The sequence below is a fragment of the Vulpes lagopus genome, chromosome 9 (genome assembly GCF_018345385.1).
Source record: "Vulpes lagopus strain Blue_001 chromosome 9, ASM1834538v1, whole genome shotgun sequence".
Taxonomy (NCBI): Eukaryota; Metazoa; Chordata; class Mammalia; order Carnivora; family Canidae; genus Vulpes; species Vulpes lagopus.
This window is the reverse complement of record NC_054832.1, coordinates 48690450-48762538: the sequence shown is the minus strand read 5'-3', so window position 1 is coordinate 48762538 and position 72089 is coordinate 48690450. Positions and strand designations below refer to the sequence as shown.

Here is a 72089-nt window from a genome sequence, read left to right as displayed (position 1 = left end):
CCCATGTCTCTGCCTCTCTCTCTCATTGTGTTTCTCGTGAATAAATAAATAAAATCTTTTTTTAAAAAATGTTTGAAATGCAGTTTAAAATCATGAAATGGAGTATAATGAATAAATAGAATAAAATTTCAATTATCCTGCCATGAATTTTAGGATTGTTAACATTATTAATAACAAGTTCTCTAAAACTTAGAACAGAAATTACCTATAGAAACAAAGCTTAACACTTATAATTTTGCAAATAAATATAGGCAGAACCGTAGGTGTCCAAGCACTTATGATTGGAAAAAGAAGGAAAAGAACTGAACTATGAATTCATCAAATTATCAATGAAAAAGACCAGCATATCATAGGTAGTAAAATAACAAAATCATATCACACAATTTTGAACTCCACTTAATTATAATCCAAAGCCAATAATTTTGGAGAAATTTTGCAGCACATTTGATACCCTTATAACAGAACTTATGTTTCTAGTATCAGTTATTTTTCTTAAACATATGATACCCCCATTGAAAATCTTTTTCCTTTTTTATTTTTGATCCTAGTATTTATGGCTGTATCATTTATTTATTGTTGCAAAACAAGCCTCCTCAAAAATGTACTGGCTCCCAACCACCACTTAGTTGATTCACAGTTCTGCAAGTGGACAATTTATGCTGAGGTAGTTCTGGCTGTCTGCTGAAGTCATACATGTATCTATACCCTGCAGTTTCGGTAAACAGCTGTATTGAGGTTGGCCATGCTTTCCTATTTCTTTGGGGCCTTGGTTGGTAGGATAGTTGGAGTCCTTTGAAAAACAAATGCCAGAGGCACTTGGCTGGCTCAGTCAATAAAGCATGCTCTTGATCTTGGGTTTGTGAGTTCAAGACCCCCATTGGGTATAGAGAGTATTTAAAATCATAAAGGGATGCCTGGGTGGCTCAGTCAGTTAAGTACTTGCCTTAGATCAGGTCATGATCCCAGAGTCCTGGGATGGAGCCCCATAACCCATGTCCAACTCCCTGCAGAGGGGGGAGTCTGCTTCTCCCTTTCCCTCGGACCCTCTCCCTGTTCATGCTCTCTCTCTTGCTCATTCTCCTCTCTCTCTCTCTCTCTCTCTCTCTCATATAAGTAAATAAAATCTTTAAAAAATAAATAAAATCTTAAAAAGGAAAGAAAGGTCAGTAAAGCTAAAAGAGAGGGAAGCAAGCATTTTATTAAGAGAAATGCTTGCGTTAGAAAAACCAAGAAGGAAACCAGGTAAGGCTAGGAGAGCCATAGAACCACAAGGCAAATTTGACTCAAAGTGAAAGAGAAAAAGAGGTAAGGATAGGTAAAAAACACCCTAGGTTGATATGCAGTATAGAGAAGGTTTGGCCATCTCTCAGGGAGCCCATTAGCCAAAGTCAGCCATCAGATACATGAGTACTCTTGGTATCTCTACCTCACTCATTAGCTGGGAACAACCTAGGAGCATGGCTTTGGTAGAAATGCCACAGTGGATTTCATTGTGCAGTAGCTGGGGCCCTAGATCAATTATGCTCCCTATATTTGGAAGTCTGTAAGGTGCATTTTCATGGCTCCAGAGTTACTACGGCTTGTCTCTGACAGACTAGATTGAGTTTGTTCATATTGTAGCTAAGCAGTGTCCCAAAAGAACAAACAAAAGTCCATGATACCTCTCAAGGCATAGGCTCATAGTTGGCAAACCACTACATTCAATGCATTCTACTTGGCAAAATATACAAGGCCAGTTCATATTCAGGAATTGATAGAGAAGCTTTCCCTCTTGGAAGGAGGACCAAAGTTATATTACAAAGAGTACAGATGCAAGAAGAAATAAGAATTATTTCCATATTTGCAATCAAGCAAAAGTAACTAACTTTTTTGAAAAAAATTTTTAGATGCTGTTGCTGTCACCTGTATAAACAAAGTATTCCCTTCCATGGAATGGGTCATCTCTTTTGGGATTTCAACTTCAATAGTTAGCAACATGTGTTGTACAGTACTTTCAGCCTCAAGGCTGTTCTACACAGCAAGCCAAGAAGGACAACGGTCTTTGATCTTCTCTATGCTCAATAAGTACTTCAATCCAACTGTTGCTACCACCCAGATAATCATATTAGCTTCTTTCTTATTATATACTCAGATTTAATCAATTTAATAAAATATTCAGGATTAGCAACCTGGGTAATAAGAGGGCTATGTATGATAGGTCTACTTAAACTAAGGTACCAGGACCCCAATCTACCCAGACCTTATAAGGTAAATCAAGATAAAAATGTTAATATTAAATCTCTACTTTCTTTCTAGGAATATAATTTTTTTAATCTATAGGAGAAGCTTCTAAGTCCAGAGCAGAGGTTTCATTTATGAACCCTCTGCTCTGGACTTGCATGTCCAGTTTACTGATGTATAATTGGCTGTATGAGCTACTTTTGGCTTGATTTTTAAGGAGTAAATGGTTCTTGATTCTCCACAAGGACGATAGATGTTATCATTTTTGCTATCTTTCAGAAACTAGATAATAATGCTTTTGAGGGGGAAATATTGGCCCAACTCAAAATCATCCCTTCAGTGCACAACCCAACATAGGTGATGTGGCATTCCATTCTTGATTATGTCCTTGATAGAGTCTTCATTTTCTATAAGATGTTTAGGTGATTATAAAATTGTGAACCTGAACTTAAAATAAAATCACTATCTTCTAGGTAATGTCAGTAGGGCCATTGCAGGTGCCTAGAGTATCTTTGTGTAAAATATAAAAAAGCACCCCTTCCTCTAGGTGGACATAGCTCCGTGCCCTGGCAAAGAGCCTAGTGAGCAGAGCACAAGCTAGCTATCAGTCCCCTCACATGGAAGCACTTGTGTATGGAGTGACTACCTAAGCAATCACATGCATAAGAAATAAAATTAGACTCATTTGAAAAGATCATTCTGACAATAGTGTAGAGAAGGAATTAGAAGGAGGCATGAATAGATTCAGGCCAAACAGCCTGCAGAGGTTCACCTTGTCACCCTGTTTAACCCAAGAGAATTCCAATACTCGGAGATTAAGTAATTATCCTAGCTAAAAGGAGCAGGGTTGGAATTTAAACCAGACATTCTGATTCCAGAGCCCATATTTTTGTTATATTTACTAAAAGAAAAATGGTGAATATTTTATTCTGTAAGGACTTACCAAGAAATGTTTTCTGATCTTAGCATCAGGAATATTTGGGCCTCTCCTAAATAACTGATTTGCTTATACATTATAGATGGCCTGCTCTCAGAATCTATATGGGGCTTTGTGGCATGTGTTTTGTGAACCAAATCCATTCTTTATCTACGTCTATTTGCCTCTTTCTTATTTTCACTTATTTTGTCTTGGTATAATGTAAGCCATACCTTACTATAATGTAAATCCTAGTAAGTTTCAAATAGTCTGTTTTATTCTTTAATCATAACTATGGTATGATTTTTAAAGATATTTTTAAGATACTTTCTGGCTGCAGGGATTGTGTGCAAAGTAAAATGAGAGTCCCATATTTCATGCCAGTGACCATAAAAACCACTTGAGTGTGCATTTTAAAATTTGCATTTTCAGATTTGCCCTTGGAGATTCTAAATCAGTAGGTGTCAGTTGGGCTCCAGGAATTTATGCTTATCAATTACCTTGGGGGTTTTTATGCCAAGAGTCCACTGACCATATTTTAACAAACATTAGTCTAGGTAATCCTGACTTTCTTCTCCTCACAATAGCTCCTTCTTTGGCCATGCCTCCTGTTAAAAACAGTGAATGATAATATCTTGGATTTGAGTCATCCATTTATTCAAGAAATATGTGGTAACTATCCATTGTGTTTCAAGCACTCTACTAGGCAGTTCAGAAAAATAAAAATGAATCTTTCAATCAAGAGTCTTATAAGCCTCACAGAAGTGTAAAAAATGTATACAAATCACCGTTACAAATTTAATTAAGAAATGGCATTTTGTTGAACACATTCTACTGAAATACCCTGTATACAATTCTCAAGAAGATTTCAAAAGATCAGCATTAAATAAAACCTCATTTTGCATATGGGTCTGAGAGGACCCATTTTTCCCCCAAACATCCAGACTTAATGTTTAAGTGGCAACAACACAGGTATATCATGAATATTTTGTTAAAAATCTATGAACACAATTATCTTGTAGCACTCACCAACCCACCACGTAGCTTTCCTCAGTTGAGACAGAGTACAGGGGACAAGAAGTCTCACTGTGCAGTGACAGTGACCTGGGCACTGGTGGTAGAGAACCCACAAGACTGGCAGTTGGGGGTCTTCTCTTGGCTCCTTCCTGCAAATGGTTCTGAGGACCAGATTAATTAAATAGCCCAAAGTTATACAGCTAGACAGTGGCACTAAGCTCCTGAAGAGGAACCTTCTTTATCTGTCTGAATATGGCAAATGGCACATAGGAATAAGTGAGTATTTCTTGAAGGAATGAACAATTTAGATAGCAGAGTTTGTTGGACACCTGGGTGGCTCAGTTGGTAAAGCATCTGACTTTAGCTCAGGTCAAGATCTCAAGGTCCTAGCACCCAGCTCTGCTCTCAGCAGAGTCTGCTTCTCCCTCTCCTTCTCCTTCTGCCCCTCCCCCTACTCATGCTCTCCCTCTCTCTCTCTCTTTCTCATAAATAAATAACATCTTTAAAAAAAAAGATATCAGAGCTTGCATTTCCAATCAGACTTTTCTGATTCCGACGTTTCTGTTATTTTTATTACTTAATAGTGCCACTCTAAGAAAAATTGGCACGTGCTTGAGTAAAGAAACCTTATAACCAAATACAGTTATGCCAACATGGCTGGTTTCCAAATTCCCAAAACTAAACAAGCTTCAATAACTAATACTAGAATGACATAGCTAATTTTTAACTTTTGACAAAGATTTCTTATAATGTATCTTTTTTCCTATGCCAGAAAATAAAGTACTGATTTTAGTAAATAAATGACAATATCTGATGAATAGAGTAGGCATTCATAAAAACTATGGAATAAATATAAATAAATAAATACAGTTCCACTTTTTTTTACAATCATTAAGTCTGCCACTAATTTACTTTCTATAATATAATACTGAGACCTGTCTCTTTAAATATTATGTGAAAACATATTCGCAATTTTCTCCCTGGTGTTTGAAAACATTTGTTCCAAATACAAAGGGAATGTTCTTATGTTGTTTACAGAAACTTTTGAGGAAAAGGTCATCACTAATCTTAATCTTTTTTTTTTTAAACTTTCAGGTGCGTTTGCCATTTGTATTTGGATCCATAGCTGTATCTTTGTTTCTAATCTTGACACCAATGATTCAGTATCCTAAAGTAGAGTATATCTATGGGTTTATCTTCATTTTTAGTGGACTTCTGTGTTACTGGCTTCATGTTCACCTTAACTGACATTATGTTTGTTTTGACAAAATCATTTGTTATCTACAATTACTATTTAATGTTTCACCACCTGAAAACCAGGATGATGGTATTTTAACAGGAAAAAAAATTCTTGAAGAAATCTTTTTGTAAATAAGAAATTCTAAATGGCTAATAAGTATAGTTTTAAAGATAATATTTGCTTTAAAATGCATACACTCATACACAAAACCTCCTTCTTCCTGCCCAGTCCCCAACTACATATATCAAATCCACCTCCAGCTACATATTCAAATTCTTTACAATTCAAATTCTTTTTTTTAAATTTTTATTTATTTATGATAGTCACACAGAGAGAGAGAGAGAGGCAGAGACACAGGCAGAGGGAGAAGCAGGGAGCCCAACGTGGGATTCGATCCCGGGTCTCCAGGATCGCGCCCTGGGCCAAAGGCAGGCGCTAAACCACTGCGCCACCCAGGGATCCCTACAATTCAAATTCTTTTGCTTGTAATTGAAGCCTAAGTTCCTAGTGCACAACATGTTTTTCACCACTTTCCTTCAGGTCAAAAATTTTAAGCAAACACACACACATGTACACACAACAGATAAAAGGGCATAATATGCCTACTTCTGTGTGTAGAAAATATTTTAATGCTGTACACCTGAAATCAATATACTGTTATATATCAATTATATCTCAAATAAATAAACAAACAAACAAAATCAAAGAGTCATTGTCAGGAAGACAAGTTCATGGATGAACAATGTCTAACAGATAACAGTTATTTTAATCAACATTTATTAAATCAATGTAAGATGCACCTGCAAAAAAAAAAAAAGCATAATTCTAAGTCCAAAATTTATATTAATAAAAACTATATATTGCTTCTTACTCACTTTGTCTAAATTCTTTATAGTGATACCAATTAAAGAATATGTTTTATTTCCAAATCCTTGCGTTCACCTCTATAAAGTGTAATAGGCTAAATCATGACCTTCAAACATATGTCCAGATCTAGATGGTGACTTATCATGGTGAGCATAATGTACAGAATTTTCAAGCCATTATATTATATACCTGAAATTAATATAATTATTTTATATAAAACTACATTTTAATTCTTTAAAATGTCCAGGTCCTTTTCCTGGAAACTCTGTATCTTACTTTATATGCAAAAAGAGTCTTTACAGTTGGGATTAAAGATCTTGAAATGGGCACCTGGGTAACTCAGTTGGTTAAGCATCTGCCTTCAGCTCAGGTCATGATCCCAGGGTCCTGGGATGGAGTCCCACATCAGCAGGCATTGACAGGCATCAGCATCAGGGATCGGGCTCCCTGCTCAGCAGGCAGTCTGCTTCTCCTTCTCCCTGTGCCCCTCTCTGCTGCTTGTGTGCTCTCTCTTTCTCTCTCTCAAATAAATAAATAAAATCTTTTTAAAAAAATAAAAAATAAAGATCTTGTGATGAGGGACATCTTACTAGATTATCTGGATAGGCCCTAAGATAGATATATATAGATATATATCTTTTATAAAAGATACATATATTTTATTTTATTTTATTTTATTTTTTATTTATTTATGATAGTCATAGAGAGAGAGAGAGGCAGAGACACAGGCAGAGGGAGAAGCAGGCTCCATGCACCGGGAGCCTGACGCGGGACTCGATCCAGGGTCTCCAGGATCGCGCCCTGGGCCAAAGGCAGGCGCTAAACCGCTGCGCCACCCAGGGATCCCAAGATACATATATTTTATAAAAACTATATAGATATATTTATATATTATTAATATATATCTTTATAAAAGGGACGTAGAGAGATATTAGTCAAGACAGAAGAGAAAGACAGCCCAGGTGGCTCAGCGGTTTAGTGCCGCCTTCAGTCCACGGCGGGATCCTGGAGACCTGGGATCAAGTCCCACATCAGGCTCCCTATATGGAGCCTGCTCCTCCCTCTGCCTGTGCCTCTGCCTCTCTCTCTCTCTCTCTCTCTCTCTTTCTGTATCTCTCTCTCTCTCTGTCTCTCATGAATAAATAAATAAAATCTTTTAAAAAATAAGTTTCCTTAAAACTGATATTTTGAACTCTGTATCAGGTAAATCACAGATCTCTAACTCTTTGGATTCCTAGAATATTATTGTATTCCTTTGGTGGTGTCATATATCCTCATTTTCCATGTTCTTTGAAGTCTTGAATTATTGTCTTTGCGTTTAAAGAAGTAGTCATCTCCTCAGTCTTTATTGACTGGCTTTGAGAAAGAAATACCTTCTCAGCTCTACTAGAGATTCTGAGGTTTTTCTCAGCCCTTTTCTATGGGTACACCCGCCCCACACTTCTTATTCCCTCTTGTGACCGAATTCTCAAGCATGTACACATTTTCTTGATCCTGAAAAGCCAGGCTTGCAGTCTCCCCTTTGCTTTCCCTAGCATGATGCTGAGTGCTCAAGTTTGTGGTTTCTCCTAGGCCCTCCTGTTTGAGCCAGCTTTCTGCACATAATCACTAGCTGTCTGAAAAAGCTCTCTGCACCCTTGGGAGCATGGACAGGGAGCCAGCCAAGGAGTGGGATTGTGTATAGGTGAGGTGCACAGAGCACACACAGTACCTGTTAGTGAGTTGGGGGGATTCCCAGCAGCTCATGGCAGGCTTCCTGATGGAGACTGTGATGTGGTTAGTAGGATCCACATCCCTTTGATATGTTACATTCTGGACCCTCGCTCCTATTCTCTCAGCCACTGAACTCTCCCCATCATTCTGCCCACAACTCAGTACCTGGATGAGGCAAGAGACAAGTGGGCCTCTTTGGCAGTATCTTGAAGCTAGACACTCACTCACTCACACTCTCACTTTATTCTGTGGGAAAAATCACAGGTCAAGAAGTCCTGAGCTGTGCTGTACTGGCAGAGGGATGACATGGGTAGAGTCAAGCTATTTATCTTACCTTCTTGAATGTGTCAAATCTTGAAATTTCTTGTTCCAACAGTGTGCTAGAACTTCACTACTGGATTCTTGGACTTCCACAAAGGTTCTGTCATCCATGGATGACTGTGACATCAGTGTTCTTTGAGGGGTAGATGGGAGAAAACTCCTGTTCCACCATTTTTATGACAACACTCTCCTTTCAGTTAGTTACAATTCTAACGTGTTAGCCACAGTTCAGAATTTAGCTCCAGCTCCCACTTCTCTCAGATGGCCCGGCATTTCTAAGCTGTTGGATTCTCATCTAAGAGGCTCATATTTGGATCAGGGAAATAGCACTGAGACTCCAGAACAAAACATGATTCCATTGCTTCTTGAAAAAATAATTTACGCAGGACAAGATAAGCGTTCAAAAAAAAAAAAGTTCAAATAAGCTCATAAGGTTTGCAAGGTCACCTTCTTTTTTATTTTTTGTTATAGTTAAGCCACTTTCAAAGGTTATGTAAGAAGTTATTTTTTATAAATGGCCTTTATTTTTGTATAAGAGAGCTGAAATACTCAGTGAAAATATCCCTACGTATAAGATTACTGCACTTACCCTTATGGCTAATTTACTTTACTGATTTACTTACTGGTTAACATTTCCTACCTAGCAGTCCTGACTCCAGAGGAAATCATGTCCTTATGTATGGCTGCACAGAACCAGAGGGAAAACACTGCCCCATTCTCCTGAAGAAAGTGGGCCTCTAATACACAGTATGACTCTTTGCATACCTTAAGAAAAATATGCTGCATTGATTCATACCTGGGTCATCCGTTTATTTAAAAATAAACACTTAAAAGTTCTAAGCAATCTTTAATTTTGATTATCTCCTAAAGGGCAAGATCTAGCAGCAGAAATATGGAGATCATCAAGAATATTATAGAAAAAAAGCAGAATACAATAAATTAAGTTGAATAGCTGATCCTGCTACAAAATTAATGAATGAATAAATGTTTAAATTAATGAATACATATTAGGTGGACTAATACCTGCAGATTGAGATAAATTAGGGGAAGAGTACTAGCCTACATACATTTAATACTAGACAAGGTTATATTTCCATGGCCAGTGTAGATATATAAATTAATCCTAATATGTGAGGTAATCCAATAGATGTTTCACATATAGGATCTCATTCAATACTATGCCAGTCATCCCACAATATGAAATTATTATCCTCATTTTATAAATGAAGAAATGTGGATTCCAAAAAAAATAACATAACTTGCTAAAAACCATGCTACCGGTACGTGACAAAGTGGGATTCAAATCTTTGCCCGCTTGAATGCAAAGTTTACATTTTTTCCATTAAACTACAATTTCTTCTCTTGGTACTCATCTACAAAGTATTCCTTCATGGTTAAATAATATCAGTGTTACACCTCCAGAGGAGACTTCTCTTCCCAGAACTTTAAAAATCTTCCTTTCTTAATTAGCCATGACTAACTTGTTCACTGGCATATGTGATTTAAAAAACAATAATAATAATTAACATGAGAAACACTTTAACTATGGCCTTAAAAGAAATCACAAAATCATAGAACAATTCACAAGTTAATCAATCATTATAGAACCAAATTAGATTCAATAATAAAATGCTTGGGAAAGATGAGATGGCTAAATTAAGGAAACATCAATGTTTGAAGAGCCTTTCAGAAACACAGAAAGAAAGTGTAAAAAAAAGTTGCAATCCATGTTAAGTTTCAAAATTACTTCTCAGAATTTAAAAAATGGAAAAAGGCAAAAATATGCAACTCCATAGAGCAATAGAACTCTTCCATGGAAATATTTTAATATTTAGTGCCTCAACAAGACAGAAATCTTTGCGTGTCTTATAAAGAGTATTAAAATATTCTTCACTGAACTTAGCTGTCTCCCTGAGTATTTTGGCTGTTTGTGCCATACTGATTATCATCACCATGCTTAGACGTGCAGGGCTGGGAACAACCTTCCCTAAAAGAAGAGCACCAAGGTATTTTTTCATAAGATCTCTTGGATCCTCTGTTTCTTTCCTCAGTCTTTGGATCAAACTTTTTGTTCATCCTTAAAGAATGGCTGCTCAACCTTATTACCTTCTGGCTGCATGTATGTACCATAGCTCTTCTATGCAAGGTTCTAGATGTCCATGGAGCACAGCTGGGGAAGTAGAGAGGCTAGAATAGAGCTGGAGGAGGTACACAACAGAGGACTGTGAAACAAGTAATTTTGTGAATTTATTGTTTACTTGCGTAAGCAAAGTTTCTCATTGATGGTGATCATCAAGAACTTGAAGACACCATCATCAAAAATGATTAAATCAAAATCATAGTCAAGAGACGCCTGGATGGCTCAGCGGTTGAGCATCTGCCTCTGGCTCAGGGCGTGATCCTGGAGTCCTGGGATCAAGTCCCACATCAGGCTTCCTGAATGGAGCCTGCTTCTCCCTCTGCCTCTCTCTCTTTCTCTCTCTCTCTCTGTGTGTCTCTCATGAATAAATAGAATCTTTTAAAAAATGCATTGTCATTTCAAATATAAAATCTTTTTTCACCTCCAAAATTAATTTTTTAAATCACATACATTTTAGAATAATTTTGTTAAGTTCCATAAAAGATTAAGTTGGGATTTTTATCACGATGGAATTTTATTTGAAGTATATTTGGGGAGAACTTTACTGCTGAAGAGTTTGGCCACCTATTGGATGAAAATATGGGATCCAAGTTTGATAACATTGGCATGAATGCCATGGCTAACAAAGATAATGCAAGTCTCAAACAGCTTAGATGGGAGGCTGAACGTGATGACTGGCTACATAACAGAGACGTAAAAAGTATCATCAAGAAAAAGAAAAATTTCAAAAAGAAGAGGCCAAAACCACTCAAAAAATTAAAAAGCAAAGAAAATGACTGTTTTCTAAATAAATTATGAATTAAAATTGTACTTACTCCTAATTTTTGCTATTCAGCCATTTTTCTTGATCTTGCTCTCTGACTCCATACATTCCAGACTGTTCAATGGATTTGTAATAAACTAAAAATAAATATAGCTGTCATTAGAAAATCATGTAAAAGTGTTAAAATTAAACTCTATTAAGAGAAAAAAATGATTATAGCTTTCTCTAGATTAAATCTTTTTTGGGGGGAAGGGGTCCTTTTATAAGCTTTAGGTTTTTCCATAAAATTTTACACATCACCTGTTATACTTACTCCATAAACATTTATAATTTTTGTGACTATGTCAATTGAGAAAATCCAGAAGAATATATGTAGAAAATCATATTGTCTGCAAATAGAAGCAGTTTATTTTTTTAAATTCTTAAAATTGAATAAAAAACTATTTTTCTTACAGCATTGGTTCAAGTTCATTTATTTATTTTTTTAATTTTTATTTATTTATGATAGTCACAGAGAGAGAGAGAGAGAGGCAGAGACATAGGCAGAGGGAGAAGCAGGCTCCATGCACCGGGAGCCCGACGTGGGATTCGATTCCGAGTCTCCAGGATCGCGCCCTGGGCCAAAGGCAGGTGCTAAACTGCTGCGCCACCCAGGGATCCCTCAAGTTCATTTTAAGAGCAGGAATCATTATCTTGCCCATGACTCTAATGAGAATACTTGCAATGTTTTAGGATGATGTTTGCTGTAGGTGGTGGGGAAATGCCCTTTAATTAAAGCATCATCACCTATTCTCAACTTTATGACAGAATATTGATCCTACCAAATGACCTTTGGTTCTTTCAGGATAATTACAATTTCTTCTTTAATCAACTAAATTAAGGTATATTTTGATCTTTTCTAGCTTAATGAATTTTCTTTTTTTCTGCTAATCTAGATGACAGTTTATCAATTTTATTTATCTTTTCAAAAAACCAACTCTTTGTTTTGTTGGTTTTTTCTATTGCTTTTCTATTTTATCTATTGCTCTTTTTCTTTCTTTTTTTTTTTTGTAAATTTATTTTTTATTGGTGTTCAATTTGCCAACATATAGAATAACACCCAGTGCTCATCCCATCAAGTGTCCCCCTCAGTTCCTGTCACCCAGTCACCCCCGTCCCCTGCCCATCTCCCCTCCCCCCACCCCTCGTTTGTTTCCCAGAGTTAGGAGTCTCTCATGTTCTGTCTCCCTTTCTGATATTTCCCACTCATTTTTTCTCCTTTTCCCTTTATTCCCTTTCACTATTTTTTATATGAACAAAATGAATTCATTCCCCAAATGAATGAGACCATATAATGTTTGTCCTTCTCCGATTGACTTATTTCACTCAGCATAATACCCTCCAGTTCCATCCACGTCGAAGCAAATGGTGGGTATTTGTCGTTTAGAATGGCTGAGGAATATTCCATTGTATACATAAACCACATCTTCTTTATCCATTCATCTTTCAATGGACACCGAGGCTCCTTCCAGTTTGGCTATTGTGGACGTTGCTGCTAGAAACATCAGGGTGCAGGGGTCCTGGCGTTTCATTGCATCTGTATCTTTGGGGTAAATCCCCAGGAATCCAGAAGTGGGCCCTCAACTTTATGGTCAACTAATATTCGACAAAGGAGGAAAGACTATCCACTGGAAGAAAGACAGTCTCTTCAATAAATGGTGCTGGGAAAATTGGACATCCACATGCAGAAGAATGAAACTAGACCACTCTCTTGCACCATACACAAAGATAAATTCAAAATGGATGAAAGATCTAAATGTGAGACAAGATTCCATCAAAATCCTAGAGAACACAGGCAACACGCTTTTTGAACTTGGCCACAGTAACTTCTTGCAAGATACATCCATTAAGGCAAGAGAAACAAAAGCAAAAATGAACTATTGGGACTTCATCAAGATAAGAAGCTTTTGCACAGCAAAAGAAACAGTCAACAAAACTAAAAGAGAACCTACAGAATGGGAGAAGATATTAGCAAATGACGTATCAGATAAAGGGCTAGTTTCCAAGATATATAAAGAACTTATTAAACTCAACAGCAAAGAAACAAACAATCCAATCATGAAATGGGCAAAAGACATGAAGAGAAATCTCACAGAGGAAGACATAGACATGGCCAACAAGCACATGAGGAAATGCTCCGCATCACTTGCCATCAGGGAAATACAAATCAAAACCACAATGAGGGATCCCTGGGTGGCGCAGTGGTTTGGCGCCTGCCTTTGGCCCAGGGCGCGATCCTGGAGACCCGGGATCGAATCCCACATCAGGCTCCCGGTGCATGGAGCCTGCTTCTCCCTCTGCCTGTGTCTCTGCCTCTCTTTCTCTCTCACTGTGTGCCTATCATAAATAAATAAAATTAAAAAAAAAAAAACACAATGAGATACCACCTCACACCAGTGAGAATGGGGAAAATTAACAAGGCAGGAAACCATAAATGTTGGATAGGATGTGGAGAAAAGGGAACCCTCTTGCACTGTTGGTGGGAACACCCAGTTGCAGCCACTCTGGAAAACTGTGTGGAGGTTCCTCAAAGAGTTAAAAATAGATCTCCCCTTTGACCCAGCCTTTATGTCTTTTTCTTGAGGAGCCTATAATCTCTTTCTCCCTCTGGTGTCTGACTGCCTTACCAAGGGCCAGGCCATGGAAAGATGCTCCATTGTTCTTCCTGTGGAGAAGCCCAAGTTCTGCAACTTCTTCCTATTTAGCAGAGCTGTGCTGGGCATGCAGCAAGCCATTCTTCCCATTTCCTTTGTTCTTAGCTGCCTTCATGAACTATGGCAGGTCCATTGGTGCTATGGAGGTGAGACAGAAACCAACCCCTCCGACAGCTCCCAGATAGGCCAAGACCTTTGTGGCATGCTCTACTCTTTCCTCTGAAAGAGGCCAACGTGATTTCTTTGTACTGTGCTGGCTTAGGGAGAGACTGAAGTAGATAAAGTGGATTGTTCTAAGCCTTTTCAACATGGTGGCTCTTGGTTTGTACTACTCTGAAGCATTGAGAATTTTTTTTAAAAAATATTATTTATTTATTCCAGAGAGACACGGAAAGAGGCAGAGACACAGGCAGAGGGAGAAGCAGGATCCATGCAGGGAGCCCCACGCAGGACTCGATCCGGGGACTCCAGGATCATACCCTGGGCCGAAGGTGGCACTAAACCGCTAAGCCAGCGGTTTAAACCCAGCTCACCCGGGCTGCCCACATTGCAAAATCTTAACTGCATTCTGGACTCTTTACTTAAAGGTATTTTGGGCACATTATCATTGTTAAATCGGTGTCTCTGAGGGGAAATGAGAGCTGGAACTTCCTTTTCCACTATCGTGCTAATGCCACTCTTCTCTCTACCGTGAATTAAGTTTGTTCATTAATTTTCAGTCTTTAAGATTTTATTTTTTATTCATGAGAGATACAGAAAGAGAGGCAGAGACATATGCAGAGAGAGAAGCAGGCTCCACACAGGGAGCCCAATGTGAGACTCAATCCTGGGACTCCAGCATTATGCCCTGGGCCGAAGGCAGACGCTAAAACTGCTGAGCCACCCAGGCGTCCCTACTGTTTTATTGTTATGTAATAAACTCATTCAAAGTTCTGGTTTTCTCCTGAGAAATTTTTGGCCAAATGCCACTGATCTTTTTTTTAAGATTTATTTATTTATTTGAGAGAGAGAGAGAGAGAGAAAGAGAGAGAGAGAACACACACCCTAGAGCAGAGGGAGAGGCAGAGGGAGAGAGAAAATCCTCAGACTCCCCACTGAGCAGGGAGCCCAAAGCAGGACTTGATCCCGGGACCCTGATATCATGACTTGAGCCAAAACCAAGAGCCAGATGCTTAACCAACTGAGCCACCCAAGTGCCCCCAAATGCCACAGAGGTTGAAATGGATTGCTTTAATTATCATAAAAGTATAAACTGTGATTTAATTTATTCAGGAGTATGGTTTTTAAACATCAAGTTACACAGACTTTTTTTCAATGAGCATGTCTTTATTTTGTTCAGGTATATTATTGTGGCCAGTGAATGTATCCTGTTGGGAGAAAAATTTAATACACACTTAAAGGTTCTTCCACTGGTCTAAGAATTAAACTAACATGAGACAGTTTAACAAAAAAAAAAAAATTAATTTTGTATATATGGAAACCCCACAGGCATGAAAGGTTCAAAGACAGAAAGGTAAAATGAGGTATACATGCCATCATGAGCTAAGGAATGGAATAGGAGTCTATAGCATCAAAGGCAAGGAGGTCAGTGCATGAGGCAATAAGAACAGATGTTTGGTAACTAGAAGTTTCCCCTGCCATACAGATAGGCCGTTCAGATAAAATGTATCTCTGGTTAGGACGCCTGGGTGGCTCAGCGGTTGAGCCTCTGCCTTTGGCTCAGGGTGTGATCCCAGAGTTCCGGGATTGGGTCCCCCAGTGGGCTTCCTGCATGGAGCCTGCTTTTCCCTCTGCCTATGTCTCTTCCTCTCTCTCTGTGTGTGTCTCTCATGAATAAATAAATAAATAATTTTTTAAAAATGTATCTCTGGTTATAACTCTTATTCAGGGAAAGAATCCCCCAATTTAGATTCTTCTAGGTAGTTAGGAAGGGGCAACAGTTTCTCTTGAGTCTGCAGTCTCAATTGCCTTCTGCTCAAAACAGTACATCTGCCAAAGCAGTGCATTTTGGGGAAACTTGTTCTAAATTCCTTTAGCCCCACCTTTGAAACTTGGAAGAAAGTTTCATAATCCAAAAGCTTAACTGATAGATTAGTCCATCTCAATAAATCAGCCTCAGTCTTGAGAATAAATAAGTCAGTTAAGTTAAATAATTGTGTCTCATTTCAGGAGGCAGTCTTATAGGTGGGCTCCCAAAGTTAGGCCTATATTGTGCAAGCAATCAGGTAACAGAATAAAAACAAACGTTAATGACTGGTGCAAATTATGAACCCAGGATCTGAGTCTTGAGTGCTGCCAGTGAGAAGATTTCTAGATGTCAGACGAGAGGCATCTTCAGAGAGAGCAATGGCAGACAGTGGCAATCTGAAAGATTTTCCTGATTTGAAGTTTGAATGTCTCTGGTGATCTGAGTGGCCCATTCAGTAACAGGTACAAAGATCATCTAAACATGGGCTGTTGGGATGATTTCTCTGACATTGGTATCATGTCATATAGCTTGAGTTTGCCGGACTTCAGGAAAAAAAAAGGGCACCTTTAGTTCTCAATGATTCCAAGTCAAAAAGAAGGGAGAGGGCAGCCCCGGTGGCTGTGGTTTAGAACTGCCGTTGGCCCGGGGTGTGACCCTGGAGACACGGAATCTAGTGCCGTGTCGGGCTCCCTGCATGGAGCCTGCTTCTGCCTCTGCCTGTGTCTCTGCCTCTCTGTGTCTCTCATGAATAAATAAAATCTTTTTAAAAAAGGAGAAATTGTAAATTTTAGTTTGGAGAGTCTTAGCCAGATATTTTAGGAAATCAGAATTCATGATCCAGTCAAGTTTATAGGCAAAAACAAACCCTCAAAGATCTAATATCCACAAAGGTGTGTTACTGAAACACAGTTTTTCTCTCTAAAATCACCCTCATTTCCACCAAAGATAGCCAAATTAGAGGAATTTATTTGCAAAGCAAGTCTCGTTTCAAAAAACTTGGCCTGATTATTTACATAATTGCAGCAAGAAGAGTGAGTGACCATATAGGCTCTTTTTAAATCTACGTTGCTAGAACTTTTTATAAAGAATCTTCAGATTGAACTTTTAACAGCCTCTGAGGCCTAAGCCAAATACTTCCCATCAGACTTGCCAGCAATATCTATATATTTGGGTAAGTTCCTTCTTCTCAAGGTCCCCAAAATATCTTGAGGTGCCTGTCAGGCACCTGTTCCTGTCAGGAAGTGACCTTCCTTTCTCACCTGGTAAGGCTGAGGGGAACCTGAGAAGCAAGGTACCAGGCTGATTTTTCCACGGGGCTTCATGGCTCTGTAAGGTCCACTACAGTTCCTTAAAGCTGTCTGATCATATGTGAGTCTCTGTATCTCTATTAAAAATGACAATCTAAGGGTGCCTGGGGGGCTGAGTCAGTTAAGCATCTGCCTTCGGCTCAGGTCATGATCCCAGGGTCCTGGGATCAAGCCCCACATATGGCTCTCTGCTCAGCTAAGAGCCTGCTTCTCTCTCTTCCTCTGCTGCTCTTCCTGCCTGTGCATATGCATGTGCACTCTGTCAAATAAAATCTTTTTTAAAAAGTGACAATATAGGCAAGTCTTGACAATATAACCAATGTCTCCAATTATATCCTATTACAAAACACAATTTTATTGAACTTATGCAAATAACTATATTTCCATGAAAATAGGAAAAACCTCTGAGAATGTCCAAATTCTGGAGGGATCGAGTAGGGAGAAAAAGATAAATGTTTTGTATTTGTTTACAAAGGTATATTTTACCAAATTGCTATAAGTCACAGATAGCTTAAAAGAAAAAGTTTCTTTAGATCTGAAAAAGTAAACACTAGAGAACCAGCAATGTTTCAAATAAGTCACAGAAATTATAATCCTCTTCTTCAGTTCATTCAGTCCTGTGTTATTTAATTCTTGTTGTGTTTGAATCCAGTTTTCCCACCAGTTCTGGAAATTCTTACCCAGTTCAGTAGTATGACATTAAGGTTAAGAAAAACCTGTATTTGTCAAAAGTTCTTTCCATGAATCTCCTTGAGGATGAAGCACTTTTGTAAGGAAGCTTTTGGAAAAGTATCAGAGTAAAACAATAGCTGTCTGTATATGACAAAAGACTTTTTAAAAAATTGTAATCATTAGAGAACTGATGAGAACTCGTTATAATGGACCTGACAAGGAAATGTGGTTATCTCTGTGACATACGACACTTCGGTAATTAGAAGTACAAGTGATAACATTCATTATACTACGACATATTAAAATTTTAAAAATTTCATACATGTTATAAATAGTTATATTAGGGATTCCTGGGTGGCTCAGTGGTTGAGCATCTGCCTTCTGCTCAGGGCATGATCATGGGTCTGAGGATCCAGTCCCACATCCAGTCCCACATAGAGTCTCACATCAGGCTCCCTGTGGGGAGCCTGCTTCCCCCTCTGCCTATGTCTCTGCCTCTCTCTGTGTCTCTCATGAATGAATAAATAAATCTTTAAAAAAATAAATAGATTATATTAGTATTCACTCATATAATATAACCTAAGACAGTTTATCATTATTTATTTGACAATGCTTCCCATATAATTTAACATACCAAATAAGTTTACCTAGTTTAAGCTCTCTCTTCATAAGGTCAGAGAACAAATCTTTTGAGGTGTTTCAGGGACTCTTGGGAATATCTCATATCTCAATAGTAAGTTTCTACATGAAAAAGAATTTAGTCAAAACTTGATTTCTGGAAGTTTGTAAAAAAATATTTATTTATTTTTATTTATTTATTTCAGAGAGAAAGAGCACACAAGCAGGGGGGAGTGGCAGAGGGAGAGGGAGAAGCAGGTTCTTCTTGGAGGAGCCCAGCAGGAAGCCTGACACAGGGCTCCATGGAGCCAAGGACTCTGGCATCATGACCTAAGGAAAAGGCAGATGTTTAACCAACTGAGCCACCCAGACAACGCTGTCAAAAATATTTTTTTAAAAAAAGGTTTTAAAGTTCTCGCCTAAATAAGATCAGAGACCATTACAAAACTTAAAACTTAATTATCTATTCAACCAATGTGGCAATAAAAGACTTTAAAGGCAAACACAGGAGGTTACATAGGTTACAGAAGGTTACATACATAACCTTGCTAACATAAAAGGTTAGCAAAACTTATTTCTTTTATTTACTTTTTTAAAAAAGATTTGATTTATTTATTCATGAGAGACACAAAGAGAGAAGTAGAGACATAGGCAGAAGGAGAAGCAGGCTCCCTGCAGGGAGCCTAAGGCAGGCGCTCAACCACTGAGCCACCCAGGTGCCCCAAAAACTTAGTTCTTTTAAGATAAGATATTCAGTTTTCCTAAATAATCAAAAACTTGATAAATATAAAACATAGAATCTTTGTTTTGAAACATATTATGCTAAAGATAAAGAAAAACCTTTGTTTACAATCTTATTAGGAATAGACCAATAATCTGAGAAAACTGTCATTCTAACAAAGAGAAAAAATTCTAAACTTACAGCAGTATACTTTTGATAGTAAAGCTCATTTACATAATTAAATTCTTTCTATCTTAGCCAGTCCTGACTGATACAGCTTTGAATGTAGGTAAAGCCTGGAGCTGACAGCCAAGAATTGAAGACGTCTTTGGTATAAAAAAGGTGGTTTTATTAAAGCATAGGGACTGGACCCCTGGGCGGAAAAAGCTGCACTGGGGTCATGAAGAGAGTGGCCCACTATATATTTTCAAGTTGGGAGGGGATTAGGGAATAGCATTAAGTCTCTGAGGAATTTTGGAAGCAAGGTTTCCAAGACATTGAGGGGCTAGATATTGTTGGGAAAAGGTCATTTATTATTGTCTAATAAAACCTGAGTCATCAATGTATATTTATGGGTCATATGCTTCGGAAGATGATTGCCAACATATACCTTGGGAGGTAAAGATAAAGGAAGTTTCCAAAGGAATTTTTATATGTTAAAGTAGACTTAAAAGGGTCCTGGGGGTCCAGCTAAGATAGCCTTTGCTATTAGCAAAGTATTAACAACGAGGCAGCTTAGTTTTTAGAGGAACGTCTGTTTCAAGAACTTGTCAATGGGCTATAGGTAGTACAGAAATTTAATAGTTTTTCTTCTGCTTTTGTTTCTTACCTCACTGACCATGCATAAAATTCCTTTCTGAAGATCCCTTTCCCTGAAACCATCTACAATTTTCTTTTTTAAAGTCAGATTTTTTCTTATGTTTTCCCTTTTTAAATAGAGACAAATTTCATCCCAAAGTCAACCTCACTTTAGGACAAAATTATTTTCTTTTTCTTTAACCAAAAAAAAAAAAAAAGCATTTCTACTCCTTATATCCTTTCTTACTAAAAACACACATCATATTCTCTTTGCATACAGAGATGTTTCCATGATTATTTCTAGTAGCTTTAATTACATTAGAATCCTTAACTCTTAGAAACCTAATTTCTAATGAAAACTATGAAGTAAACAACTGTGTACCGTTATACCAACTTTCTTTAGATTGGCAAATTTTTTAATACTTTTCATAATTTCTAGAACCATTACTATGTGCTTCTTCATAGTATAATCTTTCAATAAAGCACAAAACATGTTTACCAATAGATCCAAACTTATCCTTAATTTCTCTGTAATAAGGAATTCAAAAGTAAATAAATTTATATTCAGTAATTAAAGTTTCAATATTTCACCTTATTTTGAAGTGATCTAGATATTCAGTGAATTTAACTTAACTCATCACTTAACTTAGTAACTTTAAAGTTTTAAGTTACCAAAGCAGTTTGGTAAAACTATTTTAAAAGTTTACTTAAAAACTTTTTTATCTTATTTGCATCTATTCTATTTAATTGCTCCTAATAATTTCATTCAGATTACTCACATGAGACATCAGACAATGCCAACCATTCTCCCAAAATGTTTTTTTTTTTTGTTTTTGTTGTTGTTGCTGTTTAAAATTTTTTAAGAGTTATAATATAAACTTACTTGGTTAGTAAACCCAAGTACCATAAAAGTGTTATATTTAATATTGATAACTCTAAAGGCATGTCTATTTTAATTAAACCAACATAATTCAATTAGCTTTTATTCATTAAAGATTGATCCTAGATCACATGAACTAAAAAGTGTTTGGGTTAGTTTTTATATTTCTGAGGGCTTTAGAATAGCCAATCCTTACAAGTGCTTGCCTTCAAATCAACTATATAGAACTACTGTACAAACTTTGGCAATACTATCTGTAGAAAAATATCACATAAATACAATATATAACATATATATACAAACATATATACACATACACAGAGAGAGACACAGAGATCTGTAGTTACTAATATTTGTAGAGAGAATTTTTCATTTGTCCAATTTCCAAATTCTTCCTCTTTCCTCCTTTTTTTTTTCCTTTTCCTTCAGTTGAGAAACCTCTCCCTAAAGAAGAAAATCGAATTTAATTTTGTATGTATGGGAATCCCACAAACATAAGAAGTTAAAAAATAGAAAGGTTAAATAAGACATATATACCATCCAGAACTAAGGAATGGAAGAGGGGTGGAGGTGGTTAAAGCACAGGGCAATAAGAACAGATGATGGTAATTAGATGTCTACCCTGCCATACACATGGGTCATTCAGATAAAATTTCCCTCTGTTCAACTCTTATTTGGGGAAAGACTCTTCCAATTTAGATTCTTCTAGGTAGTTAAGGGAGGGGCAAAATGTTTTGAGCCTATTGGGTCTCAAATGCCTCAGCTCAAAACAGTCTACATTCCAAAGTGGCACATTTTGAGGAGATTGCTCTGAACCTTGTTGGTCCCATAAATTTTAGAACTTGGTACAATTTCTTTGTAGTCCAGTGAATGTCTAATTTTACTACAATGAATTTTATAAATACTCATGTTCACATATATGTACATGCATAGACATGACTAAATAGAGATAACAAAAGATTAATAGCATTACATTTTGATCCTACAGGAATGAGTAAAACACTAACAGCCACTCAAACACTATGAAGAAAAGGAAGGAGAAACAACTATGGTTGCCTTAGACCTTACGCTCAAATCAGTAAACAAAGCTTATAAAATCTAACTTATTAACTTCTCCTTAGGTATTTTCTCATTACTCTGACTCTTAGGGACTTTGTCCAGCCATTCATTTTTCTCCCTTGGTTTACTGCAACATCTCCTTAATTTATACCTCTAATCTCCCTCCAATTCAGCCCTCCCCACTCAGTTTCTAGACATAATGTCATAAAACACAAGTTTAATCCTGTCATACACACACACCCCAACTTAAATACTCTCCTGTCTTGTGGTCTTCCATCTCCTCCCTACCTCACTCACAACTGCTTGCAACCATCACACTATTACCCCATCACCACCTTCCTTCACCAAATACCAACTTCTAAACTGACCATTGCAGGTTCTCCAAGATTGGAGTCAAGCCTAACTTTTTTTTTTTTTTTTAATTTTTATTTATGATAGTCACAGAGAGAGAGAGAGAGAGGGAGGCAGAGACACAGGCGGAGGAAGAAGCAGGCTCCATGCACCGGGAGCCCGACGTGGGATTCGATCCCGGGTCTCCAGGATCACGCCCTGGGCCAAAGGCAGGCGCCAAACTGCTGCGCCACCCAGGGATCCCTCAAGCCTAACTTTCTATTCTCAGCTCTTGCTTTCTCATGTGCACACACACCCTCAGCACACATCAGCCTTTCTAAACAACTTACCATTTCTAGAATAGACCCTATTATCTCTGCCTCCCCCACAATGCTACTTTGCTGCCCCTTCTGACTGCCTATCTCATCCCTGATCTCACACTAGTAAGACAGATTTCAAACATATTGCCCATTTTGTACCCCACAAATACTTTATAGATAGCGTGAAAAGCGAGTCCAAGACAAACTTAAGTGCTGTTTAAAAATATAAACCACAGCGGCACCTGGGTGACTCAGTCTGTTAAGTGTCTGCCCTAAGCTCAGGTCATGATTCCAGGGTTCTGGGATTGAGCCCCCGCTCTGCAGGGAGCCTGCTTCTCCCTCTCTCTCCTGCGCTCTCTCAAATAAGCAAAAAAAATCTTTTAAAAATAAATAAATAAAGCTAAAAATAAAATATAAAGCACATAGTAAAGTTGTTCACATATTACTTAGAATATTAATGATAGGCTCTTTGAATTTGAGAACTGAAGTCTCCTATAGAAACTTATTGGGAAGTCGGGTGGCTCAGCGGTTTAGGCCTTCAGCCTAGGGTGTGATCCTGGAGACCCAGGTTCGAGTCCCACGTCGGGCTCCCTGCATGGAGCCTGCTTCTCCCTCTGCCTGTTTCTCTGCCTCTCTCTCTCTCTCTCTCTCTCTCTCTAGTGAATAAATTTTTTTTTTAAAAAAAGGAAACATTTAACAAATTCTGTTTTGCAAATAAAGAATTTTGAAGCAACACCAGTTTCCAAACATTTGTGCTAAAAAAAATAAACAGGCAAACAATAGTGATATTAGTTTATCAAACTCTGATTTTAAAAAGTCAATTCTAAAGTGCTAAGGCAATTCAGACACAACCTGGATTTTTTAACTCCACTAACAATAATCAATATTTTAATTAATCAATTAATAATGATGCCCATGATTTTGGAGGAAAGATCCAATACATTTAACATCATCACAACATGATTTGTTTTTTGTATCAATTATTTGTTTTAGGTAAGGCTATAAGGCTATAATACTTATCCCCACTGAAAATCTCTATTTTAATGGATTGTCCTAGATCAGTGACTATTACCAATCATCTAATCCCACAGAACACGTTCCCTCCAGAATTTACTGGCTTAACACAAAACATTTTATTTAGCTCACATTTCTGTTAACTTGCAATTTGGGGGTGGGTTCAGCTAAGCAGTTCTGGGCTCACGCATGTTATCTGTGTGTCCTTAGCTAAAGTGACTTGTTCCTGCTTCCTGCAGTCACTCCTCCTCCAGCAGGCTAGCCTGGCTTTGTTTGAATGGCAAGTCAGCCAGACTTCCAAGACAGGGAGCAAAAGCATGCAAGGTGTTTTGAGGTCCAGCACTAGAATTAAATGAAGTCTATTGGGGGAAAAAAAAAGTCAGAAACAAGGACTCCAGAATCAAGGAGCCACTGAGAAAATTCCACCTTCACTTCCTGTTGGAAGGAGCTGCAGACCTTTGGCAAAGCACACGATTATAGGAAACAGTAGATTGTGGCTACAATTTTTAGAACGTGACAGGTATAGCCAAACAATCAGAGACCGACGACATTTATGTATGAAAATACCTTCGGTATTAGATTAGAAACATTAGGTTAGGCTTTTATTTGCGTGCTAACAGGGACCACCAAAGATTTTAGTTCAAGATAGTGACGGGGTTGGAGCTGACATTTTTTTTCCTTTTATATTTTTTTAAGCGATTTTATTTATTTATTCGTGAGAGACGGAGAGAGAGGCAGATACACAGGCAGAGGGAGAAGCAGGCTCCTCGCCGGGAGGCGGACACGGGTCTCGATCCTGGGTCTCTGGATCTCGGTCCCTGGTCTCTGGGTCTCGATCCTGGGTCTCATCCCCAGTCTCTGGGTCTCGATCCCTAGGTTTCAATCCTGGGTCTCCAGGTCTCGATCCTGGGTCTCTGGGTCTCGATCCCAGGTCTCTATCATGAGTCTCTGGGTCTCGATCCCTAGGTCTTGATCCTGGGTTTCTGGGTCTTGATCCCAGGTCTCCATCCTGAGTCTCGGGGTCTTTATCCTGGGTTTCAATCCTGGGTCTCTGGGTCTTGATGCTGGGTCTCGATCCCTAGGTCTTGATCCTGGGTCTCTGGGTCTTGATCCCAGGTCTCCATCCTGAGTCTCTGGGTCTTGATCCTGGGTCTCGATCCCTAGGTCTCAATCCTGGGTCTCGATCCTGGGTCTCTGGGTCCCGATCCTGGGTCTCAATCCCTAGGTCTCAATCCTGGGTCTCTGGGTCTCGATCCTGGGTCTTGGGTCTCCATCCTGGGTCTTGATCCTGGGTCTCTGGATCTCCATCCCGGGTCTCTGGGTCTTGATCCCAGGTCTCCATCGTGGGTCTCCGTCCTGGGTCTCTGGGTCTCGATCCTGGGTCTCTGGGTGTCGATCCCGAGTCTCAATCCTGGGTCTCTGGGTCTCAATCCTGGGTCTCAATCCCGGGTCCCTGGGTCTCGATCCCTAGGTCTCTATCCCTGGCCTCTGGGTCTCGATCCCGGGTCTCCATCCTGGGTCTCCAACCGGGTCTCTGGGTCTCGATCCTGGTCTCTGGGTCTCGATCCCGGGTCTCCATCCTGAGTCTCGAGGATCACGCCCTGGGCTGAAGGCAGCCGCTAAGCCACGGGGCCCCTGGGGCTGCCCTTTTGTTCCTTTGTCTGAAGTAGGCACCATGCCCAAGGCGGGGCTTGAACTCCCCTAAGATCAAGAGTCAGATGCTCCACCCTCTGAGCCGGTCGGGCGCCCCTCCTCCATCTGTTAAATATCCCCACGACCTAGAGAGCAACCCGACCAGGTCTCTTCCACCTTCCTACCACACTCTTTTCCTACCTGGCATGCCCCTCGCTTCCAGAACGTCCCTTCACCTAGCAAGGCTCTGCTCAGTCGTCCCTGAGAACTTCTTTCGAAAGCCTCCCCGCTACCCACGACGCTACTCAGGTGGCTCAAACGCTGCTGGGCTACTTCCAGCGCTCACCCCGCCGCACGGCGATGCTTCGTCTCCTCCCCTGACCTGCGAGTGCCTCCAGGAACGAGAACGGCCTTCCACGGATTCCGCCCGGCACACGCAGGACACCCCGTGAGTGTTTACTAAATCCGAAGTATGTGCAACGGCCGGCGGGGTACGGGGGGCGGGTAACTGATAGGTGTGTACAACCATAGTTCTGCAAAGACACGCTGCTGTTAAATCGCCTTCAAGAGTCAGTCGCCTCCAAAGCAGAAATCATCGAAGGGTTTCGCAGGCAAGACCCAACCTTCTTCAGCCGACACACGCGCGCGCGCGCGCGACGACCTTCCCCTTTACGGCAAAAAAGTCCCAAGAGTCGCGCCGTAGATGCCGTAAAAGGGAGGGAAGCTCTTGGAGAAGGAAAGCAGGCTGCCCGCTTTGCGGCACTTGTCAAGGCGGGAGAGTGCCCGGCTGTCGGTTGGAGCTGCAGGGAGGGCGGGGCCGGGGGGAGGGGAATCGTCGCCCCGCCCCCTCGGACAGGACTTCCGCCCACTCAAGAGGCGTGTTCCGGGCTCTCCCACCCAGCTCTGGGCGCCGGTTAAGACCACGCTCCCCGTCGCCGGTGCCATGGAGGCGCCTGTGGAGGCGGAAGTCGAAAATGAGGACGGCGACAGCAGCTGCGGGGATCTGTGCTTCATGGACAAAGGCCTACGGAGGTAAGAGTGTGCCCCGCAGCGTGGAGTGGCCCGCGCCCGCCCCGGGCGCCGCGGAGGCGGGCGGCGCCGCTTAGCGCAGACCCGCCCCAGCGCCGCTGGCTTCCGGCCGCCGGGCTGCGCCGGAAGTGCCCTGAGCCCTCCTCCCTGCTCCGGGGCCCTCCAGCCCGGAAGCTGCGCTCCGACCTCCTCCTCCATCACTCTTGGCCCGTCCTCCCCCTTCCCTGGCTCTCCTCTCTTTCCTGAGGAGCCTTCCTCTGCCTGCTCTCCACTGGTCGGTTTTCTGAGTTCTCTTTTGTCTCTCTTGCTCTTTCATCCTTCACAAGAGAGTGGCGCTCCTGCATCTCTCTGGCAACCGTGGAGCGAAGGTTTACCGCTCTTCCTTGGTTTTGACCCAATTCTTTTTGCCCCCCCCCATTCTGATTTCTCCTTTGCAGAGCGCTGTGATGCATACGTCCATCTACTTTGTGAAAGTGCTAAACCATACGTGGCTAAGGATTTCCCTCTTTGATGCAGCCCAAATCTATGCATGACGTGCGAGGTTCTCGGTTCTTGCCCTACTGGCTGGCCCCTACCTTATCGTTTCGGTCTTAGGATACGACTCTTACCATTTCTCCATTTAACGTCTGTGATGAGCCGGTACTGAGCTACAGGCAGTTCCGTAAATAGGGTTCTCCTTGGCTTTGCACTTAACTGTTCCTTTGTGGCACGCCCTGCTCCATGCAGAACCTTGCTGCCCGTAATTAAACCATCTTGCCCCGGATCATGGTCTAAAAATGGGCCAGAAGACCCCAGGGAGATGTTTTCTAAAGGAATATTTAAATTAGGATTATTTAATCCTAATTAAATAATAGAGGAATATTATTGAATATACTTGATAATAAATGTCACCTACCGATCGCCATCCACGTGTACATATATATGTTATCACGGACCCTCACGATGATTCTGCCGCGTAGTAATTTCACAAGTGACAGATCTGAGACTCAGAGGATCTAAGTCGTGTTCTCAACTTCTTGCAGCTGGTGAGCAATTAAGTTCAAATCCAAACCTGTTTCTGTCTAATTTTCACCGTCTTCCTTTTTTTGCTGTACCGCATGATTTTCCCAGTACTGATTTCCAGAAACTGCAATGTGTCAGAACATACGTGGCTGTCATCGAGAGCGTGTGTTAATAAGAGAAGGCTAGCTCAGTTAAGTGACAGTAGCTAGGTAATTGGGAAATATTTCAGTCACATGTAGGGATTGTTAGTTTCAAACTGACAAATGCTTTATCTTTATCTGCCCCAGGTTATTAGGTGCTTCAGTCTGAAGCCTAAAGGAAGAGATAAATGACCTGATGGCAAATTTAAAGTGTTTATGATTTTTTAATTTTGGATTTGAGATTCTCGATGCTAATTTGGAAGCAAGCATACCAGAATTCCTTGTTTCCCTTTTACTCCCTGGCTACTGAACTTCTCACTTCTCTGCTGCCAGAGTTAAGCTTCCGCTACAGTAGCTGCTAGGGAACATGGAACAAATGCCCATGCCATTGTGTGTGCCTATTCCTGACAGTCCTCCCTCCAGCATATCTGAACTATATGCACTGTAGGTTTTATTCTTGGAACTACCATCTTGAGGAGAGGTTCAGATTATAAATGGCAGCACTTGGGAGAATGGAGAAATGAGTTGTGTTTAGGGGAGGTACATTCCAGATTTATAGAAAGGAGGATAAATTTTTTTCACTAGAAATAGCAAGAACTAGTGGTTTCTTTTGAAATCAACTACATTCTGGGTTAAAGAGGTGTTGGAGTCCGTAAAGAAAGTAAGATTATAAACCACAGTGCCAGATCTGGATTTATACTGCCTCAGGTAATAACGACAAGAACGTGGACAATTTATTTAATTTCTGCTGCAGACTACAGTATCCTTATGATACCCGTTGCTTAGAATTGGTGTGGGGATTAAATGAAATGAGTAAATGGAGACTTAGACAAATTAACTCCTTTATTCAAGTAATTTAACAAAGGAAAAACAGTGATAGAATGCAGATTTGAACTGGGGTATTAGGGTTCCAAGGCCTTGACCGGCGCCGAATCACAGCTTTCATTATATGCTGATGACTTGGTTGCTAATAGAAGGTAGAAATGCCCAGGGTCTCTTACCTCTTTTGAGTGAGTTTCTTGTTTATCTTTATGGTCTAAAATACCAATTAGTGGTAAGAAGCACTGTACCTACCCTACGAGATATTAAAAGGCTACCAAGAGTAGGAAGGATTTCATTATAGAATGAGTAGAATACATACTTAACCATCTACATGCTGTTTGGTTAATTTTAATTATCTGGTCATAATTTTTAAATCTGTTTCTCACTTGTTTTGGTAATATATATTTTCTCTTATAGCATGTCAGAGTTATCTTTAGATTCATCCCTTCATGCCATCAATCTTCATTGCAATAACATCTCAAAAATCGAAGCCATTGATCATGTTTGGAATTTACGACACTTAGACCTGTCATCTAATCAAATAAGTCGAATTGAAGGGCTAAGCACACTGACAAAGCTATGCACTTTAAATTTGTCCTGCAATTTGATCACAAGAGTAGAAGGTTTGTAAGTGACTTTCCTGTGATACTTTTCTTAAGGAAGATGATTTAAGTCCACTTTTCTTCTTCCCAAAAGAATGGAACAAATATCATAAACTTTTGAAAACTGGCCTTAAAATTTACTACGTAAAAAATTTTCTTCTAGAAAAGTTAACAATTAAGTATTTTGCAAAATACTAAGAAAATTGAATTCACTGTTACCAGCGTATAAATTTGCTTCAAAACTGTCTGAAATAGTATCGTAATACTGTATAGCTCTAAGTAATTATTTGAATTCTGTAAAGGCTTTATTTTATTTTATTTTATTTTAGGACTTGAAGCACTAACTAATCTGACTAAACTGAATTTATCCTATAACCACATAAATGATCTTAGCGGTAAGTAGTTACGTTTTCTATAGTGCTAAATGTTTGCTATGTGATGAATTAGGCTGAACTCAGCCTGCTGAAAACTGGATAATCCTGTTTTTGACCAAAAATACCTCTAGAGAGTGTGCTTCAGTCATAATTCTTTCTTGCTGGTGCCAAAGCTAATGCTGTATAACAAATAGGAATGCAAACTAGGGTGATCAGTAACAGAAAAAACTTGGACTTACTTCAAGAGAATACTGTTTTAATCTTATATAATCGATCAATATGTTATTTAAAAAATCGTTCCAGGGCAGCCCGGGTGGCTCAGCGGTTTAGCGCCGCCTTCGGCCCAGGGCCTGATCCTGGAGACCTAGGATCAAGTCCCACGTCGGGCTCCCTGCATGGAGACTGCTTCTCCCTCTGCTTGTGTCTCTGCCTCTCTTTCTCTCAAATAAATAAATAAAATCTTAAAAAAAAAAAAAAAGATCTTTAACATTTTAAATAAGTAAATTAAATTAAATTAAATTAAATTAAATTAAATTAAATTAAATTAAATTAAATTAAAAATAGTTCCAAAAAAACTTTTACGATGATGACAGTGTTACATATCTGTGTCGTCTGACATGGCAGCAAGTAGCCAGATGTGTCCTTAGAACACGGGAAATACAACTTACGCAGTGAGGAACTGGATTTGTAATTAAATTTTAACTTGAATTTACGAAGCCGCTTGTGACTAATTCTGTCCTACTGGATTGTGTAGCTTATTGGACCATACCGCGCTCCAAAGGCCGTGTTATACGTTGAACATCAGATGACTTTCTGTTTGACCTTCAGCAGATCTGAGGAGGTTAAACATTGTTACCTATTTTTTAATTGATTAAAGTGATAGACTGATAAATCGAACACAGTTTCGTGATCTGTCAAAATTAGCGGAATTCTTCTACTTACCTTCATCATCCTGTCAGCAGTGGAAGCAGTCTTATCCATGTGTTTATTTTTCTCTCATGCTTGGAAAAAACTAGCCTATGCCGGATATTTCATATACAAAAAATTAAAGCAGTCTGTTCCCTACCAGTAAGCTGGAATAGCAAGAATATTTTAATTTTTAAAAATTTTCCCCAAAAGATCTGAAAGTATTAGAATTGAAATTTGTTTAAAGATCTTATTTATTTATTCATGAGAGACAGAGAGAGAGAGAGAGAGAGACAGAGACACAGGCAGAGGGAGAAGCAGGCTGCATGCAGGGAGCCTGACTTGGGACTTGATCCCAGGTCTCCAGGATCAGGCCCTGGGCCGAAGGCAGATGCTCAACTGCTGAGCCACCCGGGCTTCCCTAGAATTGAATATTAACCTTACCTTTGTCACTGCTATATGATGTTGAGCAAAGAATATTACTGTTTGGATACAGTTTTTTTATCTGAAAAATGTGAATCTTGGATAAGACTGCTCATTCATTTACTCAGCAAATGTTTATTGAAGATTACTGTATCAAATAGTGTTCTGTAAAGATTAAAAAAAAAGATAGATATAGTTCTTGTCCTAGAGCTTACATTGTAGTAGGGAAGAAAAACAAAAAATGAGATCATGTCAGCCCCTCAAAAATAAGCAAAACATTTGAGCAGACCCTTCCCCAGAAGGATATCCAAATGGCAGATTGGCACATCTGAAGATGAGAAGAGGGACACATGAATTAAAAGTGATGGAATGGTCTGTATCTCAGTTATAGTAGTGGTTACACAGTTGTATGTGCTTGTTGACATACATTGAGTTGTACATGTAAAAAGAGTGTATTTTAGTGACTTTATATAAGATTGTGATAAATATGAAGAAAATACAACAGGTAATGCTGTAAATTCTAATTGATAATTCTTAAAATGATATTTTATATGTTCAATATTATTTATTTGTTTGTTAAGTGCTGCAAAGACACTAAGGTACTTCCAACCTCAACCTGATAAAGGGACAGAAAGGGCAGTATGGCCAGAGCATAGCAAATGAGGGATTAGTGTGCTAAGAAAAAAGAAGAGAAAGTAGGTAAAGGCCAGATCGCAGCTTCACACTCATGGTAAAGAAAGGTTTGTATATTATTCTAGGTAAAATAGGAAGTTTTAGGAAGGATTTAAACAAGTGACATATATGTGTTTTTAAAGGAGCACTTTGGTTGCTGCATGGGTCAAGAATGGATTTTAGGAGACTAGGAGTGGAAGTCAGGTGACCAGTTAGGAAACTATTCCAGGGGTCTAGGTGAGATGATGGAGACTTGGAGTAGAAATAGGGTAGAAGAGCAAATGGTCATATTTGCAGGTAGAGTTCATAGGACTTGCTGATAGATTGAGATAAGGAAATGAAGAAAAGAGGAATCAAGGATAATTGAGTTTTTCCTGTAGCAATAGGTGGATGATGGGACTGGTTCCTGACATAGGAAAAATTGGGTGAGAAACAGATTTAGAGATAAGAGGATGAGAAATAAGGATTCTATCTTAAACTTGAGAACCTTGTTAGACATTATGTATGTATGTATATATGTATATATGTAATGCACAGTTTGGGGTGGGTTATGGTTGGAGTTGTAGATTTGGCACATCAGTGGTATTTGTAACCTGAAACTATAAGGGGTTCTGGACAGTATGTGACTAGAGAAGGGCAGCCAGGAATGAGACTTTAAAATTGAATAGTAAGAAGAACATAAAACAGAAAAAAACAGTAACATGAAACAAGAACATAGAGATACGGTGGTAAATTAAGAATTGCTAGTGCTTATAAGAACTCATGATAGGAAATCTGATCTTGTAGACAGTTGTCAGAGAAGACTTTTCTGAGGACATGAGGGATGAATAGAAGTTAATGATGAGGACTATAAACAAAAGAAAAGAGGCAACCCTGTAGAAGAGAAGTAGAAGTTAACCCAAGAAAGATGGAGGAGAGAAGAGTATTCCCGTCAGGTTGAAGAAACTGGGGGTAAAAGAGGGGAAGGTGGGTAAAGTTAAATTTATGTATGGAGTACTAAAGGAAGCAAAATTGTAAAATAAGATCTTAAGAGGAACAGTGTAGAGTTCATCTCAGAGCGGTCCTTCCAAAAGAAGGGAGACCAAGGCTTCGTTCACTGACTTCACTGACACTGACAGTTCCCCTTTTGTTGAGGATAGCCCCTGAGGGTGTTGGCTCCCTTACATTTCTCGGTTGTACCTTTGCTCAAAAGCTCCATTTTGAGGAGAGTTCTGAGGCAAAAAAAAAAAAAGAGAAACATGAAGTGCTGCAGTGGGGCAGACTGGCAGCATGCATGGCCCCATCCACCGCAGCTGCAGCTGAAGTCAGAGGCTGGTCAAGGAGATGTGGTACCAGGCACCAGTAACCTCTGCTGCAAACCTAGTTCCTAACATTGCCATGCTCTAGTTAAACTCATGTAAGAACTGAATCAAATTTGTATTCTATGCTCAAACCAATAAAATTGAAGGGTACTGCAGTGTTTGCTTATGTCTGCTAATTAAGAATAACGTGTTGATTGAGAGCCTGAAGCCATAGCTTTATGCTTCTCATAGAAGTACGTACATTGGCCTTGGGAGATCCATATGTTCTGGAAGAGAACCAGAGACCAGGAATCTGTGGGCTAGGGCCTCAAAAGTGATGCTGAACCTGTGTTTCTTCAAAAGAACAATTGAACCCGTGTTTCTTCAAAAGAACAATCGTCTTTACTCGTACTCAGTTTATTACATGTAGCTGTTTGCAGAAACTTAATGCTGCTTCTTGCATCAAAATCTAATCTATATAAAAATTATTTTTAATTACCTATTGGAAAAATGACTTCAGTGGCATCAAAAGAGTTTTTTCTTTTTCTTGCTGCAGGTTTGATTCCCCTTCATGGAATTAAACATAAACTTAGATACATTGACCTACATAGTAATTGTATAGATAGTATCCATCACTTACTTCAGTGTGTGGTAGGATTAAACTTCTTGACTAATCTTATTTTGGAAAAAAATGAAGAAGATAACCCTGTCTGTCGTGTACCAGGTATGAGCAATTAATTTAATGCTTTTTGTAACAGTTAATATCCAAAACTCCTTTGTTTCCTGCAACTGGTGTTTATGATCTCCTTTTATTTGTCTTAAGCTTTGTAACTTTTTATTATACATTTGGAAAATTATAATTGCAAATAAACTTATTAAGATAAATTATGGTTAAAGAATACAGGATAAATAGATAAATAATTTTAGGCAGTTTTATATTTGATAAGTGAAGACCTCATGATTAAATTATGTTATTATAACATAGTCTTATAATACTATGCAGCCATAAAAAAAGAAATAGAATATTTAGCTACTGATAGGCAATTATCTCCCAAGGTATATTTATGTTAAGAGAAAGAAAAGCAAGCAAGTTACAAAACATTGCATATAATAGGTTACCATTTGTGTGCAAAGAGCAATGGATTTGCAGAATATATATATAAAATATCTAGAAGGCTACACAAAAAAAACTGATAACAATGGCTAATTCCAGTATTAAGTAGCTAAGGATCAGGAAATGGAGAAAGGATGGAAAGGGAGCTGAGAATCAGGAAATGTCAGGAAAATTTTTTCCTGTGTACCTTTTTAATTTTATTTGTGAATGTGTTAAATTATTAATGATTTTTGTAAGGAAGGAAACTTAATATGCTATGTAGAAGATGCTGCTGAAATGCCATTTGATCTAATTCAGAATCACTGAAGTTGGCAAGTACAAAGCAGACCAGACTGCAATTTCTAGAACTCCCTTATTTCAATGGCTTAACCTAGCAATAAGAAACAAATGTGGAATATGAATATACTAAAGATCTGCTTGGGTAGTTGGCTACAAAGTTGGCTCCATTCTATCCTTAATATGCAACTATATGAAGGCTTTTCCAAGAGTGGAAACCTGTTTTGATAATTTTATTTCACAGAAGAATATAATAGATTTGAGATGACCTCTTTTCTTAAGGCCGTATAATACAAGTCACCCTAAGAATTAGGATAGACTTCAGTTTTCTTTTTTTTTTTTTTTTTTTTTTAAATTTTTATTTATTTATGATAGTCACAGAGAGATAGAGAGAGAGGCAGAGACACAGGCAGAGGGAGAAGCAGGCTCCATGCATCGGGAGCCCGACGTGGGATTCGATCCCGGGTCTCCAGGATCGCGCCCTGGGCCAAAGGCAGGCGCCAAACCGCTGCGCCACCCAGGGATCCCAGACTTCAGTTTTCTGGGGGAACCCTGTTTTTGAAAAAAAGCCTTTTTTCTAGAGCAACTTTATTTTTCTTTACCCACCCAAGTTGGATTTTTTCCTAACAATTTATCTTAAGAATCTCTGGCTCCTACAGTTTGAACCTTTGTTTTTCACTTTATTTAATGAGATATTTCAACACAGTTGCCTTCCCTCCTAGAATCGAAGGGATACTTACTACTAAAATTACTTTTCTCCCTTCAAAATCTCTAATATTAACTTGCCAGACTTTTTTATTTCTTTTGGAATTCTTCCAATCACATCATTGGCCTTTGTTAGACATACTTGGTTGTTTTTGTTTTTGTTTTTGTTTTTGTTTTTTTTTTACATACTTGGTTTTAAAATTATAGTCAGGCAAGTGAAAGTTTTTTAGCGTGAACACCAAATCGATGTTAATTTGTCAGATTTCTTATATTTAACTGTATTTAGGGAAAATAAGCATATTCTTGAATAGTTGATAGATTATTTTAAACTTAGTTATATGTAAAAGGGAGAAAAATAGGGGCATTTAATTTTAATAAAGGCCTCATTAGTAAAATTCTGGGTTTCTAGTTGTTACCCACATTGTCTTGATTTATATTTGTGCTAATCATATTACAAATAAAAGACATGTTTGGCTTTCCGTTCAGAATAAACTGTTAACTGGTATCATGCATTTATAACTTTAAGCAGTTTTAGAAAGATAAATCCAGCAATGATTTCTAACTTTCTGATCTTCACCAGGAGGATTATGTGAGAGGGATAATGGGGAGTATTTTGTTTGTTTTATGTTTAATGATTACATACTGAAAGACTAAGTACCTTTTATTACAAGTTTATTAGTTGCATTCCAGGACTAATTTAATCATTCAGGTGATATATCTGGTTGGTGATATATTTAGTGTATTTGAGAAATAACTAACTTTTGAATGCCTGACTTTTCATTTTGAATGATTTGTTTCCAGGGTACAGAGCAATTATGCTCCAGACATTGCCACAGCTTAGAATCCTAGATTGCAAGAACATATTTGGTGAGCCAGTAAATCTATCAGAAATAAATTCATCACGCCTACAGTGCTTAGAAGGTCTTTTGGATAACTTAGTTTCTTCTGATTCTCCCCTAAATATAAGTGAAGATGAGGTATGGTATTGTTTTTTTCTAATATAAAAGATACCTTCAAATTTTAAGTAATAATATAAATTTTAAAGGTTTTGGTTTGTTTCTGTATCATAGATAATTGATAGTATGCCAGTGGTAACACCACCCATCGATGAGATAGTTCCCTTGGATCAGTTCGCAACACCAGCAGATACTGGTTTGACATCCTTTATATCTATATGTCCATCTTCTGAGCCGGAGAAAGTTAATCATGAAAACAATTTTCATAATGACATGAAACTTCAGAAATTAGATGATCAAATTTTACAGCTTCTCACTGAAGTAACTATTTTTCCTTTATTTCTAAGCAGTGTGTTTGTTGAAAATAAAAAAGTCGTTAAGAAAATGTAAAATAAAAAAAAGAAAATGTAAAACAAAAATAGCGTACAAGCTAACCAACCTGAAACAATTTATAGTTAACATACTGTCATATATGTATATATATTTTTTCCTTTATAGAAATGGGATTATGTTTTATAAAATAGTAGTAGTAGAAAAATGTACTTTCCTTATTGTCCTTCAAATGTTGATTATGTAATTCTTTTGTTCTGCTGTACTTCACATTATTTCTGTGCACCCACTTTTGACCTTGAGTAAACAGAACTCTTCTGACTCAATGTTTATTAACATAGAGGATATGTGAGTTGCTTTGGGCCTCTACTATTTTCAGTTGTTTAATGATCAAAACTGCTTCTAGAACTTATAGCTGAGTGACAGGTTAACTTATATAGTTCCTGCTTCAATTTCTGTTTACATCAAAACTCATGAAATTACTCTCTACTTTCTTTAGATAATTCTTTTTTACCCCTGCTACTGGTCCACTAGCTATTAGAATCTTTGAATTATGTGGGTGTACTACAGTGCCTAGATTTTATTGCTATTTGGGTCTCCAACCCTTGCTCTAGCTAGCATTCTTGACTGTGATGTACAGTAACAGCTGTTTTCTTAAACACCACACCTCTCAGAATGCAGTGGATTATTACTTAGCCCCTACCTGGATATAGGATAGAGATACTGTGGTACAGGCCAAGAAGCTATTAATCAAATGTCAGTTTGACCTACATATTTGTAATTAAATTTTAATATTCAGAATTTTTTTCTCCAAATCAGGTGGGGGTGGGAAGTGAAAACACTAATGGTGGAATTATGGTTCAGAGGCTTGTTAATAATTCTGAATTATTATCATAGTTATAACAGTAACATAACAATGCTGGATAAACAAAAAGTCTACCCTAGGTCAGTAAATGAATAAAGCTGTAAGGACTTTGTGTGCTGTAAATCCCTAGATGCTTCATTTGGGCCACAGATGTAGGTAGGAATAGAACTGGGATAAGAATGCCAGCCTAAACATTCTTTGACATCATTGATAACATGTCACTGAGTTCTTAGACTTCTCCATTTCCTCAGATTTCATCGTTCATCTTTTCTAATGGCTGACTCTTCTACCAATGTCAGAATTTAGATTTAAATTTAGTAACTTAAATTTGAAGTGAACTTTTGTGCCACCTTTTATGCTATCCTTATTTCATTGTCACAATACCCCAGTCAAGTAGCTAGGGATTAATATATTGTTCTTGTTTGTATAAAAGAAACTCGGGAGTTTGTGTCCTTTATTAGCAAGACAGAGTTAGGCTTCAGACCCAAATCTCTGATACCCATTCTGGTATTTTTTCTACCATCATGCTTCTCACTCAGTTATGGTGATAATTCTTCCTACTTGGTAACCAAAAATACGAGTCTAGCTATCTGGGGGGAGAAACATGATTCATTGCTTTGCATATTAAAAAATTAGGTGAATGACTTCTTGTTTGCTAACTTGTGTGAAGGATAAACATGATGCAGTTTTAATTTCAGTTGATGTATACACTCAGTGTTATATCAAAAGTAGCAATTTATAAGCAAAAATCGTAAAATTACTGAAAATGTGCTATACTACAATATTTTTCTTAACCATGGGATTTATAATTATTTTACGATTTTGAGAATTGTCTGTGAAGACTTTTGTCTTTTAGTTTTTTCATACCGTTTTACTATGAAATTTTCAAATATAGAAGAAATTTGAAAGAATTTCTTAGTGAATGCCGATATACCCACCAACTAGATTCCACAATGAACATTTTACTTTGCTTATTTTGTCGTATATCTATCCATTTATTCAGTTACCAATCTTATGACACATTCAAAGTAAATTACATCAGTATACTTCCCCCCCAAAATTCTTAAGAATATGTATCATTAACTATAGATTCAGTATGTTTTTAGTCATTTTTTAATATAAAATACTGATGTGTGTTTTCTCTGAATTGATAAAAAAAAATATACCTGTCACCCAAACTTCTGTGACAGTAAATATAGCCATCATCGACATTACCCCTTTCCAGTCAGTCTTCTCCCCCAAGGCAATCACTTTTCTTCCTTTTTCACTATAGATTATTGAATGCTTCTATCAGAATCTAGTATAAATGTACTCATACAGTAAATACACTCTTGTGTATAAGGTCTCTTTTATTCAGCATCATTTTGAAATCATTCCATGTTGTATATCTTTTCTTTAGATATATTTTTCATTACTCTAAGTAAGCAGTTGTTTTAGTGTACAAGTTTTACATACCTTTTATTAGATACATTCCTAAGTATTTTATGTCTTATAAATTGTAAATTGAAGAGTTTTTGTGGTTTCATGTCCCATGATTGCTACTTCTTTGTGAAATACCATTTTTATATATATAGCTTGGATCCTGTGACCTTGCTAATAAATTTACTTATTAGTTCCAGTCCTTATTTTTTGTATACCTGGTGATTTTCTTCATAAACAGTCATGTGGAGACAGTTTTCCCCCTTATTCCCTGACATTTATGCTGTTCCTTTTTGTTTTATTGCAATAGCTAGGGTCTGCAGTGCAATTGATAGTGAGACTGGGCACCTTTGTCTTATTCCTGATCTTAGGAGAGCTTTCTATATTTCACAAGTGTAATGTTAGTCTTATGTTTTTCATAGATGTCCTTTATCAAATGAAGGAGTTTACTTCTGTTCCCAGTTGGCTGAGTTATCTGATGTTAAATTTTTCTGTTAAATGATTTTTCTGCATGTATTGAGATAATCATATGGTTTTCTTTTTTACTCACATAATAGTATGAATTACATTGATCAATTTCCAGATGTTGAACAAATATTGCAATTTTGGGATAAACCTCATTTAATCATAGTAAATTATCTCTTTAGTGTATTCTTGGATTTAGTTCGCTAATATTTTATAAGGGTTTTTATATATTTCCTCATGAGGGATATTTGTTTTTCTTTTATAGTAGCATATTTGATACTGATGTTAGGTTAATGTTTACCTAAATGAGTTTAAAGTTGTCCCTTTCTATATTTTCTAAAAAAATTTTTGTAAGATTGGAATTATCCTTTCTTAAATGTTTGATAGAGTCCAGCAGTAAGATTATCTGGGCCTGGAAGTTTCATGATAATGAATTCATTCTTTTTAAAAATTTAAATAAGGCAACTCATTTTCTATCTCATTGTGTGTTGCTTTAGATGAGTTGTGGTTTTTATTTTTTATTTTATTTTATTTTTTTAAGATTTTTAAATTTATTTATTCATTGAGAGGCAGAGACAGAGTTAGAGGGAGAAGCAGGCTCCATGCAGGGAGCCTGATGTGGGACTTGATCCCGAGACTCCAGGATCATGCCCTGAGCTGAAGGCAGGTGCTCAACCACTAAGCCACCCAGGCATCCCAAGTTGTGTTTTTTAATTTGTCTATTTCATCTGATGTGTCAACATAAAATTGTTACTACAATATTATTCTCTTATTGTCCTTTTAACATGTATAGGATCTGTAGTGATAGCCTTTCTTTTATTACTGATAATGATGATTTGTGTCTTCACTCTTTCTCATTTTGTTTATTGTTTTTGTCCTGGTCAGTTTAGTCAAGCATTTTGTTTCTCTCTACAAAGATCAATTTTATCTGCTTTCTATTTTCTGTTATTGATTTTGACATTTTATTATTTATCCTTACTTTGAATTTACCCTTCTTTTTTTTTTTTTATCTTTTTTTGTTTGTTTGTTTTTAAGATTTTATTTATTCATGAGAGACACAGAGAGAAAGAGAGAGAGAGGTAGAGACACAAGCAGGCTCCGTGCAGGGAGCCCGATGTAGGACTCAATCCCAGGACTCCAGGATCATGCCCTGGGCCAAAGGCAGGCGCTAAACCGCTGAGTCACCCAAGGATCCCCCTTTTTTTTACCTTCTTAATGTAAGTGTTTAGATTATTGATTTTAGACCTGTCTTCTAATTTAAATTGACTATTTAAAGCAGTAAATATTGGGATGCTTGGGTGGCTCAGCGGTTAAACTTCTCTGCCTTCAGTTCATGGCATGATCCTGGAGTACCAAGATCGAGTTCCACATTGGGCCCCCTGCATGGAACCTGCTTCTCCCTCTGCCTAGGTCTCTGCCTCTCTCTTTCTGTGTCTCTCATGAATAAATAAAATATTTAAAAATATATAGAGAGAGCATTAAGTATTTTTAAATACTGCTTTAGCTACATTTCACAAAATTTTATTTGTTTTCAGCATTATTTAGCTAGAAATATTTTTCTGATTTCTCTTGTGATTTCTTCTTTCAAAAATTACTTATATTTTGTCAGAGAACATTCTGGATAATTTTAGTCTTTTTAAATTTGTTGAGATATATTTTATAGCCCAGCATGTGGTCTAACTTGGTGGATGTTCTTTGTACACTTGTTAAGTCAGGATGGCTGGTAGTATTTTCATATGACTCCTGTCATTATTGGGTTTTTTTTTTTGTCTTGTTCTATCAGTTGCTGATACTGATTTTTTAAAATTTTACTTGTCTGATTTTATCATTTGCATGCAAAATGTTAAAATCTCCATCTAAGAATGTGGATTAGTCTGTTTCTCCCCTAATTCTCTTAACATTTGCTTATATTTGGATCTCTGTTAATAAGCACATACATGTGTATAGTTGCTTTGTCTTTCTAATGAAATGTCCATCTTTGTCTTGAAGTCTGTTTTAGCTGATATTAATATAACCGGTTCAGCCTTATGCTTATAGTTTATATGATAAATCTTCATCAGTCAGTATTTTTGGAATAACAACTTTATTGAGCTATAATTCACTTACCATACAGTTCAGTGGTTTATACCCACTAGCAGTCACTACCATTTTCCCCTAGCCTAGGCAGCCACTAGTGAATTTTATTTTAGTTTAGTTTAGTTTTTTAAAGATTTATTTATTTATTTATTCATGACAGAGACAGAGACACAGACAGAGGGAGAAGCAGGGTCCATGCAGGGAGCCTGATATGGGACTCAATCCCGGGACTCCAGGATCATGCCCTGGGCCAAAGGCAAGCGTTAAACCGCTGAGCCACCCAGGGATCCCCATTGAATTTTATTTTTATATAGATTTGCCTTTTTTGGAAATTTCATGTAGATAGAATCAATGATATGTTGCCCTTTATGACTATTCTTTCGCTTCGCATGTTTTCAGGTTTTATCAATTTTGTTTTTTTTTTTTTAGGTTTTATCAATTTTGTAGCATATATTAGTAATTCAGTTTTTTTTAATGTAGGGTAATCTGTTGTATGGATATACCACATTTTATCCATTCTTCATTTGATTGGTTAATTTGGGTAATTTTCTACTTTTTGACCATTAGGAGTAATGTTGCTGTGAACATTTATGTATAAGTTTTTGTGTGAACATCTGTTTTCATTTTTCTTTGCTGTATATCTAATAGTAGAATTGCTAGGGCAAATAGTAACTGTGTGTTTAACCTTTTATGGGATGATCAGATTGTTTCCAAAGCAGCTGTACCATTTTACATTCCTACAATCAATATATTCCAATTTCTCCACATCCTCACCAACTAGTTATTACCTGTGGTTTTGATTATAGCCATCCTACTGGATATGAAGTGGTAACTCACTGAGGCATCCATTACTTTTAACTTTCTATATCTTTATATCGAAGTCAGTCTTATATATAGGTGGGTCTTGTTTTTTAATTCAGCCTGGCCCATCACTCCCTTTGAAGAATCCATAGTCCATTGAAATTTACTCTAATCATTGATGAAGTTGGATTTAGTTATACCACTTCATGTTTGCTTTTTGTTCACTTCTTTTTTATTCATTTTCTCCACCTTTTCTACCTTCTTTTGTGTATTTTTTAATAGTCAAATCTTAATTTGTATTTGGTTCTTTAGTCATACATTTTTTTCTGTGTGTGGTAGCTCTAAAAATAGACATATCAATACTATGTTATTTCATATAAAATGTAGAATTCTTGCATATACTACATTTAGTCATAGTTGCCATATGTATTTCATTTGGATGCATTGTAAACTCCAGAAGACAGATATTCTAGATTTTGCTTTAAAGGAATTAAGAGTAGGGACGCCTTGGTAGCTCAGCAGTTGAGCACCTGCCTTCAGCCCAGGGTGTGATCCTAGGGGCCTGGGATCGAGTTCCGTATCAGGCTCCCTGCATGGAGCCTGCTTCTCCCTCTGCCTGTGTCTCTCCCTCTCTCTCTTTGTGTTTCTCATGAATAAATAAATAAAATCTTAAAAAAAAAAAAAGGAATTAAGAGTAAAAAAATATTTAAAAATTATTTGTATTTACCTGGATGTAAATCATATATGATACCCTTTATTTCTTCCTGAAGATTAAATTTCCTTATATTACTTTCCTTTAGCCAGGACTTTCAGCCTGAACTTCTGTGGCAAATCTTGTAGTGGACCCATCTGAGAACAACAAATTCTATTTGTTTTGTCTTTTTGAAGGGTATTTTTTGCTGAATATAGAATTCTGTATTGACAGCTTTTTTTTTTCTTTTAGTACTGTCTTCTAGCCTCCATAGTTTTGAATTCAAAGTCAGTATTAATGAGAATCCTTGATTTTCTATATGTAATGTGTAATTTTTATTTGCCTGCTTTCAAGAATTTACTTTTATTTTTCAGCAGTTTGGCTACTTTATCCTACTTAAAGTTTCTCTGAGTATTTTAAATCTATAAATTGGCCTTTAGCCAATTAAATTTTTGGACATCACTTCAAATAATTTTCTGTTCTATATTCCCTTTTCTCACATTCCACTTAGACCTTTGTACTCTTCCATGGTTCCCTGAGAGGCCATACATCATATCGACTTTTTTTCTTCTGTACTCATATTAAATAATTTTGATAAACTGATCTTCAGGGTCACTTATTCTTTTATCACCTCATTCTCTTCTCAAGCTTAGCCAATTTTTACTTCAGATATTAATATTTTTCAGTTGTAAAATTTTCATTTTTTATGATTTATTTTTATCTGCTGAATTTTCTTTTCGTTCATGACAAGCATATTTTCTTTTATATTATTAAATATAGTTATAATCACTGTTTTAAAGGCCTTATCTTTTTTTATTGAAGTAAATTGATATACAGTGTTAACATAGTTTTAGGTGTACAACATAATGATTTGAGAACTCTATGTATTACACTCATCACAGTTGTAGCTATGATCTGTTACTATACAATGTTATTGTAATACCATTGACTATATTCCCTATTCTCACTTATTCATTCCATAACTGGAAACCTCTGCCTGCCAATCCTTTTCACTCATTTTATCCACCCCACCATCCTCTCCCATTGGCAACCACCAGTTCTCTTATATTTAAGGGTCTGTTTATGGGGTTTTTTGTATGTTCTATGTTTTGTTTTTTAGATTCCACTTCTATGTGAAAACATGATGTTTGTCTTTCTCTAACTTATTTCACAAGCAAAATACCCTGAATCCATCCATGTTGTCACAGATGGCAATATCATTCTTTTTTATAACTGAGTAATACTCCATTGTTCTTTTCTGCTTATTTGAACATTTGGGCCCTCTCAGATTAGGTAGGTCTCCATTGATTGTGTTTTCCCTTGAGAATAGGTCATATTTTGTTGGTTCTTCCTATGGTGAGTAATTTTGGATTTTATCCTGGACATTGGGAATGTTATGTTTTGGAGGTTTTAGATGCTATTATAGCCTCCAAAAAATGCTGATCCTTTTGTCGTAGCAGGCATTTAACTTGCTTTCGCTTAAGCTATAAATTTGTCTCTTAGGCAGCAGGGTTTTTTTTGTTTTTGTTGTTGTTGTTGTTGTTGTTTTTAATCATCCTGTGCTGGGCTTCTTACAGTCTGTACTGTCCTATGATTCTTCAGGCCCAAAAGTCTGTGGTTTGTCTACCTGACTTTTAAGACTCTCTGTGTACCACTGATTGTGATAAGCTCTCAAGTGAAAAACCATAAAAGCAGAAGCACCTTGTTCTGATCATTTTTCCAAGTGTCAACTCCTCTCCAAAATAAGTCTGCTTTTGTTCACTGTCCAGGGCCTCCAAATACTTTTGTTCGTTGTTTGTTTATATTTTTCCTAGAGTTATAATTGTTACCTTGAGAGTCAATCTCTAGGAACTTACTTGTCCATACCAGAAGCTGAATTCCTTGTCTTTAATTCTGAACATACCTAGATTATGAACCTTTAATCTTGTGAAAAGTTCTAATACTTTAGGAAATTTCACATTTAAATCTTTTACACTTAATTGAACTTTTAACAAACTTTGTTGGCTTTTTTATTCTAGACCTCCGATTCTTTCATAGATAATGTTCCTGAGAAAGATCTCAGACCAAAAAGAGATACAGATATAACATCTGAAAGCGACTATGGCAACAGAAAAGAATGTAATAGAAGAATTTCTCGAAGATCAAAAGTCCCATATTATTCCAAAACTATTCAGACTATTAAGCACCACACTAAAAACAACAACCCTTTTATGAGGTAATTGTTTTAGTTTCAGAAATCCAATAAGGCACACAGGCATAAGTTAATACTGTTAACTTGTTCCTTTAAGCTTTTTCAGAGTGGTATTTCTTAATCTTCTAATATCAGAGATTTGACTTCTCAGCCTTGCTGATTCAGATTTGTTCACTATATTTATTTAAAATTATACAAAAAGATCCTTTTCTTTGATAGACTGCCATTTATCCAAGTTGTGAAAAGTTGTATAAGTACTGTTTATTTCTTTGGGTCATTACCTATGTTTTATTCTTTGCAGTTGTAATCGTAAAATGAAACAACCTTTCTTTAAAGAATTATATGTAAGATCATCTTTAGCAAACTGTAATATGTTAGAAGAATCAGAAGAACAGAAGACTGAAATCATTAAAGTAGACAAGAGTAGTTCAGAAGACACCACTTACCGGGTATGTATGATATGAAAGGTCAGGGGGCATCTGGTTGGCTCAGTCGGTTAAGTTTCTGACTTGTGATCTCTCTCCACTTGGGGCTTGATTTCAGAGTCATGAGTTCAAGCCCTCATTGGGCTGCATGCTGGGAGTGGAACCTACTTTAAAAAAAAGAGGGGGGGGTGCCTGGTGGCTCAGCGGGTTAAACGTCAGCCATTGGCTCAGATCAGGATCTCGGGGTCCTAGGATAGAATTCTTCACCCGGCTTCCTGCTCAGTCAGGAACCTCCTCCCTCTCCTCCCTGCTTGTGCTCTCTCTCACTATCTCCATCTCTCTCAAATAAATAAATAATTTTAAGAAAAAAATTAACGTGAATAATCTTAGTTTTAAATATGAAATTAGTCCCAGTAAAATAATGCATGTTTTTATGAGCAAAAGATATTGCGTATAACTTACTGGGGTGAGGGACACCTGGGTGGCTCAGTGGTTGAGCGTCTATCTGTGGCTCAGGTCGGGGTCCTGGAATAGAGTCCCTTATCAGGCTCCCTGTGGGGTGCCTGCTTCTCCCTCTCCCTGTGTCTCTGCATCTCTCATGAATAAATAAAGTCTTTTAAAAAACTTTTTTTTTTTTTTTTTTACTAGGGTGATAAATTGGGTTATTTTTCCCTTCCTGATTTCCAGATTTTGTATATTTTTTTTGAGTTGTAAAGGAATGGAAATTATACATTTAAGGTCAGATTATATTTTATTTATTTATTTATTTTTAAAGATTTTATTCATTCATGAGAGATACAGAAAGAGAGAGAGAGAGAAAGAGGCAGAGACACAGGCAGAGGGAGAAGCAGGCACCACGCAGGGAGCCCAACTCAGGACTCGATCCCCGGCCCCCAGGATCAGGCCCTGGGCCGAATGCGGCACTAAACCACTGAGCCACCCAGGCTGCCCTTAAGGTCAAATTTTAGTGAAATCATTTGTTATTTGCTTGTGGAGGAAAAAAACATCAAAATTTTCAAATTCTTCTTAAAGCAGTGGTTCCAAACTTTTGGGTCTCAGACCCTTTTTTAAATAAGGAAGTTTACGGGGCTTCTCAGAGAAACTTTCTTTTTTTCCTTTTATAAAGATTTTATTTATTTATTCATGAGAGACACAGAGAGGCAGAGACGTAGGCAGAGAGAGAAGCATGCTCCCTGCAGGGAGCCCAGTGCAGGACTCCATCCTGGGATTCAGGGATCACAACCTGAGCCAAAGGCAGAGGCTCAACCACTGAGCCACCCAGGCATCCCTTCTCAGAGAAACTTTCAAACACTAAAAATGTGTATAATTTCAAGGTTTTTCATGGACTCTGCTGAAATCTAGTTTTGGGTGCATGGATCCCAGATTAAGAGGCCTTCAAGAAGCGTACCCTGCTGACTCATCGTTAGAGCACAAGACTCTTGGTCTCAGGGTTGTCAGTTCAAGCACCATGTTAGGTGTAGAACTTGAAAAAAAAAAAATTGAAGAGGCCTTTAGGAATTTAAATATTCGGGATCCCTGGGTGGCGCAGCGGTTTGGCGCCTGCCTTTGGCCCAGGGCGTGATCCCGGACACCCGGGATCGAATCCCACGTCGGGCTCCCGGTGCGTGGAGCCTGCTTCTCCCTCTGCCTGTGTCTCTTCCTCTCTCTCTCACTGTGTGCCTATCATAAATACATTAAAAAAAAAAAAAAAAAAAAGATTTAAAAAAAAAAAAAAAAAAGGAATTTAAATATTCTTCAGTATTTGCCTTAATAATTCTCATGTTAAGTTTTTTTTTTTTTTTTTAAGATTTTACTTATTCATGAGAGACACAAGAGAGAGGCAGAGACACAGGCAGAGGGAGAAGCAGGCTCCATGTAGGAAGCCTGACATGGGACTCGATCCCGGGTCTCCAGGACCACACCCTGGGCTGAAGGTAGCACCAAACCGCTGAGCCACCTGGGCTGCCCCTCATGTTAAGAATTTTTAGTACACATTGATTTGTATTTTTCTAACATTAACTTGCCCTTGTTTTACTTGAGAAGTGCAAATTACACTTTCAACTGTACTGTGCACTGTTCTTCCAATAGTATGATTGCTTTTTTAACAGTTTCAAACCTTTCATGCCATTGGATTCTTCCCCCTGTTCTCAAGTATAGAGACTTTGATGTTTGAAAAATAATTATCATTGGGACAACAATAATAACCACTAACATTTATTGAGTGCCTATTATGCACCTCACACTGTTCTGCACTGTTCTATATACTTCTATTAATTCTTACCACAGCCCTTTGAATTAGATAACTGTTATTCCTATATTATAAATGAGAAAATTGAGGCAGTGAAAAGTTAGGTAACATTTCCAAGTTCATATAACACTTTAGTTTTCTTCCAGTCACTTGTTGAACAACTTGACCAAGAGAGAGAGAAGAGATGGAAGGCTGAACAAGCTGAGAAGAAACTTCTGGATTATATTGACGAACTGCACAAACATGCAAGTGGAAAAAAAGATCTTCATAGCCTGGCTCTACTTACCACAAATAGGTAAGGAAAAGTCTATAAACTAAAGATTTCCTAATGCAAAGAATACTGAACTTGGAACTGGAATACCTTAGTTTACACTAGGTATAGTAAGATCAAAAGCAATGTCTGTGTTGTCCATATTTACCATATTACATATTCATTATTTTCTTGAAAATTCAGCTTCAGTCTTTTCTGGTTCTACTTTTATTTATATTCAAATGTTTGGCATTAGATCCTCAAACGTTTTCATATTCCCTTATGTGACTTGGTAGGGACTTTGCATTCCTCATCCCTAATACAGAGTATATCATCTAGGTGCCATGAGTATATATTATTTCAAAAACTGAATCTTTTCTATTATGCTTTTAATACCTAATCTATAAGCTCCCAAATCTTTATCATCTAGACTTCCTTAATGAAGAGATATGATCAGCTAATTATCTACTAGAAGTACCTTGTGTACATTGCTCATAAGTCTCTTAAATCAGCATATCCATAACTATACTTATCCCACTCCTTATTCTGTGTTCTCTGTTCTAATAAATGGTGTCTCATCTAGTTACCCACTAAAGCTAGCAATTCAGGAATCTTTTGTTTGTTTCCTTTCTTGTTCTCATATCCCATAACCAGTTGGCATTGATGTCTTCTTTATTCTACTTATTAAAAGAGGTTGAACTATGTTTTCTTTATCCCAAACTTCGGCCTTAATTTAGGCCCTTATCTCTTGCTTAAATGATTGCTCTAATTCTACTGCTCTGTAGCTACTCTGTCCCCATCCACCATATAGTCTACAGAATAAAGTCCAGTACTCTATAGTATACCAAACTGAAGTTGAGAGAGTGAACAAAGGAAGACCAGTTCAGAGACTAATCGTAAAGAAGATGAGAAATAGTAAGGATAAGAATTGGAGAAATGACTAGTACAGAAGCTGATGGATATATAGACTTTTTCAATTTTGGCTTGGAAATTATAGTAGATGCATATAGGAGTGGCTACCTAGCTCAGTAATTTCTTCGTGGGGCTGTCTTTGCTATTTGATGTCTCATTTTCAAAAGTTAGACTTGTATTCTATCATCATTCGCCTCCCTGCCTATAATACTGGTCTAGAGATAAACACCTGACCCAGGCTGGGTAAATATGTCTTAGTCCATGGCCAGAGTGGTATATCTAGTGGTCATAGGATCCAAATTGGACTAATCAGAGCCTTTCCTAGAATTCTCCTAAGCTGAACTAGAGAAAGATAATCTTTTCTATTTGGTCCTCAGAGCTATTAGAATATGAGTCCAGGGATGTTTGTAGCTTTTTCCTTCTCTCCTTCATACTTTACAAGGAAGCCTACAGGAGGAGAAATGGAAACCAGCCTATAGAAAAAGTAGTGTCCTTATGGTCTTCACATCCTTGATTTTGGTGGTCCCTCAGAATAATGCACCCCATCCTCTGAATAGGTTATGTAAGTCAGTAAGTTCTCCCCCCCCCCCCTTTTTTTTTTTTAGATTTTATATATTTTTTCATGAGAGAGAGCGAGAGAGGCAGACATACAGGCCAAGGGAGAAGCAGGCTCCATGCAGGAAGCCCTATGCAGGACTCGATCCCGGGACTCCAGGATTACGCCCTGGGCCGAAAGCAGGCGTTAAACCACTGAGCCACCCAGGGATCCCCAAGTTCTCCCTTTTAACTTAAAGTAGTTAAGAGTTTTCAATTGTAATCAAAGGGCTCTAACTGATAGAAAGCTAGGATCAATACTTTGTGTCTGGGAAAGATACAAGGAAGTCAAAGTTAACTTTTAGTCATCTTTTTATGTATCATTTTTCTCTTACAGCTTTATAACTGTATTCTAGTCTGATTCCTCTCCTAGAGGTTGAACTCCTTGAAGGCACAGGTTTTATCTTAATCCGTTTTACCTGCTTTGAAGCCCATACTTAGCACAATGTCTGACACAAATTAGGTATTTAGTGAAGTTTTGCTGTTGGATAGTAAAGTTCATATAAGATAAGGTTTCATTAATTTATATAGAATTTCCCTTTTGGCACAGTGTTAATTTCAGGGATGGGAGAGAAGCATATTATACTGTTTTTCAGCCATTTTTACTAAAGAGTTTCTGAAACATATTTCAAATCTTCCTCTTTACTGTAATCTTTAATTTTACCTATAATTTTTATCTTTTTGTATGCATAATGTACTTACAGCTATGTTTGATTTCTGCTTTAGGCTAAAGGAAATTATTTTTAAAGAGAGAAATTCCAAAGTACAACTCGAAGTTATGGTTCACAGACTTCAAAATGAAATTAAAAAACTAACTATTGAATTAATCAAAGCAAGGGATCAACAAGAGGATCACATTAGACACTTAAGAACCCTGGAAAAAGCATTAGAAAAAATGGAGAGGCAGAAAGGGCAACAGCAAGCAGCACAGGTATTTCTCTTCTTTAATCTCTGAGTCCTATGAATTAACACAAATTATAACTTTCATCTTGAAACATTATATTGTTACAGAGTAAACTTAAAAGTTATTAGGCTATATGCAAAAATTAATTTAAACATAACAATTCCTATGGAATCCTTTTTTTTTTTTTTTCTTTTTTTAATATTTTATTTAAGTAGTTTCTTTACCCAACGTGGGCCTCAAACGTATAACCCCAGGATCAGGAGTCTCATGGTTTACTGACTGAGCCAGTCAGGAGCCTCCCTCCTGCCCCCTGTGGAAGTATTACAGGGTGTTAGGCTTGTGTTCTGAGAGCCAGGTTTTAAAAGTTTCTTTGGGGAGCTTGAAGATAGATACTTCATTTTCATACCTTTTTTTTTTTTTTTTAAGATTTTATTTATTTATTCATAGAGAGAGAGGCAGAGACATACAGGCAGAGGGAGAAGCAGGCTCCATGCAGGGAGCCCGACGTGGGACTCCATCCCAGGTCTCCAGGATCACACCCTGGGCCGCAGGTGGCGCTAAACCGCTGCACCACTGGGGCTGCCCCCCCTCTTTTTTTTTTTTTTTTTAAAGATTTTTAATTTATTATTCATGAGAGACAGAGAAGCAGAGACATGGGCAAAGGGAGAAGCAGGCTCCCTTCAGGGAAACCTATACAGAACTTGATCCCAGGACCTTGGGATCATACCCTGAGCCAAAGGCAGATGCTCAACTGCTGAGCCACCCAGGCCTCCCTCATTTTCATGCTTTCTGAGTGGAAATTATTGAGACGTATGATGTAATTAAGCAATAGTTAATGTTAGTATGTTTGATGCTTCTAAGCCTATTTTTTATGTGATCATAGTATCATTAACTTAGTAAATTTTGAAAATCAACTTAGTCACCAGGTCCTGTTATTTAGAAGGTACTTTTCTTTGGCATTAAAATAGAAGCAGGGAGAATATTATCTAAATACAGTAATTGTGTATATTTACTCAGATGCGACTTATCCAAGAGGTGGAGCTCAAAGCTGCCGCTGCTGATAGAGAAATAAACTTACTTAGAACTTCTCTTCATCAAGAAAAGGAACAAGTGCAGCAACTTCATGAACTTCTTGCTTTGAAAGAACAAGAACACAGGTAAATGAAACCAAACTGCTTAGTTCCTCCTTAACCCTGCTCTCTCTTACCTAAAACTAGACTGATTGATCAGTGGTAAAATCTAACAGAACTAGTTCATGGAAAATAACATGTTTTTGTATGCATTAAAATCAGTCTTACAGGGCAGCCTGGGTGGCTCAGCAGTTTAGCGCCGCCTTCAGCCCAGGGCGTGATCGTGGAGACCCGGGATCGAGTCCCACATCAGGGTCTCTGCATGGAGCCTGCTTCTCCCCCTGCCTGTGTCCCTGCCTCCCTCTCTCTCTCTCTCTCTCTCTCTCTCTCATGAATAAGTAAAAATCTTTAATTAATTAATTAATTAATTAATTAATTAATTAAAATCAGTCTTACAGTAAGAACTAGTAGCTTAAAAACAAATAGGTGGTAGGACGCTTGGGTGGCTCAATGGTTGAGGGTCTGCCTTTGGCTCAGGGTATGACCCAGGGTGCCGGGACCAAGTCTCACATCAGGCTTCCCGGAGGGAGCTTGCTTCTCCCTCTGCCTGTGTCTCTGCCTCTCTGTCTGTGGCTCTCATGAATAAATAAAATCTTAAAAAGAAAAAAAAAAATAGGTGGCTTTACTGAGGTAAGAGCTTATAACAGGCTTATTTTGCATTTTTCCAAGCTCAACCAAAAGTTGGTCATTGTAATACAGAGAAAACTGTTTTAATTGACCTCTGAGTAACTACCTATTAAATTAATCAATAGTCTATTCCTCTGAATTGCAGATGTCAGTGGACTTTTTCTGTGAAGGGCCAGAGAGAAAAAACTTTTCAGGCTTTGCAGGCCATAACTCACTATATTTTTATAGTTAAAAAAAGTAGCCATAGGTAACAAATGGGCATGACTCTGTTCCAGTAAGTTTATTTCCCCCCCCAAAAAACAGTTGTCAAGGCAGATTTAGTCCATCAGTGTAGTTTGCTGGCCCTGTTCTATGGACTCCATGATAATTTAAACACTTACAGCTAGTTATCTACTTACTGCCCTACCAGTTGAATTGTATATTTGCCATGGGTTAATTATTCCCAAGCCTGTTGTGTTTTTGCTCTTACATAAATGAAATTTTTAAAGTATAAATTAAATTTTGATGCACTGGGGAAAATTGTCATATGCAGGGTAGAACAACTATAAAAAAAAGTTGGGGAAATAATTGTAAAAATCTAAAATTTTGCAATTAGTTTCCTTTAGGAATGTCTTTTAACTTCTTGTTCTAGTTCAAAAGAAACAAAAACTAGGGATGCCTAGGTGGCTCAGCAGTTGAGCATCTGCCTTTGGCCCAGGGCGTGATCCCAGGATCCCAGGATCGAGTCCCACATTAGGCTCCCTGCGAGGAGCTTGCTTCTCCCTCTGTGTCCCTGCCTCTCTCTCTGTCTCTCTCAGGAATAAATAAATAAAATCTTAAAAAAGAAAAGAAAAATGAAAACTAGAAATAGTGAATTTTGTACTATGGGTTTGACTTATTCGTGAAAAATAATGGAGAACTCTAAAGAATGAACTCACATTTAAATTTTTAAAAAGTTTATATATCGAAAGATTAGTAAATAATTGCCCACTTTAACTGATTTTTTTCTATTAACCAACCACCAGTACCAGACAGACTATATTAGTTGTATGTCAAAGGTTCAGCCAAAGTAGAAGATACAGTGAAGTAGAACTTGATTTCTACAAATGCACCTAAAGAATTTTAGAAGCTATACAACAATTCTGAACTATCTCAGTTAAGATATGGCATAGTCCTTTTATCCACATCCCCACTAAATATACAACCAAATAAAACTTGTATTCTTCCTCTAACTACTTTCCTGTGCCAGTTTCAGTGCTTGAAAGTGAGGAGCTGATTTTAAATTAACAATAGAGAATATAGAATATTTAGTAACTAATTAAAGGCCTTGAATCTTTTTCTTTCCAAGTGAATAGAATGCTATGATTTCTATTTGTTTTTCATTCCAGGAAAGAACTTGAAACAAGGGAGTTTTTCAGTGATGCCGAGTTCCAGGAAGCCTTAGCTAAAGAAGTAGCTAAAGAAGAGAGAAAGCATGAACAAGATATAAAAGAATACCAAGAAAAAATTGATACGTTAAACCAACAGTATATGGATTTAGAAAATGAATTCCGTATTGCTTTAACTGTTGAAGCCAGAAGATTTAAAGATGTAAGAATTGGCATCTAGCTTTTTATTGAAAACAGAATCAGCAAGATATAGTTGGATGAGAGGACTACATTTTAGAATTCTAGCTCTATTTACATGTTGGCTATATGATTTTAAGCAAATTAAATTCTTGGAGCCTTAGTTTCTTTACATAAATATAGCCACTCTTCAGTGCTGTTGCAAAAACTAAGTGAAATTGTAAATGGTCAAGTAAATAAGTGCTAGGATAGTAATGGGGCAGCCTGAATTTTTCTATTCCTATAAGCAGGGATTAGCAAAATAAAGTCCCTGGGCCAATTTTTATAAATACAGTTTTACTAGAACACAGCCACAGAAACAAATAGTTTCTCAGTATTTGGAGAACTGCTATTTATAATGCAATTTTGAAATATAGGTTAAAGATGGTTTTGAAAATGTTGCAACTGAGTTAGCAAAGAGCAAGCATGCTCTTGTTTGGGCTCAACGAAAAGAAAATGAATCTTCCTCTTTAATTAAAGATCTGACCTGTATGGTGAAGGAGCAAAAAACAAAACTTGCAGAAGTTTCGAAATTGAAACAGGAAACAGCAGCAAATTTACAGGTAAAACATTACAACATTATATTTCTTTTTAGATTTTTTTACATCGTTGTCTCAAGTATATTGTGATGATTTTAGAAAGTAACAAAATTATAAATTTTTAAATAATGCTAATTATGTATTTGATGTGTATGAGAAAAGTAATACAGGATATTAAACCATGATTTCACAGATTGTATAGCTTACACTAAAATAGTGTAAGTATTTAGTATAAGTAATAGTATTTAAGTAAAATAAGTGAATTTAAGAAATGTGTACTAAGCAAATAGATGCCATTTGTACAGTATAACAGCAAAAATTGTGATGGTGATGCTCAGATGGTTGAAGTTTGAGAAATACCACACAAATTGCAGATAATTTTTTGCTGGTGATGGTTGGTTTTAGATATAGCTAGTTATAATAATTTTTAAATTAACTTTTTTAATGCTCTTGTTTCAATTTTAAACATTAGTGGTATTTTGCCTAAGAGAACTTAATTCCTAAAAGTGACCTTTAGATTATTAATATAAATGCTTGGTGAGAAAATTTGAGTATTACATGTATAGTTGCTCTTTTTAAGATACTGATATTAGAATAAAATTAATAAAATTAAAAAAAAAATTAAGAGTTCTTAAAGGAATGGTCTCTTAAAATTTGACTTTTTATTTTATGACCTATATCTATCTTTAATAAAATCAAAACTTTTTCTGATGTAAAATTTAGGAGCATTTACTTTGTATTTGTTCAAATAACATTTTTCCTAATAAAACACAAAAAAAAAGAAAAATAAAGTAATTAAATGTAGTAATTATTTTGCTTTTTTTTTCTCCAATGTTTTTGGGGATATACAGAATCAAATCAACACCCTTGAAATCTTGATTGAAGATGACAAGCAGAAGAGTATTCAAATAGAACTTCTCAAGCATGAAAAAGTCCAGCTTATTTCTGAGCTAGCTGCCAAGGAATCACTAATTTATGGTTTAAGGACAGAAAGAAAAGTATGGGGACATGAGCTGGCACAACAGGGTAAAATTTTCAAATTTTCAAAGGGAAACTTAGCTAAGCCTTCTAGACCAACAAATCTGGGTATTGAGGGATGCCTGGGTGGCGGTTGAGCGTCTGCCTTTGGCTCAGGGCATGATCCCGGAGGCCCAGGATCGAGTTCCACATCAGGCTCCCTGCATGGAACCTGCTTCTCTCTCGGCCTGTGTCTCTGCTTCTCTGTGTCTCTCATGAATAAATGAATAAAATCTTAAAAAAAAAAAAAAATCTGGGTATTGATGAGAAGAGGGCTTATTAACTCTGCCCTAATACACATGAAAAATAAGGTGACTCTTTATATGGAAAGATAAGTAGGCATTTGCCAGCCAAACAGCCAAATTATATGCCTCCTAAGGTGTGAATATATTACACTAGTTATGAAGTTAGAGCTCTGATGTGGTGGTGGTGGTGGTGGTGGTGGTTTTCTTCCCAATATAATTTGGTTCCTTTTCTGAACAGGTATACCTTTACAGTGCTACAACTAAGTCATTGGAATAACTCTTTCTAATATAGTGATTTTAAATTATACAGTATTCTAAAAAAATTTTTTTCTAAAATGTAACATTTATCTTGTGTGGAGAAATGTGCGATAGTGTATGAACAAAAACCAATTTAGGTTTAGGTAAATTTACTTAGTCTCCTTTCTTTTCCTATCACTATAAAGCAAGAGATAGACACTGTTTTATGGCATTCGTAGATACTTTACAAATTATGAATAGCTAAATGTTAATTTTAATGGAGAATTTGCTCATTTGTCCTTTCCATATGAGAATCTTGAATATGATTTTTTTTGTTTGAATGCCATAATTTGACCAATTAAGTATTACCTGTCTGAGTTCCTTGTTTTTGATTTGTAGTTGTAGGTTTTCCAAAGAGCAACAGGTGTTTAAAAGGCCTTTGGGTTCTCTTCCCCTTCCCTTTCTATTCTGCTTTATATATTTTGAGTTTTTATTCAGATTTTCTTTTTATTTACTGTATTACACATTGTTAAAATAGATGTTCATAAAATACAAATCCTCCAGGGTCTTTTACAGTTTGGTACTGATGATGTTTATTTCTCAGGTACATCTCTCATCTCAAATCGTGGGAAATTAGAGGCTCAAATTGAAAGTTTATGTAGAGAGAATGAGTCTTTAAGAAAGACAAATGAATGTGATAATGATGCATTAAGAATTAAGTGCAAAATCATAGAAGACCAAACTGAAACCATTGGAAAATTAAAAAGTGTAAGTTTGATACCTTATTTTGGGAAAAGAGCATGTGGCAGATTGTAAATCTGTGGATCAAATTATCCAATAAATATCTGTCTCAAAGGATCCAGACTGTTGGAGAATTTGGGACAGATTATCGTGTATTTCCTGGTATAATATATGCCCTTTGCCTTTTAGAAAGACTGTAAGGCTTTTATGTATTAACTTTTAATTGCTTTTACCTCAAAATTTTATGGGGTAATATTATTGCGGCCTGTGAAATAACTGGAAATAGTGTCAATAAAGGGTTAGGAATCTTAAGAAAATTCATGTTTTACCTATTGCAAACCCCCTTTTAGAGCATTGTTTAGGATCTTCCAGTGTTGCTAAATCACTTCTCAAAAACTATTTTATATTTAAAAACATAGTTTGTAAAAGATTCATGCTTGTTCCCAGGGAAAAACATGTTTACTCTCTCCTTCAATATGGCCTATCTTAAGAGAGATAACTAAAAGGATTGCTTGCTTCAAAGTATGTTACATGGGTGCCTGGGTGGCTCAGTTGGTTAAGTGTCTGTCTTCAACTCAGGGCATGATTTCAGGGTCCTGGGCTAGAGCCCTGTGTTAGGCTCCCTGCACAGTGGGGAGTCTGCCTCTCTCCCCCTTCCCCTCCCCCTTGTTTGTGTACAAGTGTGTGTGCACACATGGGCACACAGTCTCAAATAATAAAAATCTTTTAAAAAGAAAAAAAAGCATGTGACATGAAAATTTTCCAGGGGAATTTTTTGAAAGTTACCTTGAGCACCGAATCAAATTGAGCTCCAGAATTTTCTTCAAGAGATTCTCTCTTAAAGTATAAAAACTGAGAAGAGTTTTTAAGAAACTTCTAAATGAGATTAACACCCATTGAAGTTAATTAATTTTCTTCAAAGTAGCAATGGTTACCTAAGATTTACTTTTCTTTTTCTAAGTCCTTTTTTAAAATCTCCTTGAGAACTTTATCAAGTACAGAAAATAAACATTTATCACCGTGTTGCTATATCCATGGTTAGATTTAGGCTGTGTATGCCTGAACTGTATCACCCTAAATAATTACATCAGTATTCTCTCAGCTGAATTTGGCTTCAATATATCCATAATTTCAAATATATCGGTCATACATGCCAAACTGCAGTGAAAATTATTGAAGTGCAGTAAGCCTTTTTTCTTGTTTTAGAAGCCTAGCCAAACATGTTTTCCTTTGAGTTAAGCTAAATATGAAACACAAAGACTTGTGATTTGCTTTTAAATTTCACAAGGCAAAGCAGATGATATGCTGGGCATAATACATTGTTTTTGACATAGCTACTTCCATGGAAGACTACTGTCTTGTCAATCTCTGAGCGGGAAGGAAATGACTAGTAATGAATGATACAGTTGATCTGAAACACAGATGAGTTTTAGTTTTAGATTTGGAGTTTTTAAAAAAAAAAAAACTTCAGCCCATTGTTTTTTTTTCCACAATTTACTACATTTACTCTAAAGAACATTGCATCAGCCTCAAAGATAAAAGGATCAATGGTGCTTTCCCACTAATCATATAACAGATAGTTTGGCATAATTTCTTTCAGCAGTAAATTCATCACTAATACCTAAAATGAGTAATGACCCTTAACCATTGTTAAATTAGATGTTCATAAAATAGAAATCCTCCTGGTCTTTCCAAGTTTGTTACTGATGTTTCTCAGGTTTGTCTCTAGCCCAAAATAATGGGAAAGTAGGGGCTCAGACTGAAAGTTTATGTAGAAAAACAAGTCTTCAAAAGGCAAATGAAAATGATAATTATATTTGACGTTTTCAGTGTGGAGTTTGATACTTTCAGTTAAATCGATTCTATAATTAGCTTCTGACTATGGAAATCAGAAGCCGAAATTTTTTTTTAATTGTTTCCTCCCCATATGTTATTTTCGTACTTTTTTGTATATATGCCTCACAGTACTCTCCGGTGATGCAATGCTTGTTATTTTTTTTATTATTATTAATAGGGTTATTTCATAAGACTCTTTTATAACTCTTTTGGACTCTTGTAATATGTGTCCAGACTGCTCATTCTTAAGTGCTTCAGAGAGTCATGGGGAGAAAATAAACAATTCATGACTTTTACGCAATTGTTGGTCAAGACTACAAGACTATCCAACATCTTCGCTTTAGAATTTTTAGATATGTAACACACCGAGGAATTGAACCACATTCCTTATAATACTTGTGAATACATACTTAAGTTAGCCTTTTCCCATATTTGATTGCCTCTGTCTTCTTCCCAGAAGGATAAAAGGGGGGGCAGAGAAAACAGGTTATAAAAATCAGAGCCACCAATTTCATCTTTTCTTACTCGCAGAGACTGATACCAGTAGTTGGTATATTGACAGGGCTATTTCAGGCATCCAGTCATGCCCTCATAAAGCAAACAGATGTTCACTGGAATAAATAACCTATATGAAGCCTAGTACCTGCAAACATTTAACAGTACTTACGGTGGTTTTGATCGTTCATTATCCTTTGATTTGTATCCTGTATGTAAATGCAGGCTAAAGTCTGGCTCACAGTATAGAAGATAGAAAAAAAATGTTTTGGGAGATATAAGACCTGTTTTTATGTGACATTTTATGTTTTAATTTTTTTTTTTAAAGATTTTACTTATTTATTTGACAGAGCACAAGTAGGGGGAGCTGCAGAGGGAGAGGAAAGAGCAGGGAGTCTGATGTGTGGGGCTCTCTGGTGTGTGGGGCTTGATACAGGACCCTGGGATCATGACCTGAGCTGAAGGCAGATTCTTAACCAACTGAGCCACCAGGCGCCCTTTATGACATTTTAATAGTGATAAAATCATATTTTATTTTGAAGAAAAGTATTTGTTCATCCTGATGCAGAAAGCACTTCTGTTTAATACAGTTGAAATAGTTTAATTTGTGCCATACATAACTGTGAATATCAGTCTTTGCTGTATCAGTCACTCACCCAGAATTTTCTGTTTCTATCATGAAAGCATCTTTTCTAATGCAAAAGTGGTAATTGTGCTGCTTTCTTTTCCTTTCCTCTCCCTCTATGATTGATTGATAATTGCTACTTATTGACATAAAAAATGTGAAGGGGATAAAAATTTAATTTTTCTTAATAGCATTAAAGTAGTAGTGATGTTTCTTATTGATTGTGATTTTAAAATGTCCTGTAAATCTCTTAGAAAACATTCGATCAAAATTCATTTTAATTTTTTAATCTGAGATTTTTAGAACAGTGTTAAGCCATATCTAAACAATTAGAAAATGAGACATTTAGGGTTAATAAAAGTAAAGTGCTGATTTTTTTCTTGAAGTGTTTACAAGAACGAGAAGAACAAATCAAAATATTACAAGAGAAGATCACTGACATACAGAAATGTACTCAAGAACAACTTGATGAAAAATCTTCACAACTGGATGACATAATTGAAAAACTAGAAAGACACAATGAAAGAAAAGAAAAACTAAAACAACAGTTGAAAATAAAGGAATTAGAACTTGAGGAAATTAGAAAAGCTTACAGGTATTATACAGTGTAATACTGTATTATACAGTATTTCCTGTTGAGAAATAAAATGTGGCTAAATAATTTCATATAACCGGTTTTATTTCTAAATTGTTTCTTTTTGTATTAGTACACTTAATCAGAAATGGCATGATAAAGGAGAGCTTCTAAGTCATCTTGAAATGCAAGTAAAAGAAGTGAAAGAAAAATTTGAAAACAAGGAAAGGAAACTTAAAGCAGAAAGAGACAAAAGTATTGAACTACAAAAGTAAGCACTAAGTCCTAAAGTATGTGGGAGATCTTATAATATAATATACATTGAATTGGGATGGGTGAGATATGTAAAACGAAGGAAAGAGAAAAGGGCTAAACACATGTTGGACTTTGTTATTTGCCAAGTACTTTATTTCTATTCTGTCTATAAAATGAAGATAATTACAATTCCTACCTCAAATGTTTGATGTGAGGTTTTAATTTTGTGTATATGTTTCTTTATGTATATAGATATATATAGCTTTTATGAGTTTTTTAGCCACCCCAGCGCCCCATTAGTTGAAAAACTTAAATGCAGAGCTTGTAACTTACCCTTAAGTCAAATGGCTACTAAATGTTGCAACTGGGATTTAAAAAGACTTGATTGGGGATGCCTGGGTGGCTCAGTGGTTGAGCATCTGCCTTTGGCTCAGGGTGTGGTCCCAGGGTCCAGAGATCAAGTTCCGTATCAGGCTCCTTGTGGGGAGCCTGCTTCTCCCTCTGCCTCTCTCTCTCTCTCTCTCTCTCTTTCTCTCTCTCTCTCTCCTCTCATGAATAAATAAATAAAATCTTTAAAAAAAAAAAAAAGACTTGATTCATGAACGTAATGTTCAATCCACTATTAACTATGGGCTATTCCAAAAGCAGAAAATGTATTTGTAAGACTTAACTTTTTATAATAAAATTATTCATATTTAATGTAAAGGAATTGGTTTTTTGCCTCTAAGAAACTTAGCACTAAAATTTAGTGAATACTATTTTTTTTTTAAGATTTTATTTATTTATTCATGAGAGACAGAGAGAGAGAGAGAGAGAGAGAGAGAGGCAGAGACACAGGCAGAGGGAGAAGCAGGCTCCATGCAGGGAGCCTGATGTGGGACTCAATCCCAGGTCTCCAGGATCACACTCTGGGCTGCAGGCGGCACTAAACCACTGCGCCACCAGGGCTGCCCTAGTGAATACTACTTAATGTATTTACTAACATAGGGTGTTAACTGTTAATCCTTAGCATAGAAAAGTCAGACACACATAATTCATAAATTTAAACCTGCCTATAATATATACCTCTTAAATTATCATACTACAAACACATGGAAAAAGAAGATTGATAATAGTCATCTGTGAATGTTTTTATAAATCATATCCTTAGACTCCAAATAAATGAGAAGCAAAGTACTCTTAACTTTTAGAGAAAGTGTAACAAATTTTCATAGATGGTACGATGTACGATGAACTACTTATATCTTTAGTTACCCAAGATAGCCCTTTGCTGTTTAATGGAGTTACAATTCCATTAAAATTTGAATATAAGAGTTGCCATTTAAGAAGAAAAAATTCCTAATTTTATGCACAAAGATAAATGAGTTTTTTGTTTTTAAGGGATGCGGTGGAAAAGCTTCATAGTATGGATGATGCCTTTAAAAAACAAGTTGATGCAATTGTTGAAGCTCATCACGCTGAAATAATTCAACTGGCAAGTGAAAAGCAGAAATACATCGATTCTGCAAATTTAAAGGTACTATAAACAAAAAGTACAATCCATCACTATTTTAGAAAAAGTTTCCAAACAGTATTTTATTAATTATGGTTTAAGACTATCACTGATCGGGCAGCCCCGGTGGCGCAGCGGTTTAGCGCTGCTTGCAGCCCAGGATGTGATCCTGGAGACCGGGGATCAAGTCCCACGTTGGGCTCCTTGCATGGAGCCTACTTCTCCCTCTGCCTGTGTCTCTGCCTCTCTCTCTCTCTCTCTCTGTTTCTCATGAATAAATAAATAAATAAATAAATCTTAAAAAAAAAAAAAGACTATCACTGATCATCTTGAATGATATCATTTAATATTAAGATATCATTTGACAGAGGGATTTAGGGTGATGTTATAACTCAGAGGTAAACATCTATATAGAGTTTTTTAATATTACACATTCATGAGCTTCCCCTGAGAGACTTTAATTTCTTAAGTCTCTGTTTAGATCCAGGTATTTTTAAAACTCAACAGTTTGGTTTGATATGACCCCTTTGTTGATATCCACTAGATGAGTGGACAGTTATAAATTTCCCTTGATTTTGAAGCAGCACTAATCGCACTAGAAACTGAGCTGTGAGACAGAGATTCAGAAATCAATTAACTGGGAAAGAGTTCATGAACAAATTGTAACTCCATATAATTGTAATGGCAGTGGTGTGATTAGGTGACATTACCCTCAGGAGTCTGTGAAAAAAAAAAAAGCAGCAACAAGATCTTTGGAAATAATGACAATAAGGAAGTATAACTTGTTCAAAATGTAGTTCTTTATTTTATTTCAGGTCAACAGATGTTTCAGAAGTTTTCTTTAAAATCTACCAAGTGTTAACAAGGGTGCATCAGGTAATACCAAATAAAGATAAGATTAGGCCCTTAGTTGAAAGGAAAATACTGAGTTTAATTTTGGACCTCTGATGCCATTATGATGTGTAATATCAAACGGATGTATCTGTTAGAGAGTTGCAGAAATGGTACCAGAGCTTAAATGTGATAATCATGAAAACAATTATAAATTATTATATAAAGATGATAATTTAAATATTAGTTTTCTAAGAGAAAAGGATTAGGAAATCTGTATTAGAGATTAGGAAACAGAACAGAAAGGAATGGTCATATTGATAGCACTATCAGAATGTTGTGTCATAGGAGAAAGTTTTAAGCAGAAATTCATAGTATCTAATACAGAGAATCCTAGAAGAATACAGAGGAAGAAATGATAAAATTAACTCTCAAAAAGATGGTAATTTATAACCAACAGTGATTTTAGAAATGCAATAGACTAGATTAAAGCATTTCTTTGGGAAGGGAGGTAATTTTGGTTTTACAAGTCTATATGAAGGAACTGACGTTTTAGTTGAACTCATGACTCATTCATATGTAGCACAGGACAATGGAAAGATTAAGTCAGAAGACTGAGTTTCTGTTCATATGTGCTGAGAAACTACACATCCTTGAACAAATTTTCTAAGCTCTAAAATACAGTTAAATTACCATGTGCTCATCACAAGAACCTGTGAGATCTAGACAATATAACTGTAAGTACTTTGTATAGAATATTAGTATTTGAACAAGTTATGTTATACTTACCTCTTTGCCTTAAATGAATACTACAAGTTACAAAATTCATGAGAGTAAAGTTTGACTTTTTTTTTCCCAGAATGCATTTTTAAAATAGATTTTCTTTAAAAAATTTAAATGTAAAATTTACATGTTGATTTAGGTTCATCGAGTTGAAGAAGAAATGCGTGAACTTCTGCAAGAAACATGCAAGAACAAAAAAGCAATGGAAGAAAAAATTAAGCAACTTGCTCTTGCTCTGACTGAAATTCAGCAAGAAATGTGATAGTTCTGAGAAGGAATTTAATTGAAATGGAACAGCAGACCTATTGTAAAAAATATTAAATATTGTAATAGTAGTAACTGCTATGACTTTGAAATGCCTCTTTCTACACATTTCATTCTGATTATATTTTAAAAGACTTTTGATGAAGTATTTTTTAATTGTATATGTAGGTTTTTATAATAAATTGTTAATTTTGTGTTTTAGAAAAACCTATCAAAATAACTAGACTTACAACACTTTCTTGTTTCTGTGCTATACATTGTTTGGTAATTACACATTTGCGTTCACATATGTAAATGGAAATTAACATTAGTATTTGGACTATATGAGGGAAAGTACTTTCATCGTTGTTACTTTGTTGTGTTGAAGAACTAATTATATTTATTGGTCATCCTTTAGTTGATGTAGCTCCATTTTTTTTAAATGCTCATAAGTGTAGCTGAAAAGTATTTGAAGTCTATATGATAAAAGATGTGGGATTCTTAACAAAACATCTCCACATCCCTCATAATGACCTCTTTTTTATAAATGCATATGACTTCTTCATGAGAGATAACATTTAAGGTTTTATAAACATTGTACGTTCCTCAAAAGGAATGCTACTGTTGCACCTTTATTTTCCCTTCTAATCACACTGTATAGAAAGCTGATTTTCATTTTGCCATCTCTTACGTTGCTATGTATGCAGAACAAAAACCTAAGTACTATTTCTAAAAGAATGAATATAATATCACTTTTTTTTTTAATATCACATTTTTAACTAATAGCCACTGAACTAATTTGTTTGGGGTTTTTTGGGTTTGTTTTGTTTTGTTTTGTTTATCGTGGGGCTGTAATCAAGACCTGAACCGAGATCAAGAGTTGGATACTTAACCAGCTGAGTCACCCAGGCACCCCTGAGCTAAGTTTTAAAAATTAAATGCAATCAGAAAAAAATGTAAAGGCTTCTAAAAGAGAAGGCTCCATTTCGTTAGAACAAGCTTCTTATTGAAGTCTGTGGGATGACATCAAGCATACCAACATGCACAGTGGGGGGGTGGGAGGGCAGGGCATAAAAAACAATTGGAAAAATAATAGCTAAAAAATTCCTAAATTTGATGAAAAGATTAACCCAGAAATCCAAGAACTTCAATAATATCCAGGATAAACAGAACCATACCTAGACAGTTTATAGTCAAACTCCTGGAAATTCTTGAAAGCAGCAAGAAAATATGATTTATGCAAAGGAACAATGTAATTAACTGTTGACTTCTCATCAGAAAGTAAAGACCAAAAAAAGAAACAGTAGAGGCCAGAAGGCAGTGAGTAACATACTTCAGGTATGTGGAAAGTTAACCGAGAATTCTACATCCCCAAAAAAGAATCTACATCCAGCAAAACTGTTAAGATAAATGCAAAAAAATGGCATGTTTATAGACAATTGACAAAATTTATTGCTAGCCAACCAACCTTAAAAGAAATGTTGGAAATTCTAAAGGCAGAAAGAAAATGATTCCAGACAGTAACTCAAATCCACTGGAAGAAATGAGTAATATTTGGAACAGTAAACATGTAGTTAAGTTCTCATACGACTATATAATTTTTCTTCTGTTAATTAGAAGACATTGTATATAACAACTTTAGTACTATATTGAATTTACAGCATGTATAGGTGAGATGTGTGACAAAACAGCATAAAGTCGGGGGGAAGGAAATAGTTATTAAAGTCATTTATTTTGCTAGATTAATGCTAAAGATGACTGATAAAATGCATATTGTAATTCCTACACAGCCACTAAGAAAATAACCAACATACTAGAAAAATCAACATAGTAGTTTCCACTTTTAAAATGGCATCACAAGGAACTCTGGATGTATTTTCCAGCAAAACAACCACAACTGATAAAAAGTTATTTTTTTATTTCTTTTTAAGATTGTATTTATTTGAGAGAGAACAGGAGCAGGTGGAAGGTAAGAGGGAGAAACAGGCTGCCTGCTGAGGGGAAGAGCCCAATATGGGGCTCCATTCCAAGACCCCAGATCATGACCTGAGCCAAAGGCAGACACTTAACCAATTGAGCTACCCAGGCGACCTGTAAAATATTTTAAAGCACCCATTTAAAGTCTGAAAATTGAAGAGCATACAGCAAAGGAAGAAACATTCCTTCAAGAAAACTTAACTAAATCTCTGCAAGAACAGCAATAGATTCCTTAAAATGCCTAGTTTTCACCTAAAAAAAAAAAAAAAAAGACATGCAAAGAAATGGAAAAAGACTCCTTCAGACGGTGAAAAAGCAGGCAAGGAAAATAATGTGTAAGAGGGCCCGGATGTTAGATAAAAAGACTTCAAAGCAATCGTGTTCAAGGGACTAAAAGCATGCTTGAGAAGTGAAGGAAGGCATGTTAATAGTGCTCACCAAATAAAGAATAAAGACAAATATTTTTTTTTTTTTTTTTTTTTTTTATTTACGAGAGTCACAGAGAGAGAGAGAGAGAGAGGCAGAGACACAGGCAGAGGGAGAAGCAGGCTCCATGCACCGGGAGCCCGATGTGGGATTCGATCCCGGGTCTCCAGGATCGCGCCCTGAGCCAAAGGCAGGCGCCAAACCGCTGCGCCACCCAGGGATCCCAAGACAAATATTTTTTAATGAAATGCTATTTTAAGAGTTCTACAATGCATTTGACCCAGCAGAAGAATCTGAATTTGGAGATTATGTAATTTGAAGAAAAGAAAAAATACTGAAGAAAAAAAATTTTTACTTATTTTTAATACTGAAGAAAAGTTAACAGAATATCAAATGTGGATTGCATTAAGTGCACCATCATATAGCGAAATTCCAAAGGAGAGGAGTGAGAAAAGAGTGATATATGTAAATTCTAAATAAAATATATAACCTGTAAGAAGAAATAGTGGCCCTCAGCCTGCCAAATTTGATGAAAATCATGAATTTACACTCCCAAAGGAGCTAACTTCAAGTAGGAAAAATTCATGGCCACACCCACATAGTAAAAATACTGAAACTGAAAGAAATGTGAGAAGTCCATAAATATTTGCAAATTAAACAGTAACTTCTAAATAACCAATGAGTCAAATTAGAAATCACAGAGAAAAGGTGCGGTAGAGGAATGGGCTGTATATTGACCCGTGCTGTGTCTGGGGGCAGAGGGAAGGGGCATGGCATAAGTAAGAAAGATTCCAGAGGTTTAAAAAATCATTTGGCTTTCTGAGTTGTGGGGCCCAAGAAGGGCTGCCTACACTGTAACCTGGATCCAAAAATCTTTTTTTCCCCCAGTTATATGGAGATATAATTGACCTGTAACATTGTAGAAGTTTAAGGTATACAACATAATGACATATGTGTATATATATTGTGAAGTTATTACCACAAGTTTAATAATATCCATTACCACACAGCAGTTTTTTTTTCTTGTGATATTTTAACATCTACTCTGAGCAACTTGGAAATATGCAATATACAACTGTTAACTATACTCATCGTGTATACTACATCCCTAGAACTTAAATATCTTATAGCTTTAAGTTTGTACCTTTTGACCACCTTCATTCAATCCCCCTCCCACCCCTGGATCCAAAGTTGTGATTTAAAAGTACTAAGCTTAAACTCACTAGTCTTCTAGCTTATGTTAGTACGTATCAGCCACCAAGTTCCTGAAACCAAGATCTGGGTCTTCAATACTGAGCCCCTCCAAGGCTGGGATGTTAGGCATAGAAGTTCCAGTTTAATATACTGGGGGATAATTGGAAAAGATATTTTACCTGCTGTCATCCATTGAAATCCCAAAATGTTCACTCACATGGTCAAACCTGAGAGTTTGGGGGGATAGTTTATCTTCTCTTTTTTTGTTGAGATACCAGGAAATAAACGGCAGTTGCCACCCTTCCTTTACCAAACCCCACTGATATTTAAATACCCATCAATGCAGTGGATGAGGCAGTAATGTCCTTAGGTTGAACTCATCATTACAAGTTCCAGTAAATAAATCTGCAACATTTAATAGTCCATAATTTTGAGGAATCCACCACCAAAGTTGTGACTACTTAGTTCACTTCATCTAGAAGTCTTGCTATCCCATCTGATTTGTCATTTTTTTTTTTTTTTAATTTTACGATAGTCACAGAGAGAGAGAGAGAGAGAGGCAGAGACATAGGCAGAGGGAGAAGCAGGCTCCATGCACCGGGAGCCCGATGTGGGATTCGATCCTGGGTCTCCAGGATCGCGCCCTGGGCCAAAGGCAGGCGCCAAACCGCTGCGCCACCCACGGATCCCTGATTTGTCATTTATGGGCTACCGATACTACCACTGATGGTGGGCCCCAGTTATCTCTTATTTCTCTACTTTGGCAATATGAAACTACTGCTCCGAGTGAGTAGAGTCTGACTGTATCCTTTTATTATGGCTCTGTCATGCTGGTGTTTACAACATTTATTGTCACACCCTGCAGTATAAGTCACAGTCTGACCTGATTGCTTCCGGTCAGATAGCTATGCCTTGTCCTGGCTAAAGTCCCTTGACCAGTCTCTCCACTGTCACTCCCTGAAAGACGAATCAGGCACACAGCCACCTACAAAGCAAAACAAACACCTATACAATAGAACTTTGACAAAAGCCAGAACGAAAGCTAGAGAAACAAATCTTCCCTGATCCTTATCCTTACCTTGGGCTCTTGTTGAAAGATACGATCAGGCTTTCAGGAAATGGTAATCATTTTATATATATAAAATGATTATATATAATAATATATAAAAATGTATATTATATAAATAATATATTTATAAATATAGAAACAATATATAAGTTAAGATGTAATATTTATAAATAATATATATAAATCTCCTTTTTATACTGGGTATGCTTTCTTTGGTTTTACTGGAAGTGAATTTTAGGAGGAGCAACCCATGCGGTCTTCTCTGAGACTCATCACATCAAAATGTTCTTTTCTGAACATTCTTTTCCGAGAGGCTGCTGTGCAGTTTTCCAGCATGACTCCTATCAGGCTTTGGAAAAAGATTATATTTAGGAGTAGTTATATCTGTTAGTTAGTTGGTAGTTACAACAACTGTAATTAGACTCAATTTTGCTTTCTCTTTCTTCAAGAAGTGTACAAATTATAGTCTTCTCTCACACACACAGATCTAATTAAGCAGCGCTTTATAAACGAAGTTGGATTTTTAAAAATTTTATCAAACTCTTGAAATATCCTCTTATTCAAACCTAAAGACATGATTGTTTTTACAACCTTGAGAATTTAGGGCCTCAATACCACAAGAATTTTTGAAATCTTTCCAGGATTTTTATCACTATCAGGCAATAGGAATTGGGCTCCCTGCTCCCTGCTTGACAGGGAGCTCGCTTCTCCCTCTCCCCCTGCTTGTGCTCTCTCTGTCAAATAAATAAAATCTTTTTAAAACTTACCTCTTTCACCCCAATGTAAGTCAAATCACTACTTCGATGTTCTGGTTGTGTTTGTTTTAAAATTTTCCCAATTCAAATAAACAAGGGGTAGTAGAAGGGGAGATGGGAGGGGGGATGGGGTGACTGGGTGATGGACACTGAGGAGGGCACTTGACAGGATGAGCACTGGGTGTTATGCTATATGTTGGCAAATCGAACTCCAGTAAAAACATATACAAGAAAGAAAAGAAAAGAAAAGAAAGAAAGAAAGGAAAGAAAGAAAGAAAGAAAGAAAGAAAGAAAGAAAGAAAGAAAGGGAGGGAGGGAGGGAGGAAGGAAGGAAGGAAGGAAGGAAGAAAGAAAGAAGAAAGGAAGGAAGGAAGGAAGGAAGGAAGAGAGAGAAAGAAGAAAGAAAGAAAGAAAGAAAGAAAGAAAGAAAGAGAAAAAGAAAAGAAAGAAAGAAAGAAAAAGAAAGAAAGAAAGAAAGAAAGAAAGAAAGAAAGAAAGAAAGAAAGAAAGAAAGAAAGAAAGACTGAGGGAAAATAAAATTTTCCCAATTCACATTAAATTAGTCACTCAAGTATTACAGTTAAAAACTACTTGACCATCTAAAATCATTCTGTGTAATACTAGTAGAATGTGCACCACACATTGGAAAAAGAAATTATGGGATGGTCTACGGACTGAAGAAAGATCCCAAAGGTAGTATTTTGGCTTTTCCATTTTTTCTGTCTTACAAAGCATTTTTTCTCAGAGATTCTAAAATCACATATTATTTGATTTGGTAATGTTTATGGCTAACATGAATTAGGTGGAAGATATCCACTGATGAGTCGAATTTAATTTTTGCTGAATAAATTATTGTTTTATAATTATATATGTATTTTATAAACAAAGTTTAATTACAGAACAAAATAGTATAGTACATATATTATGCTTAGATAATTCTTGGATACTTCTTGTCTTTATCTTGAAGGATTTACTCACTTATTTAGAGTGCTCTATTTTTCATTCTAGGGAATAGGTTTCCTGGTACTGCACGAGGAATTGAATGATGTGGGGATCATTACTGGTGAGAAATTATGTTTAGACAACAACACTTTTGACTTAGAATCACTCCCTCTTGGCAATAAATCCAAAAATTTTCAACGTTCATTTGACACAAGGTTTTAATTGCCAAAGGGCTTGTATTGGAGGGTGCTATGTATAAGTTTGTGTCTTAATTGAGGCAATGAATTATGAACAGGGGGTCTTTATGTGATGGCTCATTATTTGGACAAGCTGTCATCTTAAGCTTTGGTAGTATAGTGATAAGCATTTTTACCTTATTAAAATTTCAAAGAAATGGTGTTATCAATCATGTTTCCAATGACGAGAGTTGCTAAGCGACTTGATTTTTCAGAAGAGTCTAAATGATATTCAATTTCAGTAAATGTTTGACCCTATTTGTCTCCCCCTTTTATCTAGAAGAGTAGTTGGAGGACTGTTCATGCATACGTAAATAGAAGCTTGCAGTGTATACTCAAATTATATTTTGTTGAACAAACTTGAATTTCTTGCTCTCCTATTTGACCATGCATGGTTGTAATTCAGACTCCACACATCAGATTATAAGCATTAACTTTATGATGATGAGAATTAGAATTTTAAAAAAATATTTATTTATTTGAGAGAGAGAGAGAGAGAGTGCGGGGGGGAGGTGGTGTGGTGGAGGGGCAGAGGAGAGAAACTCCCAAGCCGACTACTCCACACAGAACCTGATGTGGGGCTCGATCTTACAACCCTGAGATCATGAACTGAGCTGAAACCAAGAGTCGGATGCTCAACTGACTACGCCACCCAGGCATCCCAAGAATTGCTCTTTAAGGAACTTTAGAGAAAACTATTTGTTCTTTTTCTTTTCTTTCTTTCTTTCTTTTTTCTTTTTTTAAGGATTTTGTTTATTTGATAGCGCACACATAAGCAGGGGGAGCGGCAGAGTGAGAGGGAGAGGAAGGTTCCCCGCTGAGCAGGGATGTGGGGCTCAATCCCAGGACCTCAATCCCAGGACCTGGAGATGATGACCTGAGCTGAAGGCAGACACTTACCCGCCTGAGCCACCCAGGTGCCTGTTTCTTTTAATGTCATCCCATATTTTTTACATATGTGCTCATTCTGTAAACTGCCTTGATAGTGCAGTACAGTAGAATACACGTCACCATACCAAATTTAAATTCTAATGTATGTGAATCATATTTCTATATATGTTAAAATGTAATTTGCATTTCCTGTTTCTACTGATAGGGCACAAACTTGTGAAAACAAGGTCTTTATTGTTCATATTGTTGTACCATAGAGGTTTTTGGTGGACAAAGAATAATATTGTTTATCATAATGAGAGGATTAATAATCCTTGAAACATATTTCTTAACTAAGTTTGTTGTTTTTTGGTAGTATTGTGTTGCTTGTTTATTTATTTTACCTAAAAAGTGCAGAAGATAGATGTTTGAGTGTTGCAAGGTTTGGAAAAGACCAACAAAAAGCCAAATTGTGTTCTTAATAACTTAGAACGGATTAAGCAAGAGAGTAACAAAGCTGTTGGAGGTAGCCTTCTGATGGAAGTTAGTGCAAAGGAGACCTGAAATTTGGAAGTTCCAACCAATCATGACCACTGAGTATGTTCCTGCATTTAAAAATCAGTATGCCATCATCAGTGATGAAAATAAAATTTGATTGGGGCGCCTGGGTGTCTCAACTAGTAGAGCTTGTGACCTTGATCTCAGGGTTGTGAGTTCAAGTCTCACATTGGGTGTAAAGATTATTTAAAAATTAAAAAATCTTTAAAAATTTTTATTAAAAACTTGGGTTGGATTTTCTCATTTAACTACCATGTTATAACATAACTGTAATATTTTTTAAGTTTTTTTTTAACATTTTATTTTTAAGTAATCTCTATACCCAATGTGGAGCTTGAACTCATAACCCAAAATCAAGAGATGTATGCTCCACTGACTAAGCCAGCCAGGCACCCCTTTTCTTTTTATGATTATCTGTATTTTGACTTTTTAACTTCATGTTTCCTAAACAATTTCATTGGCAGAAATTTCAAAAAAGATTCAACAATTTTCAGGAGATTTTTGTATTATCAGTCTCTGATCTTTAGCAGTTTTTAAGGAAAAGGATTTTATTATTTTTCATGTTGCTATTCAGTATTTCTCAAAGAATGACCATATGCATGAGAATTACCTGAAACTAAAAATTGCAGATCATGAAGTCAAATTCTTGTAACGAATGCTGATTTCATCTTTGAGGTTTGGATCCAAGAATCTGCATTTTTAACAAATACCGTAGATCATTTTTCTCATTAAAATTTGGGAACCAGTGGTGTGATTTTTAGCTTCTCTGACATACATAAGATTTTTTTTTAAAGATTTTATTTATTCATGAGAGACACACAGAGAGAGAGAGGCAGAGACACAGGCAGAGGGAGAAGCAGGCTCCATGCAGGGAACCTGACATGGACTCGATCCTCTGTCTCCAAGGTCATGCCCTAGGCTGAGGGTGGCGCTAAACCACTGATCTACCTGGGCTGCCCCAGACATAAGATTTTGAAGAATTATTGAAAGTATGGCTGATTTGTGAATATTTTCTAGTTGAACCTCAGCTAATCTAAACAAGCAAAAAACACAAAAACACTGCAAAATAAATTTCAGGTGATCTATTAGCATCATCAACAGTTTAACAGGGCAGCCTGGGTGGCTCA

The 72089-nt window shown here is 36.8% G+C and overlaps 2 protein-coding genes and 1 long non-coding RNA gene across 6 annotated transcripts in view; 2 read left to right on the top strand and 1 right to left on the bottom strand.

The window, feature by feature from the left end:
- LOC121498594 (solute carrier family 7 member 13-like) overlaps positions 1–5401 on the top strand; it is an 18019-nt gene extending 12618 nt beyond the window's left edge. The window contains 3 exon segments of the mRNA XM_041768593.1: positions 1887–2111; positions 2114–2247; positions 5249–5401. Of these exon segments, the coding sequence (XP_041624527.1) occupies positions 1887–2111; positions 2114–2247; positions 5249–5401 (512 nt within the window).
- A 12864-nt stretch (positions 5402–18265) lies between these two features.
- LOC121498839 lies at positions 18266–25792 on the bottom strand. Its single transcript, XR_005989925.1, has 3 exons — positions 25412–25792; positions 21173–21299; positions 18266–18786 (listed from the first exon to the last, which is right to left on the bottom strand). It is a non-coding gene; the product is annotated as an uncharacterized LOC121498839 (long non-coding RNA).
- LRRCC1 (leucine rich repeat and coiled-coil centrosomal protein 1) lies at positions 25792–63176 on the top strand. Of its 4 annotated transcripts, none has more exons than XM_041769081.1 (19): positions 25925–26242; positions 28621–28826; positions 29135–29200; positions 33017–33184; positions 35357–35532; positions 35626–35832; positions 44177–44373; positions 44651–44798; positions 47169–47317; positions 49505–49709; positions 50700–50839; positions 52807–53008; positions 53400–53585; positions 54413–54587; positions 55665–55828; positions 59144–59352; positions 59465–59602; positions 60967–61102; positions 62832–63176. In XM_041769081.1, exons 1-19 carry the CDS (start codon positions 26154–26156, stop codon positions 62952–62954), a joined length of 3084 nt encoding a protein of 1027 aa, XP_041625015.1. In that variant the 5' UTR covers positions 25925–26153; the 3' UTR covers positions 62955–63176. The 4 variants fall into 4 exon arrangements, with proteins under 4 accessions (XP_041625014.1, XP_041625015.1, XP_041625012.1 ...); XM_041769078.1 differs by lacking the exon at positions 62832–63176 and adding an exon at positions 61894–62815 and having other exon boundaries at positions 26006–26242; XM_041769080.1 differs by lacking the exon at positions 28621–28826 and having other exon boundaries at positions 25792–26242.
- Positions 63177–72089: the final 8913 nt, after the last annotated feature.

What these genes read in the sequence shown, in the direction of transcription:
- LRRCC1 (XM_041769081.1), top strand. Translation starts at nt 26,154, where the DNA reads ATGGAGGCGCCTGTGGAGGCGGAAGTCGAAAATGAGGACGGCGACAGC. An exon ending in CCCTGTCTGTCGTGTACCAG is followed by an intron (nt 33,185 to 35,356) that starts GTATGAGCAATT and finishes ATTTGTTTCCAG; the next exon opens with GGTACAGAGCAATTATGCTC. An exon ending in ACATGAGCTGGCACAACAGG is followed by an intron (nt 54,588 to 55,664) that starts GTAAAATTTTCA and finishes TTTATTTCTCAG; the next exon opens with GTACATCTCTCATCTCAAAT.